The 71,687-nt window shown below is 37.8% G+C and overlaps 5 protein-coding genes and 2 pseudogenes across 7 annotated transcripts; 2 read left to right on the plus strand and 5 right to left on the minus strand.

Annotated features, from left to right (window-relative positions):
- Positions 1–6,614: 6,614 nt before the first annotated feature.
- On the minus strand, positions 6,615–9,182 carry LOC114826124 (uncharacterized; annotated as a pseudogene).
- Positions 9,183–12,850: 3,668 nt separating this feature from the next.
- LOC103409552 (uncharacterized) lies at positions 12,851–17,995 on the plus strand (annotated as a pseudogene).
- A 7,863-nt stretch (positions 17,996–25,858) lies between these two features.
- On the minus strand, positions 25,859–31,357 carry LOC114826563 (ferric reduction oxidase 2-like). 2 transcript variants are annotated; one of them, XM_070823878.1, is made up of 8 exons: positions 31,110–31,357; positions 30,903–31,005; positions 30,271–30,468; positions 29,755–29,989; positions 27,750–28,077; positions 27,259–27,502; positions 26,389–27,095; positions 25,859–26,184 (listed from the first exon to the last, which is right to left on the minus strand). In XM_070823878.1, the coding sequence occupies exons 1-8, from the start codon at positions 31,318–31,320 to the stop codon at positions 26,045–26,047; spliced, it is 2,166 nt and encodes a 721-aa protein (XP_070679979.1). In that variant the 5' UTR covers positions 31,321–31,357; the 3' UTR covers positions 25,859–26,044. The 2 variants fall into 2 exon arrangements, with proteins under 2 accessions (XP_070679979.1, XP_028962917.2); XM_029107084.2 differs by having other exon boundaries at positions 25,861–26,184; positions 30,271–30,471.
- A 13,061-nt stretch (positions 31,358–44,418) lies between these two features.
- LOC139197956 (uncharacterized) lies at positions 44,419–44,835 on the plus strand. The gene has a single exon (XM_070826122.1). It carries the CDS (start codon positions 44,419–44,421, stop codon positions 44,833–44,835), a length of 417 nt encoding a protein of 138 aa, XP_070682223.1.
- Positions 44,836–50,985: 6,150 nt separating this feature from the next.
- On the minus strand, positions 50,986–55,664 carry LOC114822770 (ferric reduction oxidase 2-like). 2 transcript variants are annotated; one of them, XM_070823898.1, is made up of 9 exons: positions 55,331–55,664; positions 55,092–55,194; positions 54,837–54,891; positions 54,694–54,740; positions 54,000–54,234; positions 52,677–53,004; positions 52,249–52,492; positions 51,430–52,142; positions 50,986–51,286 (listed from the first exon to the last, which is right to left on the minus strand). In XM_070823898.1, the coding sequence occupies exons 1-9, from the start codon at positions 55,536–55,538 to the stop codon at positions 51,147–51,149; spliced, it is 2,073 nt and encodes a 690-aa protein (XP_070679999.1). In that variant the 5' UTR covers positions 55,539–55,664; the 3' UTR covers positions 50,986–51,146. The 2 variants fall into 2 exon arrangements, with proteins under 2 accessions (XP_070679999.1, XP_028953747.1); XM_029097914.2 differs by having other exon boundaries at positions 54,694–54,891; positions 55,331–55,663.
- Positions 55,665–64,501: 8,837 nt separating this feature from the next.
- Positions 64,502–66,328, minus strand: LOC139193979 (probable receptor-like protein kinase At5g24010). The gene has a single exon (XM_070817949.1). It carries the CDS (start codon positions 66,119–66,121, stop codon positions 64,709–64,711), a length of 1,413 nt encoding a protein of 470 aa, XP_070674050.1. The 5' UTR covers positions 66,122–66,328; the 3' UTR covers positions 64,502–64,708.
- Positions 66,329–67,493: 1,165 nt separating this feature from the next.
- Positions 67,494–70,454, minus strand: LOC114822790 (uncharacterized). The gene is made up of 3 exons (XM_029097958.2): positions 69,499–70,454; positions 67,938–68,480; positions 67,494–67,780 (listed from the first exon to the last, which is right to left on the minus strand). The coding sequence occupies exons 1-3, from the start codon at positions 70,342–70,344 to the stop codon at positions 67,673–67,675; spliced, it is 1,497 nt and encodes a 498-aa protein (XP_028953791.1). The 5' UTR covers positions 70,345–70,454; the 3' UTR covers positions 67,494–67,672.
- Between the last annotated feature and the right edge of the window lie 1,233 nt (positions 70,455–71,687).

Here is a 71,687-nt window from a genome sequence, read left to right on the forward strand (position 1 = left end):
GCACCAAAAACTGCACCAAAACAGCCCCAAAACTGCACCAAAAAACTACACAAAACAGAACCAAAAATCTGCACCAAAAGTGCAGCTAACTTGTACCAAACTTGTACCAAAACTGCAACAAATGACAACTACTAAAATTGAGACAACATCCAATGCATCAAAGGATTTAAACTTTAAATCCTTATGCATCACATCTATTAAAATTGAACTTGATCACCAATCACAATACTTTACAATCCAATTGAAAGGTTAAGTTTGCCATAATACAAACCTATAAGTTATAACCTAGTTGAAAAGTTTAAAATATAAGTTATATAACATTTATTTATTATATGGTGCGGTTTCGGTTTTGGTGCGGTTTTGAAAACCCAAAACCGAAACCAAACCGTTTTGTGTGCCGCAGTTCAGTTTTGAAACCAAAACCGTTTCAAAACCGCAAAACCAAACCGTTTGGTGCGGTTTGATTCGATTCGTGTTTTGGTTTCGGTTTTCGGTTCCAAGTGCCCACCCCTAATTTGAATCCTCGATACCAATACAGACCCGGTGTTGGAGATGATGGTACCCTTATACGTGCTGTACATAATGTATACTCTAAATTAGACCCTGCATCACCAGCAGTTGGCCAATTTGTAAATGAGGTACACAATTACTTAAATTATAATAATTACATTGTTGGATTAAACTAACACGATTTATTGAATTCAGCTAACATGGTTTAAAGATGCAAGAAGGACTTTTGGAGAACCAACATCAGTTGCTGCTCGAACAAAAATGTCTCCTAGTGAGTATAAACATATTTCACTATCAGTTTATAATAAAATTTGTTGGAGTTATTAGGCTTATCAACATTGTTTTTCATTATAGCTGAATGGTGGATCATGTATGAGACTGATGCACCAACTGTGAGAAAGTTAGCAATCAAAGTATTATCACAAATAGCTTCCTCATCTGCTTGTGAAAGAAATTGGAGTACATTTGCACTCATACACACAAAGCAAAGAAATAGTTTGACTTATAGTAGGTTGGAAAAATTAATTTATTGCTACTACAACATGAAGCTTCAAATTCGAGATAAGGAAGCAGAAATAGATCATGTCGACCGTGGTGACCCACTAGATGTGTTTGATATTGCTGAAGATGATGATACAGAGGGTAACCAACTTTATCAATGGATTAGACCTCTTCATTTAGATGATGATGAAAGCAACCCAGCTCTAAGAGTTACTGAAGAAGCACGTAATGAAGGGATAAATGTAGAAAGAGTATTAGAGGAGGATGTGGGATCTAGCAGGGATGACTCTTTGGAAGAACTTTTGCGCCCAAGACCAAGAAACACTGAAATTCCACATTCTTCCAATCTTACACAACCACAATATCCTACTGATACTGATGATAGCTCTAGTATAAGATCAGGAGACTCACCTACCACCGGAGGTGGGAATGATGAAGGATGTAGTGGAGCTGGAGGTAGTGGTGGATATGGAAACTATGTTGGACCACTTCTCGGATTTATAAGCCCCTTCACTGGTGAGGCAAACTTCACGTATGCAACACAGGATGAGGACCATGGCAGTAGGCGGGCAGGACCAGCAATTGGTGCCATAGGGAAGGACTATACTCGTAGAGAAAGAGGTAAGGGGACTTTGTCAAGTCTAGAAGATGACTCGTTATCTATAACTTCGGACTCTGTTGGAGTGGGAAGTAGTAACTATGGTTGTACTCATAACCAACAATTTCCCTACCCTTCATATCCCATTCTTGTTGGGATGGAATCGAGCAACTCATGGAAAGAATCCAAGACTCAATCTTCAAATGATTTTGCTTATGGACAACGTCATCCAATCTCGGATCCATATGAGTGGCATGTTAACAATTACATGCAAAACTATTTTGGGGATTTATCATTTAATAACTACTCTTCACAATACACTTACTCTACGCATAGAGATGATGAAGATAGTGAAAATTTTGAACCTCATAGAAACTCTATGTGGTACTAAGTCACTCATGTATCTTACCATGCAATGTATAAAATGTAAAATATTGTACTAATTCATTATATATAAATGATTATGGTGTGTTTAAACTTCTTTCATTAATTACTACATATTTTCTACACTCACAATGTTTGCCAGCTCGCTATATAATCAACTTAAATCAGTTAAATCCATCATGCAATGCATTTCCTTCCAATTGTTTATGATAAACTAATAGATAATTGACTAAATAAACATCATGCAAAGTTTCAATAAAAATTTCCAAGTTCTTCTTACAATTTCCGTGGTTTTTATTCAATTTTATCGATATCGATAATATCCCGATATTTCCATCGAAATTTTCATGTTTTTAGACTACCGATATTTCCGATATCATCGATATTTTAGACCTTGCTCACAACCATACTATCAATAATAAACCATGATAGTTGAGGATGTCAAAGTTCTAACGTCAAAGGTCACTAAAGTTAACTTTAACCATGTTTGTCGCCAAGTCAATGAAGTTACCTGCCCCCTAACTCGCTACACTCTTCGTGTTGGCAATTCTTGATATTGAATCGAGGAACTCCATGATTTATGCACAAATATGTTGTTTGAATATTGCAATAGTTACAACCTTTGTGTCTTTGAGTTTGTTTGGTATTTCTGTTGGCTGTTAGCTTGCTACCGATGTACTTTTCTTTAGTTAAGGAAAGGAAAATTTTATTTGAATTCATATAATCTCTTTCTACACTTAACTTAAACTTTAAATGTGAATTGCCTTTTTTACCCTATTGCATAATTACAATTAAATACAAGATGAAATTAACAATAAAAAAAAATATCAATAAACCATGTGGGATTACAAGTTTTATTTTTTCTTTCTACTTTCTGCATTTTCTCAATAGGAGAACATAGTTGTGGTGTATAATGCTGGATTTTTACTTATTTGGTTCTTTAAAGTGTTGTGCTTTGCAATTGTGTTGTTTTATAGGCATAATACATTGACCTTAAAACCCTTTGGGATCAAACTAATGATGCCATTAACACAATAATTCGGCGCAATGAGACTTAAACAACGTCATTCTTGCCCACACTCACCCCAACAAAATGGGCTTGCCGAAAGGAAATAGCGACACATCGCCACTCTTATGCGTTTCCTACTCCACACTACTAGCTTACCTCATCATTTGTGGGTTAAAATGACTCTTATTGCCACTCATACTCATCGTATACAACATAACATATAAAGTTGTCTAACGAGAGAATAGTTTTAGCTCTTAATATGTCTCAAACATCATTTCCATAATGGTGAGAAACATTAATTATACATTTTATTTTTCATACATAAGGCTTTAAAATAAGGATAATCAAATACAAAAACTCAGTGTGGAGCCCCATTAGAGGCAATGAAGCCACTTGACCGTAACAACTTGGTTTTTTGTTTTATTATTAAAAACACTTAGAAGTCAGATTAACAAGTATTGTGGAAGAAGTTGTGAGCTTATAATTTAAAACTATAGTTAAGCATAAGTATTAATATTAATTTTTAATTTTTTTAATAAGAATGACTCTTTAAGACCTACTTTAACTCTTGAAGTAAAACTCAAAATTTAGATTCTAAACACATCTCAATTTGCCCCAACCTTTGGGGCAAATATGAGTTAACCAAAAACTCATTTATGTGGCCAATTTATGCCAGGATTTTCCCTGGGTTAGTGGATTGGCCCACTATATATGTGTATTTTTGTTTAGTTTTATATTTATATATTTATTGAATCAAAAGGCTAAGATCTAATGTGATCAAATCCAACGGTTAAAAAAAGAAGAAGATTTAACGGTCTGAATTTAAATCTAATGGTGAAAATAAATAAATAAAAAAATTCTTTCAAGTGTTTCATAATTTTTTATAGTGTTCTACGAGTTTCATGGTTAACTACACTAAGGGTGTGTTTGTTTGGGTTCATTAACTCTCATTGGAGACTAGTTAGTGGTGTTGTCCCATGTTTGTTGGGTACAAGGATTAAGTTTAGTGGGAGTAAACCCGACTCTCTCAATTGTTAAAAGTTCTTAGCTAGGTCTCTCAAATATCACCAGACTGTTAAGAACCTCGCACTGCTTCATCAGAGTTGTTTGCATTGGCAACCTGCATTGTTTACTTCTTCTGCATTACCATTTGCTAAATTATCATCTTCCTTATTTAATTCTTCTAAACTTGAATCTGGGTTGGTCCAATTATTTATTTAATTTTTTTTAATTTTATACGTAATTGCGATGATTAAGGTACACGAACTCAGCATTGTGGGCAGCTCTCTCTAATGTTATTGATTGATGAATTGATTTGTTCAATTTTGTTGGTTTGTGTTTGTGATTTGGGCGGCTTTTAGAGAAGTCTATAGGAACAAGAAGCTCATTCTCCTTGATTTGCGTCCTAAGAAAACCAGGTCCATCAAGAGGCGTCTCACCAAGCACCAAGTATGGTTAATCTGCATCTCAGTAAAACCTGATTTAGGTTTTTGTTGGTATTTTGTGCATAGTTATTTTCCTGGGTAATTTTCAATTTAGAATTTGATTGTGAGTTAGTTTATGATGTTTGTTGATGCACAAAACCGGGGGTCTTGGAACAACGTAAATCCGACCGTGAATTTGCAAGAAAGTAAATAACACAAGATGTATCGTGGTTCACCCCAATGTTTGGGCTACGTCCACATTGATTATTGTATTTCTGAGAGGATTTTGAGAGAGAGTTTCTGAGGATGAGAGAGCCTAGGAATTGGCATCCCCCAATTGTGAGGGTGACGAGTCATTTTATAGAATAAGGGCTCCTCACTTATTACACATTTGCCCCTTCCTTTATTACATAATTACATTTAAGTCTCCTGAGTATTTGTACGAGATTTAAATATGGAGGCCCTAAGTATGGTATAAACAGTAGTCCCCCAAGTCTTCAATCAAGAGAGTCTTTTGGCTGGAGACTTGAAATTCAGTCCATGTGTGGGCCGAAGTAACTAGATGTTGTCTTGAACTGATGCTCGATATGAGGCAGTGCTCAATCTGAAATGATGCTTAACTAGAAGTAGCACATGCTGTGAAGCTGCTTGGCTTGTGGCTTATGTTGCCTTAGTTGGCTCAGCTTGTGGCATTAAAGGTGAAGGAATCCCTTTTATAAAATAAGGGCTTGCTCCTCAATACATGAATGATGGGCTAAAGTTGATGCTCTCTAATGATGGTGAGGGAGTCATTTTTATAGAATAAGGGCTCGCTCCTTAATACATAAATAATGGGCTAAGTCCCCTAAGTATTTTTCATGAGGCCCAGTTGAGGCCTCATATATGGTACATATTCCCAAGTCTTCGGTCAATAGAGTCTGTTGGCTGGAGACTTCAAATTGAATCCATGTATGGGCCGAAGTGGCGGTTGTTCGGAGGTGGTATTTGTATACCATGCACTGAAGCTTTGTAGGTGAAGTTTTGCAAGTGAAGCTTTGAAGCTGGAGCTCTGTAAATGAAGCTTTTGAAGCTAGAGCTTTTTGTAAATGAAGCTTTTGAAGCTAGAGCTCTGTAAATAAAGCTTTTGAAGCTAGAGCTTTTTCTAGCTTCTTGTAAATGAAGCTTTTGAAGTTAGAGCTCTGTAAATGAAGCTTTTGAAGCTAGAGCTTTTGTAAATGAAGCTTTTGAAGCTGAAGCTCTGTAAATGAAGCTTTTGAAGCTTTGAAGCTAGAGTTCTGTAAATGAAGCTTTTGAAGCTAAAGCTCTGTAAATGAAGCTTTTGAAGCTGATTGACATGAGTAATGCTCATGAATGTTTATGTTGATTGACATGAGTGATGCTCATGGATGTTGACATGAGTGATGCTCATGAATGTTGACATGAGTGATGCTCATGAATGTTTATGTATGATTGATATGAGTAATGCTCATGAATGTTTATGTATGATTGATATGAGTGATGTTCATGTATAATTTTGAAGTACTGGGCGTACTTTTGATCACCTGGTTGGTGATACTAGCGGTAGGGTACCGAATATTTTTTGTGGTACTGGATGCACTTTGGTTCACCTGGTTGGTGTTATTTTGGGCTTATGGGCCTTTGCCCTCCACACAACATTCCAGCCCATTTATTTTGGGCTTTGCCGTATTTTTTTTTATTTTTTATTTTTACCCTCTGATGGGGTTTATACAGATGTCTCCGAAAGATAAGAAAAATAAATTACATCATTCAAAAATAAATCCGAACCCTTTGCTTAATGGGTCATTCCCATAATGCCATCACCACCGCAATTATGTTTTCTACTTTTGTCTTCTTTTGCTTTTGTTTTTTTTGCTTTGCTTTTGCTTTTCCACCGCACTCTCTATGTCTCTTTGTCTTTGCGCTGCTGTCATACATGTGCACCTACTTAATCATTAATACCTTCTTTGTAGTTTACCCACTTGAGGTCCTACCCAATCAAATCCCAATCTCTCAGATTTTATTCTCTTCTCTACTTTAGCTTTCTGCTTTGCAAGTTTACAACATGTTTGAGCAACTGTTTGAGCAACTGTTTGAGCAACTGCGATTTGGAGTGGCCTGTTCTCGATCTGAGTTGGTGGAATCCGTTGATTCGCATTCTATCAGCTTAGCCATTTGAAACAGATGCTTTTTAATGACAAAAATTCCAGGTTTCTTCCAAGAATTTATAGAAGTTAGACAGAGTTGCAGAATCGTTGCTTGTATCTCTGGTAAGCAACCACTATTCTCTAAGCTGAACATCGACATCCCTCATAAGGGAAAGAATCTTGTAGTTCCTCCTTAGGTAATCAACATGTTTTGTTAGAGCATCTTGGGCATACTGTCTGCCCACAGTTCTGACTGCAGCTGTGTTTAGTAGGTTTTCCAATGAACCGTGCTTTTTCAAGAGCTTTAGGGCAGTTTTCTGACCAAATCCAAGAGCTAGATGTTGGATTCCAGGAACACCATCAGCGTGATCACCCACAATGCACCTAAGGCTCAAATCACAGCATGGATCACAGTTATACTGAGCTATGTAGTGCTTAAGAGTGTAAAACGACTAGCGTTCTAACTCATCCAGGGACACAACAAGTTGGACATCTTCCGAAAGCAATTGCTTAAAATCTTTATCAGGTGAGGCAATCACCACCCGATATCTTGTTTGAAGAACTTGCCCACCAAGTGTAGCTATAACATCATCAGCTTTATGACCTTCTACTTTTATGACCTGCACCACTTTATGCTCAAAATAATGAAAAGCAGAAAACCAAAATATTTGAATTTTATCAGCTACAGGCCTTTTCCCAGTCAAGAGAGAGTGCTTGATTAGGACATCATGAGCTGGTGCTGGAGCATCATGACGGCAGCAGCTGCGGCTGATGCGGGGGTGGACTCGTTAGCACCGGAACCAGCGCTGAACTGCTAGCTGCGAAACTTGGCGGCGAGGGTGGCGGAGTTGTCGTAGGAGAAGATGACATTGTCAGGGTTGAAGGAGAGCGGAGGCGGGGCATCGTCGGCGAGGCCCAGGAGAGGCTGAGGGTGGAGAGCTTTCTGTGATCTATGTGAAATGGATATTCCTCTCAACTCTTTCGGGGGGTCGTTAAGGTAGTCGCAACTCGTGTCACTCGTGACTCAGTCGTGACTCATTATTAGGAAGGAAGGTTTCTCGATAGTTGGGCCATCGGCGCTGATATCCAGCTCAACAGCCATAGCCCTTGGGTCTTCTCCAGGCCCATTATCAACAACAGAAGATGGTGAAGAAGGAGCGGTGATGGAGAGCTAGTTGATTTGATGAGCAGAGACTGAGAGAGAGATCTTTAGGACTTTTTTTATATTTTTTTATAAGCAGAGACTGAGAGAGAGAGAGAGAGATGTCTCTATCAGTGTGGATGCCCAAGAATAGGAGAGAGATGAGGGACTGGAGAGAGATCTGAGGAGTGTTTGAGATTTGGATCTTTTTCTGTTTCTAGGTTTTTGTGATTTTGCAGATTCACGGTGGAGGTGAAAAAATGAAAGATAACCGACATAGTTTTTCGTGTCGATTCCCACAGATGGCGCCAAATGTTGATGCACAAAACCAGAGGTCTTGGAACAACATAAATTCGACCGTGAATCTGCAAGAAAGTAAATAACACAAGATGTATCGTGGTTCACCCCAATGTTTGGGCTACGTTCACATTGATTATTGTATTTCTGAGAGGATTGTGAGAGAGAGTTTCTGAGGATGAGAGGGCCTAGGAATTTGCCTCCTCTAATTGTGAGGGTGAGGAGTCCTTTTATAGAATAAGGGCTCGTCACTTATTACACATTTGTCCCTTCCTTTATTACATAATTACATTTAAGTCTCCTGAGTATTTGTACGAGATCTAAATACGGAGGCCCTAAGTATGGTATAAACAATGTTGTATGGAATTACTTTGTTGTGATTGTACAAATACGGTCGATATTTCACTGATTTTCATTATACTCTTTCTTAGTCTGACACTGCATCAAATGTTTCAGTCAGACTAGCTTAGTCTAGTCTAAAGCTAGTCTAGCTTAATCGAAGCAACTTCAGTTCGAGATAATCCGATGCAACAGATGCCCCTAAGGAAAGGGGTGGGCTTTAGCCTCACAATGTACTAGCAACTATTTTTTAGTACATACATATGCGGGTGTCAATAACAAATTTCAACTAAAATATTGATTAATTAGAAAGATAATTCAAATAAGTTGGTCTCTCTAGCATTACTAAAAAATAATTAGTTCTAATTATAATACTTGTGTGACAAAGTTGTCATTGAAAGATAAATGACTTCTTGCATTGACTCTTTTAGCGGTATGTCCATATAATATGGTCTCCCCAATATTATCAATTTATTATTACTATAATTCTATTACCCTAGTGAATACTGATATCTTTATGATGCTATTCACTTTAAATGTAGAAGGCTACTCTAATGACTCACTATTTTATTTACCGCTATACTTAAAATAATAAACTTTGATAATTGCGATCACTCACAACCATGCTATCAATAAGGAACCTTATTAGTTGAGGATGTCAAAATTCTAACGTCGAAGGTCTAAAGTTAACTTTAACCATGTTTGTTGTCAAGCCAATGGTGTTACTTTCCCACAAACTCGCTATGTTTCTTATGTTGGCAATTCTTGATATTGAATTGAGGAACCCTATGATTTCATGCTGGCAATTCTTGATATTGAATCGAGGAACCCCCATGATTTCATGCACAAATATGTTCTTTGAAGATTACAATAGTTACAACCTTTGTGTCTTTGAGTTTGTTTGGTATTTATATCGGCTACTGATGTACTTTGATTTGGTTAGTGAAAAGAAAATTTTATTTGAACCCATATAACATTTTTACACCAAACGTAAACTTTAAATTGTATTGCATAAATACCAACAAATATAAGATGAAATAAACCATAAAAGTAAAATTTAACAATAAACCCATTGGGATTAAAAGTTTTATTTTTTCTTTCCACTTTATGCATTTTCTGAGTAGAAGAATAGAGTTGTGGTGTATAATGCTGGATATTTACTTATTTGGTTCTTTAAAGTGTTGCACGTTGCAATTTATGTTGTTTTATAGGCAGAATACATAGACCTTAAAACCCTTTGGGATCAAACCCATGATGCCATCAACACAATAATTCGACGCGATGAGACTTTTAAAACTGGAGAGTTCCTTCAACCTTGTATTGAAGGTGCTACAACAATTTTTGGACTGCATAATTTCTTGATATTGGTTAGTGTTTGTTTGGGAATATGCATATGTATGTTTCACTTAAAAAAAAATGTTAACTTCAATTGTGTATAAATATTTGCATTTACCTTTTGATTTTTCGTAAAACAACCTAGTTGCTCTCAATTGGGGGTGCATAGTGAGAGAAGCTACAAAGAGTCAACAAAATAATAATCCAAGGTGTTATCTGATGCCCATTATATTCGAAGCCCCTAGCGTTTCTCCTAGTGTAGTATAGGATGCTAATATGGGCCACATTGTTCAAGTTATGTGAACCCCAATAATATGGAAGATCTATAAACAAGTAAAAACTTCACCAAATTATTCAAATGATCCGCATAAGTCGAACTCTAGAAAGCTTCACTCCCATAAACAAGTAGAAACTTCACTAAGTTATTCAATTTTCGATTTATTTTCTAAATGGATGTAAAGATAAATTTACATTTTGAATTAGATTTTTAGGGCAATTTAGATAGTAAATTTGGGTTTGAAGAGATATTAGTTTTTTAATTAAAAATAATACAAGTGTAGAGTGTAAGTTTAGTGTAAAAAAAGATTATATAGGTTAAAATAAATTTCTTTTAATGAAATTCAATCATTCTTTTTTTTTTAAAATAAATAATGACTGATATGATAATTTTTTTTAACAAAAAAAAAATAGATAAATGCTGTTAAATATAACACTAATGAAAGCATTAATTAAATAAAAGTTTAGGAAACAAATCGACTGTAGAAAAAAGTACAACTAGGAGGGAAGCAACCCTCTGGTTTGTTTCTTGCTTCTATATCTATTCTTCTCAGTGAGCAGGTGCCATTTGCAGAAAATGACTTGGTAGTGTAATTATTCTCCTGAATATGTTTAGAAAACTGGAGTTTTAATATGGAAGTGTCGTTGCCTTTGGATAACATATAAAATTTTGAGTCCATATAGTTTATTCACCAAATTTTAAAAGATTTAGGTGTTTGATCAAATGAAATGAGTCGGATATTTCATAGACATTTTAACTAACTGCATGAAAATACCCTCAGGCAGGTTCTATATGCTTGAATACGGTTATAACCTTTCACTCTGTACTCCCCCAAACAAAAGTATGAATAATAAACAAGATTTTGTGCTAATGGGCACATGTTCAAACATGCTGAACTTGTATTGTAAATAAATTTATGGGTTTTTATCACAAATAGTCCCTGACATTGATTAAACACATCATTTTGGTCCCTGACATTGAAAATCAATAGAAATGGTCTCTGACATTGATCAAACACATCACAAATGGTCCTTCCATTAAAAACTTTTTGGGCAATTTTCAAAGCTTCGTAACTCAATCGTTTCTTAACCAAATTCGACCCATGATATATCAAAATGAAGATAGGAAAGTGTAGAACAAGATTATACCTATTTGGAAGCCCAATGGTTGCCGGAGATTGCCGGAAAATAGCCTCAAATGTGACTGGTCCGCGAAAAAACTGGAAAACTCGCCTGAAATGGGGTAAACTTTAAACATTCATAACTTCTTCAATAATCAACGAAATCGAGTGATTCAAAAACGAAAATCATACTTCTCGATGAGAATAAGAGAATGGTAGCTTTATTGATGGCTAAATCGTCATATTTTGGGCGCAAAACGACTCGAAATTGGCTAACTCGAAAATGGTTATCCAAGTTCGAGCCATTTTCCGGTCAAACCACAGTAAATTAGCTGTCAATAAAGATACCATTCTCTTTTTCTCGTTGAGAAATATGATTTTCATTTTTGAATCACTCAATTTCGTTGAGTATTGAAGAAGTTATGAATGTTTAAAGTTTACCCCATTTCAGGCAAGTTTTCCAGTTTTTTCGCGGACCAGTCACATTTGAGGCTATTTTCCGGCAATCTCCGGCAACCATTGGGCTTCCAAATAGGTATAATCTTGTTCTACACTTTCCTATCTTCATTTTGATATATCATGGGTCGAATTTGGTTAAGAAACGATTGAGTTACGAAGCTTTGAAAATTGCCCAAAAAGTTTTTAACGGAAGGACCATTTGTGATGTGTTTGATCAATGTCAGTGACCATTTCTATTGATTTTCAATGTCAGGGACCAAAATGATGTGTTTGATCAATGTCAGGGACTATTTGTGATAAAAACCCTTTATTATTTTCAGTTCATGAGTTTCATATTCGTTCTGACTTTATTTCTCAGAGTTGCATTTAATTTTGCATTTATTTTTGGGTATGTAATGTTCCTAGGACAGCACATGAATCCATTTATTTATTTATTTTTCAAATTAAGCAATCTTGCAAGATATTCTTACTGTTGGAACTATAACTGTTTTTCTTCTAATGTGGCTCTTCTTTTTCAGGAGCAATATTGTAAGCGATAGCAAACATATACTAGTTGGACTTTATAATGGAGGACTATATAGTATCTCCTGGAAAGGAGAGGTAAAAGAAAATATTGATATGCATTAGCTGTTCTTACTGTAGTCCATCTAATGTCTTTCTGTAGGGAGCTGATATATTATCCTCTTTTTGACCAAGGTGTTGAGTGAGATTTTCCTTTCATATACAGTTCTATGGGACTTTCGAACTTGATCCATTTCCACGTAATGGCAGTGAAGTTATCCCGTCACCACATTCTTTAGATAATGGTGTTGCTTCTAAAGGCGTTCTAGGAACAATTTGCATCTCCTGGAAGTCTGCTATTATCCAGCTAGAGCTTTGCTTTCCATTGAGGTTGCTGTTTGTGTTGTATTCTGATGGACAATTAGTGTCATGTTCTATAAGTAAGAAAGGTTTAAAACATGTTGAATCTATTAAAGCTGAGAAAAGGTTGGCGGTTGGTGATGCTGTATGTGCTTCAGTAGCTTCAGAGCACCAAATCCTTGCTGTTGGTACCAAAAGAGGGCTTGTGAAGTTATATGACCTTGCAGAATCTGCATCACTGATTCGATCCGTCTCTCTTTATGACTGGGGTTAAGTGTGGGATCTGAGTAAACTGTATTTTGGTAGATTTGAGTTTCAACTTATCGGGGCCAGATAATTTCAAATTTTCAATTATTCTGGCTGCACCAAACAGTTCAAAACTTGAATTATGTTGTAAATTTCAGATCTAAAAATGTATGATTATGACCCGGCATTCTTATTTTCCGATACTCAATGGAAGACACTGGACCTGTCAGTTGCATTGCATGGACACCTGATAATTCTGCTTTTGTAGTTGGGTGGAAGTTAAGAGGACTTACAGTTTGGTCTGTCTCTGGTTGTCGTTTGATGTCAACAATCCGTCAAATAGGTTTAAGTTCAGTATCTTCTCCAATGGTTAAGCCAATCCACGAATGTAAATATGAACCTTTGATGACTGGCACCTCACTGATGCAGTGGGATGAATATGGATATAGGCTTTATGCTATTGAAGAACGATCTTTGGAGAGGGTTCTTGCATTTTCCTTTGGAAAATGTTGCCTTAACAGAGGAGTCTCAGGAATGACATATGTTCGTCAAGTGATATATGGTGATGATCGATTGCTTGTTGTGCAGTCTGCAGATACTGATGAACTTAAAATGCTACATCTTAACCTTCCAGTTATGTCTTTACATCACATACTTGATATGTTATTCTCATCTGATTTTCTTTTTCTTCTCTTTTAAATTTTGGTTCAGGTTTCTTATATCTCCCAAAATTGGCCAGTTCAACATGTAGCTGCTAGCAAGGATGGAATGTACTTGGCAGTTGCTGGTCTCCATGGGTTAATCATATATGATATACGATGGAAGAAGTGGTGAGTGTTTGGAGACATTACTCGGGAACAAAAGTTTTGGTGCAAAGGTTCGTTATGGATGGGGAAGATTGTTGTTGTCTGCAACTACATTGATTCTTCTAACACGTGAGATTCCTACCCATATTAGTATACCCTCCGATAGTTTTTGTCTTCAGCAATGTCATAGTTTGATTTGGTGGTTAAATGCCTAGGCACCTACATTATTATGCCATTCATACTTTTAGTCCAGTTTATGTCTAGAATTTTAAGTCTGCATTCTATCCTTTCTATTGGTACAGTTGAATTTTTTAGTTGTTTTATTATGTAATGTTGGATATTTATAATGGTCAAACTGATGTAAAATTGCAGGTACGAATTGCTTTTCTATCCAAGATATCATCTTGATCAGAGCTCGCTACTTTGTCGAAAACCATTGCTGGCTAAACCAATGGTGATGGATTTCTATCAAGAGTATATACTTGTCACATATCGCCCATTTGATGTACACATATTCCATGTCAAGTTATTTGGTGAATTGACACCTTTCACTACTCCAAATTTACAGGTAATGGAATGTTTGCTAGCTTTTTTTGTAATGATTCTAATTTTATAGAATATGGTACTTTTTACAGACAGTTGAGCACTTGTGATTTCATTTGCACACTAAATGAGAATAATTCAGTGAAAATTATTCTTCATACGTTTTACATGATAAAATGACAAACAGCTTTCTACAGTACGAGAACTCTCAATTATGACTGCAAAGAGCCATCCTGCAGCAATGAGTTTTGTACCTGATCAGCTTCCAAGAGAGGGTATTTCAAACAATCACATTTCTAATTCAGATCCTTTATCAAAGGAGCCTGCGAGGTATGTGCTCTCCAAAATGTAGTCTGTAGAGATCTATCAGCAGACACATGCCTCTGAATGAATGCAGGTTTTTCTACGTGTTTGATACAGAGAGTTAATGGGGAGCTTTCACTTCTTGATTTGGATGATGGACGTGAGAGGGAGCTTACTGATTCTATTGAATTATTTTGGGTTACATGTGGTCAATCAGAGGAGAAAACAAATCTTATTGAGGAAGTTTCATGGTTAGATTATGGCCACCGAGGAATGCAGGTAATGGACTGTTGAGGTTTAATAGTACGACTTTGATATGATATTGTGTATAGCTTTACCATTTTGTGCTCTAAGCAGTAGTTTGTACTATGATATTTATTCTGGTTGGAAGTGTATTTTTACAGGTTTGGTATCCATCTCTTGGGGTTGACCCTTTTAAGCAGGAGGATTTCTTACAGGTATGTATGCATTCAAGAAACAGTGTGTTTCTCATTGAGCAGATGGTGTAAATTATTATGTTTCATTAAAGTTGTATGCTTATATTCTTTTTCTGGGAGGTTCTGTATATGGTGTCTTTACACGCCGTTTCAAAGTCTGTTTGTTTGGCCTTGCTTTGAAGACTTTTACATTTGTTAACTTGTCTTCCTTTGAAGCTTAGTGGAACTTGATATATTTTGGCCTGTCTTTTTACTCTGATTGGTTAAATGACTCAGCATAGTTTTGTAGTTGGATCCGGAACTTGAATTTGATTGTGAGGTATACCCTCTGGGACTTCTTCCAAATGCTGGTGTTGTTGTTGGCGTTTCCCAGAGAATGTCATTTTCTGCCAGCACAGAATTTCCATGTTTTGAGCCAACTCCTCAAGCTCAAACTATACTGCATTGCCTTCTGAGGCACCTTATTCAGGTACTAATTGTTTTTTATTTCTTTGATTTCAAGTGGAAGGTGCTTTTCATATTGGATCTCATCTTACAGAGGTTACCTTGAGTTCTGGACTCACGGGCTACCAGCCTTTGCCATGATTTTCTTGTGTAGTAAAAGGTGGCTTGAATCTGATTTGTTTGATTGTAATATATGCATCTGCAAATAGGTTGTAAAGGGTGTGCGATCTATGCTTGCTTTGCAGTACTGATCATGTGTTAACAAAGTAGGCAATTGGGTAGACTTTATGAAATCTACATGGTCTTTGCCATGATTTTCTTGTGTAGTAAAAGGTGGCTTGAATCTGATTTGTTTTATTGTGTAATATATGCATCTGCAAATCATAATCTGCAAATAGGTGGTAATGGGTGTGTGATCTATGCTTGCTTTGCAGTACTGATCGTGTGTTAACAAAGTAGGCAATTGGGTAGACTTTATGAAATCTACATGATCCGTACATGGTCAGTGCCTAGAGACTTGTAGTTATATCAAGTTTAAAGGCCATAGGAGAATTGGAGTTGTGTGTTTGTTACATGATCAGTACCAATGAAATATTCTTTTGACAAGCTTCAGTGTGATGCATATAGTCCTGTGCTTGGTTTTGAAATATTCTTCCTGGTTGTTTTGTTTCTGTCTACAAAAGCGAGGAAGGTTTAAGGTTGGCCCAGTTATCAGCAGAAAAGCCTCATTTTTCTCATTGTCTAGAGTGGCTTCTCTTTACTGTGTTTGATGCAGATATATCCGGGTATGTCTAATGAGAGAAATAAATTAGTATCTGTTATGTTTTGGATGCAAAAATATCCAGGAATGCCTAATTAGGGAAAACAAAATCATAGCTGCATTGATCATCAGTTCTGCTTTCAGATTAACTAATTAAGGGGAATCATTATCTATAACTTCTGCTTCAAAGCACTAGAGAGTGAGACAGGGAGCTCTTCAGAAGCTTTCGTCCAACACGATCACACAAATCTCCTTTCTCGATTCAATTCGTTCAGAGGAATTTTTATTGGAATCTGTGTGTCTTAATTCTAGAACTTTGATTAATTTATCTTGTGAGACGCCTGTTGGCATTCCAGCCGTCCTTCTCCTTTCAGGGCCTATCCGAAAGAGAATCCAGTACTTCTTGGTCATCATGAGGTTGGCCCGACCAAGAAGTACTGGATTCTCTTTCGGATAGGCCCTGAAAGGAGAAGGACGGCTGGAATGCCAACATGCGTCTCACAAGATAAATTAATCAAAGTTCTAGAATTAAGAAACACAGATTCCAATAAAAATTCCTCTGAACGAATTGAATCGAGAAAGGAGATTTGTGTGATCGTGTTGGAAGAAAGCTTCTGAAGAGCTCCCTGTCTCACTCTCTAGTGCTTTGATTGTTAAGAAAAGAGCTTGAACTTCAGCTTTAAGGTTGGCCCTGTTATATACTTGTAAGATGTTGAATAGATTATTATTCTGCTTCAGTTTCTTGTCTTTTCCTTTCACTTTTGACATAAAGTTTTTTCCTTAGAAAGATTAGTTAGAACTTTCCTCAGTATAATTACGAGTCTTGCACAGTTTTTGTTGTGAGTGAAAATACGGTTTAAATGAAACAACCAGTGCTTTATCAGTTCTGCATTTGCCTCTCTGTTCCAGAGTAGAAAATCTTGAAACTTACATGTTGCACTGTTATTACATTTGAAGAATAGTTCTTTATGAAGTATACGTCTTGAAATCCTGTCTACTTGTGTTGTGGTTACAAAGGCTGTGCCTACACTTCCTGCAGCACTTTAAATGTGAAAAACCAATCTGTATGGGAGAAAATATAGTAAAAGATGGCTAACCTGTGATGCTTATGTATAATAATCCGATTGTTTGAATTGCCCAGGTCATTGTGAAGCTTGAAGGTCCTGCAGTCAGTCAATATTGTGCTTTGCGTTTACTACAGGTAGATGTCTGGTAGTAGCTTATTGTTTTACAAGGATTTCTCTTGCTATTGAGTGTGTATCTCCATGTGTTTCTTTTTTGTTCTTTTCTTTTCAATGACAGATGTTCCTTACAAGGGTTGTCAAACATATGCAGGCAACACTTGATGAATCGTTATATGAACTCGCTGGGGAGCTGGTATCTGTATGGACAAGTTCCTGTACTTCTTTTAGTTCAGGTGGTGATAGCTGTAAAGGGGATAATACTAACTTTGACTCTTAGGTGAGGTTCTTGCTGAGATCGGGAAGGGAATATGAACAGCCATCAACAGATTCAGATGGACTATCTCCCAAAATTTTGGGCTATTTCGGTTTCCGTACTAATTTCAGAAAGCAGTCCTTGGATAAGAGGTTGGTGCACACTTATGTACTGTTTTGCATCTCTCAGACCTAGCTTTTAATGGAGACTAACCAGGCATTCCTTTCGAGCAGCACCTCATTTAAGGAGCAGAACGCACATGTTGCTTCCGTGAAGAGTATCTTAGAAAGCCATGCTAACTTCTCAAAGCTAGTTGCATTTGTGGAAGGCACTCAGTTTGATTTAGTGGTAAGATAAGCTTGCAGTTATCATTACTTATTAGGATAAATAATATGCTTGGGTGGGTTGTAATGTACCAAAACCTCTTGCTTTTACAATCAAGTGATTCTAAGTTGTTCTATCAATTTATGCCAGGAATATCTTCAAAGAGAGAAAAATGGAAGTGCTCGGCTGGAGAATTTTGCTTCAGGGCTGGAATTAATAGACAAAAGGCATCAGCATCTGAAAATCCTTTTAGTCTAGTGTTCATTTTTTTCTTTTTTTTTTTTTTGTTAAGAATTTAAGCCACATTGTCACATATTACAGACAAGGGCGGAGCCAAGTACAAGGCTCCCCTAGGCTATAGCATAGGGAGAGTTTGGTCCTTCAAGCTTAAAAAAAATTAGTTTTTTGGTTAGTTTATGATTTTTAATTGTCATATTTCACTTCATAAATGAAATTTTTTTATTAGTAAGGCTGGTTTTAAGAATAATAAGAGCTAATAGATGTTAAATAAACTCATCACTTTAACCAATATTATATTTAATAGTAATAAATTAAAACTTCCATACCACAAATGGTTACTTATTGTATTCACTTGAAAGCTTTGAAGGCAAAAAACCGAGAAAACATAGCATAAAATTCTTGCTTCAAATTACTACATTCAAGTTTTTACTATTATATAACTTTATGTAGGCAAAATAGGATTAAAAATTTGATTTCGTACGAATAATATTAGCTTAGCCCACCCACTAAATAATTTCTGGCTACGCCATTGATTACAAAAGTTGTGTTTTGTCTCACTGACTGTACACGGTTATCTTTTTCCAGCTCCAAATGGGAACACTACAGAGCCGGTTTGATGCAGAATTCCTTATGGCATATATGTGCTCTGTCAAGTTCAAAGAGTGGATTGTTGTCCTGGCCACCCTTTTAAGGCGATCTGAGGTATAATTCGTTTCATTTCTCACAAGTCTATACCATATGATGAGCATGCCAGCATCATTGTAATTTGTTTTGCTCATTTTATTCACTCTGATTTCTGAATGATAGGAAGGAATCAAAATAGCTAGTTCTAAACTGGTTAGGTTCAACTTGGCCAAGGAAGAGCTTAGCTTGCGTAAATCTGGGAAAGTTTGACATCATACTTTTGTCCCTATGCTTGAGTTCCTTTAGTACCAATCATGAACAAAATTCATCATAATAGCTTCTCGTAGCATTTATATGCTTGTGAAATGTTAAAGCGTTTAAAGTCGTTGCCCACTCGATAGGCGCCGAGAGCCCAAGTTGACGTTGTCCTTTCTCCAGAAGTGTATGATTTAAAGGGTGTAATCCTTGTGTTAGAGTTTGAAGTCTATAATTCCATTGGCATTTAGGAAACACTTTTATGGACAAGATGGAGTATAGCCTTTAGCTCATGGCCAATGATAACTGGTGCTTAGGTCAGGATCATCTTTTATTTAGGTCATGTTTTCACTGAACTTTAAGCTAACAGAAATATATTCTGGATTGTTCCGGTGAGAAGAGCTGCATAATCTTACAATTAACTGCTATGGTGCCCGTATACGGCTATGTGTGGGGGTATCCGGTAGATACTTATGCCGATACTGCGAATTTCTAAAAACCAAGGATACGACAATTGAATAATATATTTTCTAAAATATATTTCATTATATACGTTAAATAAAAAAAGAGTGAAACATTCATGTTTATCTTTTAACATTAACAAAATAGAACACTGCTGAGTCTTTTTGATTCTTGAGATTGGTCCTCGCCTCTTGGATTGATTATCCTTGCCCTATGGGCCTACATCCATCTGTAAATGTCCTGGTGAGTCTACCAAACCAACAAGAATGGAATTTAGAAACTACAAGCCCCCAAATTCGTAGATCAATATCTTAGCAGTATCTTGACGGTATCCTAGGAGTATCTTGCTCATATCCTTGGAGTATCCAAGAAGCATCAGATAGTCAACAACACAAACAAGTCAACGATACTCCATTTACGTTCGGAAGTTATCATGGGGGTGTAAGTATCCGATACTCACCCTTGTCCAAATTTGAAGCATCGGTGCAACATAGGTTAACTGTTGGAAGCTAACCAGCTCCTGGAGTCGGGGAGTCGAAGGCAGCAGGATACTCCTGAGCAAAAGGATGTCATCTGCATCGAAGAAGAAGAAAGAAAATAAAGGGTTCTAGTCTCCAACGGCTAGTTTTGTTTTTAAATGTTTGTGTAAGTGTGTGAGTGACAAGTGTACACTCCAGATTAAATCATTTAACCCCAAAATGAAGGGTTAGGATGTAATCTGGAGTAGTAAGGCTTAATGGTTGTTAAAGCCTCTTGTCAATCACCTTTTGTAGAAAGTATGGGTGATGGAAATGCACCATACTCTTGTGTAAAAATCACTCTACTTATTCAATTAAGTCTGCTGCATTATTTGCATAGCAGAAACCAATCTCCAAGTTACTTCTTTTTCAATTTCTCTACTATCCTACCCAAGAAACCGATTCAAACACTCAATCAAAACACAAAATAAACAAACTTTATCATGGCCTCAGAGCTTTGTTATTGATCTTACAACTTTCGGGGCGTAATCTGTGCAAGATAAGATCTTTGGGAGCACCAACGTAGTGTCTTCTATAACAATAATCAACAAACAATTCTGGAAATGAAAGGATCCAGCAGTAGCAGTGAGCTAAAAGCTCCAGTCTTTGATGGGGAGAATTATGATTTTTGGAGAATAAGAATGACAACCATTTTCAAATCCTATGATCTATGGGATATGGTTCAACATGGGTATGAACTACCTGAGATGGATATCGATGCTCTAGAGGAGGATCTCACAGAAACACAACTCAAAACACTGAAGCAGAATCGGATGGAGGATGCTAGAGCACTTGGAATCATTCAAGGTGCTGTCTCAGACACCATTTTTCCGAGGATAGCAAATGAAGAGACTGCAAAGGGAGCTTGGGAAGTTTTACAGCAAGAATACAGAGGAGACACCAAAGTTAGAAAGGTAAAACTTCAGTCCCTTAGAAGAGATTTTGAGTATACAAGAATGAGGGAAAATGAGCTGTTAAAAGACTACTTCACTAGGCTGTTTGATGTTGTAAACAAGATGAAAACATATGGTGAGGAACTGCCTAATGAAAGAATTGTCCAAAAACTGTTGATTAGTTTGACTAAACCCTATGATTCAATAGTGAGTGTCATAGAAGAAACCAAAGACACTGAAACTCTCAGTGTACAAGAGGTGATGGCATCCTTAAGAGCTTTTGATCAAAGGCTCGAGAGGCATGCTGACTCTGCACCTGAGAAAGCCTTTCAAACACTCAATGTTGGATCTAGTAGTCAAGCCAGTGCAAGCAATCAGAAACCACAGTGGAAGGGCAAAAGCAAGAAATGGGAAGGAAAAGGGTATCACAACTCAAGACCTAACCAAGGCAGCAACACCAATGTAGGTCCAAGAACCAAGCAACAATGTAAGCACTGTGATAAATTCCACCTTGGAGAGTGTTGGTTCAAGGACAAGCCTAGATGCCACAAATGCAACAGGTTTGGGCACATTATGAAGGACTGCAGATCAAAGAATGTGCAACAAGTAAACTGTGCAAATCAAGTGGAAGAAGAAGCAAATGTGTTCTGTGCTTTCAATGCAAAAATGGAGAGAAACAATGAAGTGTGGTACATTGACAGTGGCTGCAGCAACCACATGACTGCACATGAGTCTTTACTTATTGACATCGACACAAACTTCACTGGAAAAGTGAAAATGGGTGATGGAAACATTGTCAAAGCCACTGGAAGAGGAACTCTGGTTATCAACACCAAGAAAGGAAGAAGATGTATAAGGGAGGTGATGCTAGTGCCTGGATTGGATGAGAATCTACTTAGTGTGGGTCAAATGATGGAGCATGGCTATTTCCTACTCTTTGGGGGAACTGTGGTTGAGATCTATGATGACAGATCCCTATCAAACTTGGTGACCAAAGTGGAAGTGAAAAACAGAAGCTTTCCACTTGTACTGAAGTACTTAGAAGAAGTGGCAAAGAAAGCAAGTGTGACAAGTTCTATGAAACTATGGCACAAGAGACTTGATCATTTAAACATGACAAGCTTACAAAATCTGCAAAAGGATGAAATGGTGCAAGGTATACCAAAAATGGATCAATGCAATGAAATCTGTGAAGGGTGTGTGTTTGGCAAGCATCACAGAGATTCATTTGAAGCTGGAAAGGCTTGGAGGGCAACAAAGCCACTCGAATTGATTCACTCAGATGTGTGTGGACCAATGAGAACAACAACAATCAGTGGAAACAGGTATTTCCTAACCTTCATTGATGATTATTCACGGATGTGTTGGGTGTATTTCATGAGGTTCAAGTCTGAGGTATTCACAATATTCAAGAAGTTTAAGGCAATGGTGGAATTGCAAAGTGGATACCAAATCAAAAGACTAAGAAGTGATAGGGGTGGTGAGTACACCTCACATGAGTTCAATGTATTCTGTGAAGATGTGGGGTTGGAGAAGCAACTCACTGTGGCATATTCACCACAACAGAATGGGATTGCAGAAAGGAAGAATAGGACTATAGTCGAAATGGCTAAGTCTATGATGCATGAGAAGAACATGCCTTATAAATTTTGGGGTGAAGCTGTGAACACCTCAGTGTATCTATTGAATAGGTGTCCTACTAAGGCATTGGAGAAGAAGACTCCATTTGAAGTGTTCAGTGGAAGGAAGCCTTCTGTGAAGCATCTGAGAGTGTTTGGCTCAGTATGCTACAATCTCATCCCTCATCAACTAAGGCACAAGTTGGAGAAATCAAGTAACAAGGGTGTTTTTGTAGGCTATGGTACCAGTGAGAAAGGATACAGAGTTTATAATGTATTGACTCAAAAGATAATCCTATCAAGGGATGTTATCTTTGACGAAGACTCAATGTGGAACTGGGATACAATGGTAGAGGAAAAGGACAGTGTCTCTCTACAAATTGACCTAAACAAAAGGCAAACAAGGGAGCCTATAGAGACCTCAGTTCAAGAAGAAGTCACAGATAATGGTGACATACAAGGGACCCCACAACAAGCTACTATGAGTCCACAATCAAGTCAATCACAGACAACAACTCCTAGTTCAACTCCAGTAAGATTGAGAAATCTGGATAAGATTTATGCTACATGTAATTACTGTGTAGTAGAACCAGAAACGTATGAAGAAGCTGAGAAAGACAAAGCTTGGAAGAAAGCAATGAAGGAAGAGCTTGAAATGATAGAAAAGAATGACACTTGGGAACTTGTAAATCGACCAAGTGAGAAGCCTGTGATTGGTGTAAAATGGGTGTACAAAGTGAAGCTAAATCTAGATGGTTCTGTGCAAAAGAACAAGGCCAGGTTAGTGGCCAAAGGTTACTCACAGAAACCTGGTGTAGACTTCAATGAAACCTTTGCTCCAGTAGCAAGGTTAGACACCATAAGGACCTTGATAGCACTAGCAGCCAAGAAGGGTTGGAAGCTGCATCAATTGGATGTTAAATCTGCATTTCTAAATGGAGTGCTAGAGGAGGAAGTGTTTGTGGAACAACCTCAAGGGTTCACAAATCAAGAGTTTCCAGAAAAAGTGTACAAGTTAAGGAAGGCTCTTTATGGCCTAAAACAAGCTCCAAGAGCTTGGTACAGTGAGATTGATTCATATTTCATTGAGAAAGGATTTCAGAAAAGTCCTAGTGAAGCTACACTCTACACCAAGACAGAAAGCAACAACAAGACACTCATTGTCTCAATCTATGTGGATGATGTTGTCTACACTGGAAATGATGCTGCAATGATGGAAGAGTTCAAGGAAGAAATGATGAAGAGGTACGAGATGACTGACCTAGGCCTCTTGCATCATTTTCTTGGCATTGGGGTAATTCAAAAAGCAAGTAGCATCTTTATTCATCAAAAGAAGTATGCTGAAACTTTGCTTGAAAAGTTTGGTTTGAAGGGTTGCAAACCAGTTTCTACACCCTTAATTGCAAATGAGAAGCTCAAGAAGGAGGATGGAAGTGAACCTGCAGATGCTAGTCTCTATAAAAGCATTGTTGGCAGTCTATTGTATCTAACTGCAACAAGGCCGGATCTAATGTTCTCAGCAAGCCTACTTTCTAGGTTTATGCAGAATCCTAGCAAGATACATATGGGCACAGCTAAGAGAGTGCTAAGATATGTACAAGGAACTCTTGATTATGGGATCAAATATGAGATGGGAAAGTCATCTATTCTAATTGGATTCTGTGACAGTGACTGGGGTGGCAGTGAGGATGATAGTAGAAGCACATCGGGCTATGCTTTCACTTTCGGATCAGGGGTATTCTCATGGGCCTCTGTGAAGCAACAAAGTGTTGCACTGTCCACAGCCGAGGCAGAGTATGTGAGTGCATCAGAAGCTACATCTCAAGCTATTTGGCTAAGGTTCATACTTAAAGATTTTGGCGAATTGCAAGTTGAAGCCACACCACTTCTGTGTGACAACACCTCTGCAATTGCCATGACTAAAAACCCAGTGTTTCATCAGAGAACAAAACACATCAAGAGAAGATATCATTTCATCAGAGAAGCATTGCAGGACAACACAATCAAGCTAATCTATTGCAGCACAGAAGATCAGATCGCAGACATATTCACAAAAGCACTACCGAAGGAGAGATTCAATTACCTGAGGGGTTTGCTCGGATTGACTCCCAGAAGCAGTTTAGAAGGGAGTGTTGGAAGCTAACCAGCTCCTGGAGTCGGGGAGTCGAAGGCAGCAGGATACTCCCGAGCAAAAGGATGTCATCTGCATCGAAGAAGAAGAAAGAAAATGAAGGGTTCTAGTCTCCAACGGCTAGTTTTGTTTTTAAATTTTTGTGTAAGTGTGTGAGTGACAAGTGTACACTCCAGATTAAATCATTTAACCCCAAAATGAAGGGTTAGGATGTAATCTGGAGTAGTAAGGCTTAATGGTTGTTAAAGCCTCTTGTCAATCACCTTTTGTAGAAAGTATGGGTGATGGAAATGCACCATACTCTTGTGTAAAAATCACTCTACTTATTCAATTAAGTCTGCTGCATTATTTGCATAGCAGAAACCAATCTCCAAGTTACTTCTTTTTCAATTTCTCTACTATCCTACCCAAGAAACCGATTCAAACACTCAATCAAAACACAAAATAAACAAACTTTATCATTAACTGCCAAATTTACACATTTCCACATTTGAGGAGGCATATTTTTGTTGAAATTTCTGTAGAAGAGGCTAGATGCATTCAAGATGACCATTTGACCGCGAGTAATGCCAACTTTTGTAAGATGGAACTGTCTGACCAGGCATTTATTTTGTGAAATTTGCACAGGTTCTATTCGATCTCTTCCAGCACGACATGCGGTTGTGGAAAGCATATAGCATCACCCTGCAGGTATTTATTGCTTTAAGCAGTGTCCACATTCGACCAAAAAACCAGCGTCCACATTCCTTGCCTTTGTGTGTCTCTAGATTAATGTTGTCCTCTATTGATATATGCTTTTCAGTCACATCCTGCATTTACTAAATACCATGATCTGCTGGGAGATTTGGACGAGAGACTTTCATCCACTGAAACTTTTGAAGAGAAATGAGGTTATAGTTGGACCTGTAAATCCTGTATCCTGCTTGGCAACAAATTGGTGCTCGTTCAGTCGTTTTTCCATGAACATTTCTGTTTGCGAAGTAATGAATGTCTGTCGGATCATGTAAAGATCAACAAGCATCTGACTCACACTACTGAAAAGGGAACCGAGGCAACATCGAAGGTCTACTCAGATACAATTTTTTATTTATTACAATAAACAAATTACTGGGAATTTGATATTCTTGTAGAGAGCTGGGAACTTATTCACAGCCTTTTGTTGTCTATTTGTTTTCTTCACTTGTCACATTTGTTGGCTCTTGATTCTTGAAAAGTTTCGCCGATTTAAGCTATATTCTGGGGAATTATTTGTGAAACTAGATGTCTCACAGGTATTGTAAACAAGTATAAGATTTTGTTGTTTGATACAAGCGATAGTGGGGGAGAAGAAATAAAACATAAAATCTCAAGTCGAAGGATAGATTCTCTTAACCACTTGCGCTATAAAGCCCTTGCAGATTTAAGATATCCTCAATTTGCAGTTAATTTAATCAAGGTTGAGTTTTATGGGTCAAATGCTGTCCATGTTGTGTTTTGACTTTCTATTCTTTAACATTCAAAATATATACTTCACGCAAGGAAGAAAGAGACCAATTACAAAACCAGAGCATTTTTTTTATTGCTATTCTATACTTTTATTGTATGCATAGATGATATGAGTCGATCACCAGCTAAAACTAATGGACTCAAAATGCAGATTTTCTGCCAAACCCGACGAACAAATGGTTGCAACTTCATGCCTCATTTTCTTCGGACCACTCGCAAGAACTCCAATACTTGATTCTTTGCACTCAAATATCACCTCTGCAAAACCAACACTTAAAATAGTTAAACTAAAGCCGATGTGACTTAGGCCAATTGGTCAGGTAGTGTTCTCGTTCTTTGTGCACCAAAGTTCGAGTCCCCTTCTACGTAAATTAAAGTAGGTCATAATATCGTTTTGTAAAAAAAAAAAAAACAAGGTTAATTTGTTTTTTAGTATGCAAGTGTGACAATCTGATGACTTACTCTTGAGGTCTGGTCTTTCACCATAGTGCACATTTGTTGCTTGTGTAAGAGACTGTTGAGGAAGGCTTTCCAACTCTCTGTCGGCATTGTAATACAGTGACTGTGGTGTCCCCATTGGAGATGGCCCTTCCATGTTCTGAATCTGCTTATTTTCCATAGCGTTCTTTTTCTTGTTCCATAAAACTGCTCCACTAGCTGTTGAGGCTATGGAAACACATATCACCAATATGTTAAGCACAGCTCTTAGAGAATACGAAAATATCGTGTTCGAATTGTGATCAATAGGGTAAATGTAGTAGCGCGTAATGGTCCCGATCAAGATAAGGAACACGACGAAGGAAGATGAAATTATGAGGGCAAGCCAGAGCCAGTGGTTTGTGCCCAAAATTGGTGATACAGGTGCATCAGTTGCATTTGGTTTGAACCATATGGATCTAACAGGCTTCGAGCCATCTGTTTTTGGTTCTGTCTCTCTTGTCACGTAAGCCTCGATTTGGAGATTCAGGTTGGACATGTCGATTGAGGTGCTGGACATTGGAAGAATTAGGTCTAGCATGGTGAGGTCCAATGAATTTTTAAATGCACAGATTAAGACCACTTTCGGAACCTTGTAGGTGAATGATGTACTCAGCAGGAGGAGCTCTCGGATTATGGAGATGAATGGGGTAATTCCGCTGCCTCCACTCACCATTACAAGGGTGTCATGCCTACAAAAAGATATCATCCATTAATGTTTGTCACATTAAGGTACTAAGGTTAGATTAATTTATTAAATACTAATTCTGGTACTTTAAAAGGTGATTAAGTTGAGAATAGTATTCATTGGATTAACACTAATGAGGGAACTATTTTTTTCGTTATGGTGCAAACCTTAGAAAATGAGTTGAAGCAGGTCCATAAGGCCCTTCAACTGCGACCTCAATCCGATCGGTTGGAGAAGGGGATGAAAGCATTTGGTATAGCTTCTTGCTCCAACTTCCTTCACCTTTGACAACGATGCTAATCTTTTCTGGTTCCAAGCTACTGTTGGAAGTAACAGTAAAAGGATGCCACTGCATCTTAGAAATACTAGGAACGTTTATGAACATGACGCTTGTTGGATTATATTTCAGCCCTGCCAATATAAAAAACACAAAAACAAAAATCATTAGTTTCTTGTAATAAGTCATAATTAATCATTTTAGGCATAAACTGATCATTTTCTCATATTGTCAGTAATTATATATTAAGTAATTTTCTTTTAGAGGAATAGTCTAATATGTTATACCATAAGACTGTTGATCTGAATCTTACTTTCAAATGAAAGTTTTCATTGTTATATCAGTCTAGAAAGTAATCTATAAGTACTTCCAAAGTGTTACCTGGGGTCTTGGCCAAGTTGAGCTCTAGGGTTTCGCTTGGCAAAACACGTGCAAAGATTAATCGTGTGCTGGTTCGGGATTGTAAGAATCTCAGGTAACGATCAACCAAGAAGAGGTAGAAACTGGGGAGCGCAATGCAAGCATAGGCGATGCCAACGTGAAGGATAAAGAAGAACATGAAGAGGATGTAAAGGTAATGAGTGTAGAAGAAGAGCTCAAACATTTTACGTCTAATGCGAGGGATGGCAGTCGCCCACATGAACAGTCCAGAGAGCAAAGCCAGCTCTCCAGCTACATTTGAAACGCCAACCTTATCCCATATTACCATCTGCATTAAAAAAAAACATAACACATCAGTCACAGTCAAGAAGGGAGCATGTATGTAGTGTAACAAAACAGCATTATAAAAAAAGAAAACGAGAGTGCGAAAATCATTTTCATTTCTCATAAACTTTATGTACTTTCTATTTTTTACTTTTTAAACAAAATATAGCTTTAAAGAAAAAGAACATATTTTAGCCTTTTACAATGGGGCGAATTTTTGTTTATTATGTTTCTAATTTAGTCGGAAAGCATAGGAGTGATTTTAATTAAGGAAAACTAATGAAAATGACTTGAAAATTTTGAGTTTTAACCAAAAACCATGTAATAACTTTATTTAATTGTTAGGACAAAGCCCAAAACTAAATTAGTCTAATTAAAATGGCCCAAATATTAAGTTTATGATTTTATCCCTAACAACAAGCTTTTGTCCGTTAATCTCTCTTCATTATGGATCTCTCTCATATTATCTCCCCCATTTTTTCCTGACATTCAAAACCTTCCATTTTTCTTTCTAATCTCGCATAGCAACTCCATTTCTATCACTATGTAAAAACCATAGCTTCGACCCCAAACCTAATTTTGAGCCGTCTCCATCTCTATGAAAATTGGAAACGATCTCTTACAAGAAAAACGGTATGATTTTGTCACTCTCTCTCTCTCTCCCTCCCTCCCAAAATTTCTCTCTCTCTCTCTCTGTAAAGATGAGCAAGGGATATGCACTTTCACCGACATCGGCAAAAAAGCCAAAGGTGAATTTCTGCCCTTCCCTCCTCATTCATCTGATTATTAACCTTTCAATTTGATGAAGAAGAAAAGAAGAATTTGAGGTACTGTTTTTCAATTTTTCTTCTTCAGTGGAGTTCATTGTTTGTTTCTCCAGAAAATAAATTTGAGATTTGTGAGCTTTTTGTTCAGTTTTTTTTTCAGATACAATGTATTTTTTTTTTTCAAATATAGTTTTGCCAACATTTTTTTTTCCAGAAACAATGTTATTTTTTTGTTTTCCATAAATAGTGTTATATTTTGGTTTTTTTTTTCCTTCAGATACAGTGTTTGTTTGTACACAAACAAAACAAACACTGTATCATATTATTTTTCCTGAAATAGTGTTATGTTTTGGTTCTTTTTTTCAGAGATAGTGTTTTTTTTTTCCAAAAACAATTTTATATTTTGGTTTTTTTTTTTCCAGAGATAGTGTTAGTTTTTTTTTTTCCCAAAAATAGTGTTAGTTTTTCGCCGGTTTGTTCCGACGGTGGTTCTGATTTTTTTTCCATAAACAATTTTAGTTTTCCAGAAACAGTGTTAGTTTTTACACATTGTATTTGATTTTTTTTCTAGAAACTGTGTTATTTTTTTTGTTTCCAGAAACAGTGTTATGTTTTGAGTTTTTTTTTTTTTCAGAGACAGTGTTAGTTTTTTTTTTTTTCAACTGTCCCACTTTGTGACAAATACAATACTCCAATTTAAGATCTCTTTCTGTTGTTTAGTTGTTTGTTTTCTTGTTTTCTGAAATCTTTTTCCAGAATAATATATGTTTTTATATGCATGAAAAACAAACCTGCATGGCTATATATCTAGTTCCCAATCAATCAACTCAAAAGTTTTCATTTGAAATTTCTCTTAGATTTCCACACAACATTAAATATTCAAATCAACTGAATAAAAATAGTTGACTAATTACCTGGGAAATTTGTTCAGTAGCAGCCCAGTAAATGATGTAACAAAGGCCATGAGCAGTGAAGAATGCCAGGACTATGTGTCCAAGCCAGATATGGTACTTGATGCTACCTTCAGAGGTGAGACCAAAAAGTGCCAGAACCGAAGAGCCACGTGCCAGAGGAAAGAAAAGAAATGCAAGGCATACGTTCCCCGCAAGCCCCAGAACCAATGCTGCACTATCCAATTTAGATTCCCATCTGCCATCATTATCAGACACAAAATTGATTAATTCTAATTACTTGTGCTATTTTATTTAGTCAATGTCAAATTTTATCACAATCCAGTTTGAAAAATGGTTTTCGCACATTTTTTTTCTTCTGTATTTTGTTTATTTTTTGTCTTTAAATTGAAAAAAAAAAACTAAAAACTAAATCAATAGACTAAGGTGTGCAGATCGAGGAGAAAGATATGTGAAATTCGTTTTCCAAATCACAGCATGCCCTTCATTTTTAGGGTATTATTAGGAGAATGATCTTACACTTGTTCGTGGTGTTTTGCTGCTGATTGTGTGGTGATGTTCTTAAACTTGTTGTGCAAATATGTTGACAAAGACCACACCAGGAGTGTAATGAACATCACGAAAAAGGCCAGCTCTATCCCAGAAACAATTCCTAAGGGGCCTTTCACCAGCATAGGTTGTTTCCATACAGCAAACCGATTCTTCTTTGTTCCACTGCTGCTGATAATCGAAATCCAACTAGAAAAATGTTAATATTATTGCTACGTACACTAATATTCTTTTGTCAAATAAATACTTATGTCACACCATATGAATCTGAATCTACACTTGAGCAAAAATCAATCTACTATATCAATATAAACATCATATGCTATACCAGATAGTGGCAAAATCCAACAAGAAAGAGACAATACATTATGCCAAGGACATATGTCGAGATGTGGGTTGAGAGTATATATAAGATCCCAGCTCATTTTTGGAGTTGTGTTCTATTGTCAAATAAGTACTTACGTTGTTAGACTTAAATATGAATCCCACTTAAACAAAAATCAACGTATTCTCACTTCACAGTCCAACGACATAAACATCTCATGTTACAAGAGTATATGGTAAAAGAAAAACATTATCCCTAATTCACATATGCCACGCACCTTTTCAGTTCATGGTTATTCAACTTCTTTCCCAGATGAAGATACACACAACCCAACACCGCAATGAACAAAATGGGAAATGTGTACACCAGAATTGTTCCACCTGCATAGCAACATTATATCCAAAAAATAATTAGAAAACCTTCTTATTACAAATTTAACTAAAAGCATTCAAAAAGTTAATCAAGATTAATCGATTAATAGAACCTTCTGCTCCCAAATAGGTACTTGAGCTAGCCTTTAGTCTGATTTGAGGCAGCCAAATTTGCCTATATGTGTTGGTAGGCATCATGAGCCAAATTAAAAGAGTCCCCGGAAACACTACAAATATTGCTAGAAGCCTTATTGCTGCCCTCACAATATGAATTCCTTCATGGGAAGGTGGTGATGAACTTTTCACAACCTGCACTGCATCCATCTCTGCAAATTTTGTTAGTGGCTTAATTACACTTCTGTGTTGTAATTAAGAATGTTAATAGAATTTGATGTATTTATAGGAGGGAACGAATTATATTGTATAGTAATGGCTATAGAATGTCAGGCTTTGGACTTTATGGAAAACGGCATGGTTCATGCCCCTGCAGCTTCCTCCAATGTTAGATTTCTTTACACGAGGCACTTGCATACCAAGTTGGAGGATCATGAAAATAACTGTTTATTTTGTTTTCTGTTTTTTATTTTTATTTTGTTTTTTGTTTTAATGAAGTCAACCACACATGCAAGGATCATGCAACATTCCTTGATGATTGATGATAACCATTTATAACTAACAAACAAAGAAAAATATCCTGGAAAAGTTGTAAAGTGTGACGAAATTATTAGTATTGTTCAATATTAATTAAGGTACTATACTATGAGTGAATTATAGGTTTTACTACACTTATTTATATGTTATATTATAATTGAATTCATAAGATAACATGATGATATTGTTATACTCCGTCTCCTTAATATAGATTATAATTGAAATATCGCTTATAATAAAAAAGAAAAGGATAATACTAGAGAGATTAAAATTTTAAGAAAAATTACAATTAAAGTATACTTTTAATACTTAATTTTCTATTAAAACAAGACTTTTTAAACATTTAAAAAAGAAACAAATTATTTCACCTATGAAGTGATGTGATAACTTTTTTAAGTTGCTTTTTACATTTACGATGTTACCCCTTGTGTTTAAACCATCTCTTTATTTTTTGTTAGCTGTCGTGCTTCTCTCCCTTTCTATTTCATCTTCTTGGTACAGTTGTGCTTCTCTCTCTCATGCCCATTACCCAGAATTCAAATAGAGAGGTGTTCATGATTTTCTTCATCAAAACGAGGTATTCATGATCTTCTTCATCAAAGCTGCTTCTCAACTCAGGCTTCACTGCAACTGTTGTGAAAGGTCATCCTCTGGTGTTTTTTAGGTGCATGTATACACCAACTTCCCAGTATGCATGTCTGTCTCCTTCATCAAAATAGACCGTTAAGGCTAGACTGACATCTCTCTCTCTCTCTCTCTCTCAATTTGTACTAACATCTGTAAGAAGAGCTTTCAAACGGTAAATGCAAAACTTTTCAGTTACTTGCACAGCTAAATATCTATTTTCTTCACATGCCTTTATATGAAAACCATTATTTACCTTTTTCTCTCACCTTCCCAATAGAAACCCATACAAGCAACCAAACCTTATAATTTCTCCAACCACACACACACACACACACACCCCCTATCTAATTTCTAACCGTCAACAACCCTTTAAAAAATAGAATTCAACTAACCACTGAGACTACGACAATCAAACATTTTTACACATGCATGCATGCATCGATGCACCCACTGTTCCATATCATACAAAACCTACATACTGATTATACTAATTTATACAAACTAATTCCACTAAAATGTATACAAAATTGATTCTACATGTATTTGAAATTGATTTTGCAGAAATGGTCGATGACAGGATGAACTAATTCTGCAAAAATGGTCGAGGACGAGTTGAATTGATTCTGCAAAAAATGATAGAGGACTAATTGAACTGATTCTGCAAAAATGATCGAGAACTGATTAAACTGATTCTGCAAAAATGGTTGAAGACGAGTTGAACTAATTCTACAAAAATGGTCGAGGACTAATTGAACTGATTTTGCAAAAATGGTTGAGGATGGGTTGAACTAATTCTACAAATATGATCACTAGTTCTACAAAAATAGTCGAGGACGAGTTGAACTAATTTTGCAAAAATGGTCGAGGACGGTTGAACTGATTCAGCAAAAATGGTAAATGACGGGTTGAATTGATTCTCCAAAAATGGTCGATGACGGGTTGAACTGATTCTGCAAAAATGATCAAGGACGGGTTGAACTGATTCTGCAAAAATGGTCGATGACGAGTTGAACTAATTCTTCAAAAATCATCGAGGACGGGTTGAACTGATTCTAGTAATAAAGTATACAAACTGATTATACATATAATTTCAAAATCGATTCTGCAAAAATAGTTGATAACAGGTTGAGCTTATGACACATATTAATTTTGTTGGAGGTGTGAAGGTTGAGTTTTATTAACAACCCTAAAGCCTTAGGGGTATAGCTAGTATTTTAAATATTGTTTCTATATTTTTGGGCTGGGTTTTAATTGTTTTTATGTTATTGTCTCTCATTGACATGTTTAATGTGACAGCCCGTCCCTGATTTTAAGAGTTTTTAAAGTTTTAATAAAGGATTTTACAAAAATGCCCTTTGAGGCACGCGTAGTATTCGAGGTTAATCATTGTGTCGTGCCATCTAAGATTTGTTTTCTTGACATATCCTCGTAGTACACGTCGCTACGGAAGCGTGGGCGTAGACGGTTCGTGATTTGGAGTTATAACGAAAAAGATTTTAAAGTTTAAAGTTTGGGCAATTTATGAATTTTATTATAAAAATTTTGGTGTGCCATTTGGATGGCCCAAATTAAAGGAAATCTAGAATGGATGGCTTGGATGTAAGGGAAAGAAAATAAAAATAAAAAGATGAAGGAAGGCTTTGTGTGTGTGTGTGCGCGCGTGACTGGTGAAGAAAAATAAGAAGAAGAGATTGGGCACAGCTGCCCAACTAGAGGAAGAGAGCAGGAGCTCTGGGAGAGAAAGGAGAGAGAGCTGGGCGAATGGAGAGAAGAGAGAGATAAGCCCGGCCAATCGGAACGGAGGAAAGGAGGAAATGAGGGAGATAGTGGCACGGGGAATTGGCCGGATCCCCTTCGCCCGTTCTTGACCCGGTCGGCACCCATGCCTATTTTCGATGATTTTCACCCGTTTTTCCTGCGAATTGCTTCAAGAAACCTCATGGGACCACTCTAGGAGCCTTCCTCTATCCATTCCATCTCAAAATTGGAGAGATTTGGCTTTGAAAATGGAGAAAATCGCAAGAAAGGGGTGCGGCGGCGTTGGCTTCGAATCACCCAATCCCGAAGCAATTCCTTCCAAGTTTTACCACCCATAGCATCCTCTTGAGGCCTAGAACAAAACCCAAGCATTGGTTGGGACGGCGGAGTTGATTTGAGGACAAATTGGAACTCACCAATTTCTAGGGTTCTTCACAAGTTTGATGGAATTAGAGCCTTTCCAAGCCAAATTGGCCTTGGCCACAGGTATAAAGTTTACTCTAATCATTGAGATATTCATTTTTGTAAATTTTGGTAATTTTTGGAAATAGTTGGATTTTCCGGGGAGCCGGGGCAGCCGACCGCCACCTGCGGCGGCCCGTGCGGCGGCGCGTGGCCAGTGGCCCGCCAATGTCATTCTTAGAATGTGTTTAATGTTCTAGGTTCAGTTTTGATAATTGATTGACGTAAATTGAGTAATTGAACCTAAGTTTGTTACAATTCGTGGTTAGGTGAAAATGTGAATTGACGATCTGACCGTTGGATCATCACCAAACTTTGATATGTTGTAACACGTAATATTTTAGGATTATAGGAACTTACGGATTGGGAATCCGATATACGGATCTTCCGGAATTGGAGTTGCAAGTTCATAAAATAGAATGTAAACCGTCACTTGGTTTTGACAATTGACAGAGATCCGACCGTTGGATGGTAAGGAAATTTTAGGATGTTGTTCTAGAGATATATTGTGGACCTCTGGAAGTTATGGATTGGAAATCTGAGTTGCAGATCTTCCAGATCGAACTACGTAGTGACGTGTTTTATATAAGTTATATATTCTATCGATATGATTTCTGAGGTTTGATTTGATGATTGTTCTAGGCGCCGATCGTCATGACGTCTTGATGTGTTATGCTAGGGAGTTTTAGGGTGAACTCCAGGTGAGTGGGCAATTATTTTCGGTTTATACCTATATACTACTGATTTTTCCCAGAAATTGAATTTAAATGAAAGTATGTTTTAAAATGCCATGCATACATAATATATGAATTATATGAATTAGTATTTGATGCATATATATGAAATGGTGTTGTGGACACACAGGTGAGTATCAGGTGAGTTTTATGTGTTCATGTGAATTATTAATGATATGAATTGTGTTGAGAGCTTATAACCTGCACCACTGGTGTTAGTGCTTATATTATTCACCCCGCACCATACGCTCACCTTGGATCCAAGGAGGTGCATGTCGTACAGACCACGAGAGGTGGTTCCGACATGTCGTACAGACCACGAGAGGTGGTTCCAACTTGTAGGTGACTTTAGATTATTATATAGTTGTTGATAAGAAAAGCACTATAGCGTATTCTTACACCATTCTTGTCGTATAGACTACTTCAGGTAGTTCCGATTTATGTGCAGAGTAGTGCCGTACAGGTCACAGTGGTGACTCTGGTTGGATTGGATATTGAGCTATAAAATTAACCGTACAGGACAGCTGCAGGGTCTCCGATTGATTCCTTATTTCACCTGTTATATTGATGCATCCTTATCATGTTTTGAAGTATAGCATGGCATATTTCTTGAAAAGTGTTAAAGACTTGTGATTTGGGTTATTTACTGTTATATATGGTTATATATATACTATTTTTCTGGGAAAGTATACGGGTTTTACAGCAAGGGGTTAGCGTTTTGATAATGAGATGATTTTTGAAAAACCTTGTTTTACTGACCCACGCAACTTTGTTTTGCGCCCCTCCAGGTTCAAGATAGCAGAGCTTTGGTGGCGACGAGGAATCCAACGGTGTTCTAACAGAATTCACAAAAGTAGGATTCACCCTCAGGTGTTACCTCTTAGTAATTGTATCTTTAAAGCTTTTGAACTGTGCAAATGGTTACGTCACTCTCACGTGATGGCCAGCATGCCCTCATGCGGGACGGGGTGTGTCAGTTGGTATCAGAGCCTAGGTTATAGTCCTGGACATCTTAAGAATTCCCTAGTGTCTTCTATCAAAACTTTACCGCCTCGTAGATAGCCACTTTGTTCAGATAAGCTTAGTTTCCCCAATTTAACTTAGTTATGGGAAACTACTAATGTGATTCAGTCTGTTATCCGTCCTTCCCAAATGACTCCTTTTGTGAATGGTTATAAGTTGAATCTAAATCACTTTATGGAAATGAAAGACCGGAGGGAGCAGATCGATGGCTTAATCATTTGGAAAAGGCGTTTCAGATTCTGCAAGTTAGGGGAATCTTTCTTTTTAAAGGTAGGTCGAGATGATTACCTGGTTTATGAGTATTGAATTTGCATCTTGGTGTAGACAGGAGTCTTATTCGATGTTATCGGAGGACATAACTGTATGAGAGTTGTTTAAAGAATTGTTTAAGAAAAGATTTATTCCTCCGGCATATATTGATGATAAGAAGCAGAAGTTCACAAATTTGAGACAAGGAAAGATGACGGCGAATGAGTATTATAGAAAGTCTACAGACTTGCCTCGTTTCCATTCGGAAGTTGTTGCTAATCCGGTCGAGGTGTTATGTCGTTTTAGGCTGGATAATAAGAAGAAATGGTGTTCTTCGGTGACCACTATTCATTGTACTTCTTACCAGGAGTTTACGAGATGTTGAGAATTGAGGACTCTGAGAACATGATCAGTAAGAGTAAAGAAGAATAAGAAAAGAATGGGAATCAAAGGAAAGACGATAAAGTTAAAGATCCGTCATATCAAGGACCTTGAAAGACTCAGAGCTTCAAAATAAGTGAAGCTATAGCTAATTCTTCCAGCTGAGGTTTTAGTGCCACTGGTCAGAGGCGAAGTGATAGATTTACTGGTGACCCCAGATCTCAGAGACAAGGTGACTCTGGTAGAGGAAATGTACCTTTGTGTCATAGGTACAATAATAGACACTTTGGAGAGTGTGGGAAGCAGTGAATGTGTTCATGTGTGTTGACCTATATTGACTTAGAAATGCCACATAATTTGCCATGTAATTTGCCATGTCATCAATAATGCAATTGGTAGTTAGTTAGGATGGTTATATGTGGCTTACAAGAGAAGAAAGTTAGTTAGGTTATAAGATGTATAAAAGGTTGTTTTCGGTCTATCTTGGGTACTGAGAATTCTTTCAATCAATACAATTCCTCTATCATCTTTCTACTTCTTATCTTGAGTTCTTCTTACTGAGTTCTTCCTCTTTATTTTTCTGCAATTCTAATGCTTCTGTTAAGATGGTATCAAGAGCCATGACGGTCTTTGGTGCTACATTTTCCGCTGACGAGTTCGTTGAAGTTTTTGGTGGGTTGTTGCTGTTCGTATAGACTTGCTGATTGGATTTTTCTTCGAGTCTTGGGTTGCTACGCAAAGTATCAGGTTGACTACTTTTCTCTCTTATCTTCTGCACACCAAGTGTTTGTGTTTTTGCATCAGTGAAGAATTATGGTGATTTTGGGTGTTTGCTTGGTTATTTGTATCTGGGTTCTTTTCGTACATGATTAAGGTCGATGCCAAGTGTGTTTGATAATATTGAAGTTTGAGAATTGTATGTTGAGAAAAAGATTAATGTCAAGACTGTTTAGGTATAGAGTTTTCATTAAAGTTGAAATTTGTAGAAGATTGAAACCAGAAGGTTGGTAAATTTGTCAAGCATATTGAGTTGAAGTTGTTGCTTTATTGAGGTTTGTGAAGTATAGTGTGTTGTAGACTCTCCGAATTTGTGCAAGTTGGGAATATATTGTTCTTTCTTGAAACTGTTCAGCCATCAACATGTCTGATAAGTCCGTAAGAATTGAGAATTTACTGGGAATGTTAACCGTTAAGTTGCAAGATAATAACTTTGTGAAGTGGGATTATCAGTTTCGGTCAGTATTAAGAGGGTATGATTTCTTGGATTTCTTTACTGGTGAGTCACCTTGTCCACCAAAATTTGTGATTGATACTAAAGCTGGAGTAACTAAAGAAATTACTGAGGCGTATAAATCTTGGGTTCAAAAAGATATGGCGATGTTGAGTTTGCTAATTGCCACTCTTTCTGATGATGCAATGGAATATGTGATTGGGTGTAAAACTTCTCATGAAGCCTGGACAAACTTACAAGACAGATATGCTTTAGTGTCTCGGGCTAGGATAAATCAACTGAAGACTGAATTTCATACGATTCAAAAGGGTGGTGATTCTATAGACAAATATCTGCTCAAATTGAAGGCAATTCGAGATCAGCTTATTGCTGCAGGAGAGAGAGTGACAGATAATGATTTGGTGATTGCTGCATTGTCTAGTTTGCCATCTGAGTTTGATGTAATTAAGACAGTGATTCTAGCAAAGGAAACTTCAATTCCTTTGAAAGATTTCAGGGCACAATTGATTGGTGCTGAGTTGACTATAGAAGCAAGAATCAACACATTGACAAGTGGCATGGCTGAGATGTATGTTCAAGGGAGTCACTCTAAGAATGGGAGTCAAACTAGTGGTTATTCACAAGGAGAGAGTTTAAGTACTGGTTCAAGGGTTGTTGATGGTCAAGCGTATCAAGGAAATAACAGGTTTTACAATAACAGAAATGGTTATAGTTCTTCACATAATTATAACAGGAATAGTTATGGGGGATATGGTTCATTCAATAACTCAAGGTCTTATCAGGGTTATCGACAGAGAGGGGGAAACAATTATAATGATTCACGGAACTCTTGGAATGGAAATTCTTGGAATGGTAATACTAATTTCAGATCTGGTGCTGTGGTTGAATGTCAAATCTGCTCTCGAATGGGGCATACTGCTCCAAATTGTCTGAATAGAAGTGATACAGGTTCTTATTCAAATGGATTTCAGATTACTACATGTCAAATTTGTGGGAAGAAAGGGCATAATGCTCTTAAGTGTAGGCACATAAACAATTATGCATATCAAGGTGCACCTCCACCTCCTTCTCTCACTACATTTTCTGCTCAAGCTAGCAGAATTTAGTCAGAATGCTCAAGGATTTAATGTTGCTGATACGTGGGTGTTGGATACAGGGGCATCACACCATATGACACCTAATCTTGGAAATTTAAATCAACCGATTCAAAACAATGGTGATGAGAAAATCACCATTGGTAATGGGGAAGGTTTGATTATTAAACAAATTGGTTCTACAATACTTACAACTCCATACCATTCATTGTCTCTCAAAAATATATTACATGTTCCGACAATTACTGTTAATCTTTTGTCTGTCAAGAAACTTAGCAAAGATAATAGTTGTTGGTTCACATGCGATGAGAATGTGTTTGTTACAGGACAAGGCAACATGACGGATATTGTACCAAGGCAAGAGTAGATGAGAGCTATATGAGATTCCTGTGAGTGTATTTTCAAGAAGAATTGGTGTTGTTTTCAATAAAGTTGTGGCGTTGCTTGGGAAGGCTGTGAAGAGTTCAACTTGGCATAAGAGACTTGGACACCCATCTGAAGAAGTTCTTGCTATTATGCTTCGAAATGCAGGACAGTCAGCTTGTGAGGATTCATCACCTTCAATTTGTTCTTCCTGCTTTTCTGGAAAAATGTGTAAGCAACCTTTCTCTGTAAAAGACACTATGGTTAGTTCTATTTTTGAAAAGATACATTCAGATATATGGGGCCCTGCTCCAACTAAGTCTTTAGAAGGCTTTAGGTACTATGTGAGTTTTATTGATGAGTTTAGTAGATTTGTATAGATCTTCCCACTTATCAATAAATAAGATATTTTCCAAATCTTCATCAATTTCTCTACATTTGTTACAAATCAGTTTAATACTACAATCAAGTGTCTACAAACAGACGGTGGTTCTGAATGTAAGAGTCATAAGTTTCAGTCCTTTTTGGCAGCTAAAGGGATTGTACATTCTATTTCATGTCCATATACCCCTCAGCAAAATGGTTTTGCTGAGAGGAAACATAGACACCTAGTAGAGACTGCAATTACACTTCTCAGTGAAGTTGGGATCCCATTACAGTTTTGGAATTATGCTTGCAATCATGCTACATTTCTTATAAACAGAATGCCATGTAAGATTTTGGGAATGAAGTCTCCATATCAGTTATTGTTTCATCAAAAACCAATGCTGCATACTTTGAAAATATTTAGTTCTGCTGTTTCTCCATTTCTAAGGCCATACAATCAGAACAAATGTAACCTAGATCTAAACAGTGTGTTTTTCTCGATTTTACTACTGGATACAAGGGAGTGGTGTGTTATGATCTATCTAGTAATAAGCTAGTGTTGTCCAGACATGTCATTCATGATGAGAATACATTCCTATTCAAGAGTCCAAAGCAGTTGTCTTCGGTTAAGTCAAACAATTCACAAGGTGCATAAATGCCTCCAATCATTGTTCAATTGTCCTCTTTTGGTACAAGGGCAGATCATATAGCTTCTCCGATTCATGAAGATTCATATGCACATCCTATAATTGTTGAAGACAGATCTAGGGACAGTTTGCAGGAACTAAGTTCATCTACTCAAGACTCACAGGTTCTCGGTCATCATAATCACAGCTCTTCTCCCTCTACTCTATCACCTTCAAATCAAAGTACAATGTCACTGTTGCCTGTCCATAGTCTGTCATAATTAGAAGTAATACTGCCAATCTCTTCTCCTTCGGTTCATTCTACTGACCAAGCGGCTCATTCTATGGTCATTAGATTGAAGTCAGGTAAAATCCCACGGAGATCATACACAGGATTCATTGCTTCATCTCCAGAGTTACAAACATTACAAATCGTTGATGAAAGTGACTTTAATGGTGGTTTCTCCTTTGTTGCTGCAATTAAGGATATGGATGAGCCCTCTACATTCCGAAAAGCTTATACAATTCCTCAATGGCAAAATGCCATGCAAGAAGAGTTCGACGCACTAAAAGCTCAAGGTACATGGGAATTGGTTTCCCCTCCACAAAACAGAATGGTTATTAGAAGCAAGTGGGTTTACAAGATTAAGAAAAACTCTGATGGGAGTGTAGCTAGATATAAAGCACGACTTGTGGCTCAGGGATTCTCACAAGAACAAGGTCTGGACTATTCAGAAACTTTTAGTCCAATAGTAAGACATACTACTGTGTGGATGATTTTGTCCTTAGCAGCAATACGCAAATGGGAATTGAGACAGTTAGACATCAAAAATGCATTTTTGCATGGTGAGTTACAAGAAGAGGTGTACATGAAACAGCCTCAAGGGTTTGTTGATCAAACCAACCCCAATTATGTTTTTAAATTGGTCAAATCATTGTATGGGTTGAAACAAGCTCCTTGAGCTTGGAATTCAAAGTTCACAAGTTATTTACCAACCTTGGGGTTTGTTGCTTCTACATCTGACACTAGTCTTTTTGTGAAACATGATGATCGGGATGTGGTAGTTTTATTACTATATGTGGATGACATTATTCTCACAGGATCAAATGTTACTAAAGTCCAACAAGTTATTGCAGATTTGGTCGGTGTGTTTGACTTGAATGATATGGGCAGACTTACATATTTCTTAGGTCTCCAAATTCAGTACAAAGAGAATGGGGATATCTTTGTGAATCAATCGAAGTATGTTAAAGATTTGATTCACAAAGCTGGAATAGAGTCGTGCAAACCTACCAATACTCCATGCAAACCACATAGTCAGATGCTACTAAATGCAGGCACACCATTACCGGACTCTACATTATATCGAAGCTTGGTTGGCTCACTGCAGTATCTGACCTTCACACGTCCAAACATAGCTTATGCTGTGAATTCAGTTTGTCAATTCATGACTGCTCCAACAGATGTCCATCTAATATCTGTCAAACGGATCATTAGGTACCTTCAAGGTACTATAGATTGTGGAATTACATATTCAGCTGATTTTGTCATGCATTTAACAGCATTTTCAGATGCTGATTGGGCTACTGATTTAAATACGAGAAGGTCCGTGACAGGATATGTTGTTTATCTTGGAGGCAATCCGATCTCTTGGCAATCAAAGAAGTAACCATCAATTTCTCGAAGCTTTACAGAAGCAGAATACAAGGCCCTGGCTCATACTGCAGTTAACGTCGCATGGATTCGGCTCATTTTAAAAGATTTGGGAATTGTTCTACCTGTTCAACCTACAATCTATTGTGATAATATGTCAGCAATTGCACTTAGTGCAAATCATGTCTATCATTCCCGGATAAAACATCTTGATACAGATTACCATTTTGTCCGAGAGAGGGTTCATCAAGGAGATCTGAAAGTTGAATATCTCCCTACTGCTTACCAGACAGCTGATATTCTGACAAAGGGCCTCCAGAGTCCAATTTTCACTCAACATTGTTTCAATCTCAAACTTGGTTACCCTAGTTGAGATTGCGGGGGGATGTTGACCTATATTGACTTAGAAATGCCACATAATCTGCCATGTAATTTGCCATGTCATCAATAATGCAGTTGGGAGTTAGTTAGGATGGTTATATGTGGCTTACAAGAGAAGAAAGTTAGTTAGGTTATAAGATGTATAAAAAGGTTGTTTTCGGTCTATCTTGGGTACTGAGAATTCTTTCAATCAATACAATTCCTCTATCTTCTTTCTACTTCTTATCTTGAGTTCTTCTTACTGAGTTCTTCCTCTTTATTTTTCTGCAATTCTAATGCTTCTGTTAAGAATGTGGACATATGGGACATAGAGTTATGAATTGTCCCTAGAATCAGTTGATACCCAGCAGTCTTCATTGACCACCAATATCGATCCAACAAGTTTCTGGATCTAGTAGTTATGGTCAGTTGGACCGTGAGTACAGGGATATTTGATGAGTTATAAGTCCAGTCGTACATGTCATACTAGCTGACTCCGGCTGATATATTTCTTATTATTGACGATGTTGCCAAAGAGAGTAATGTTGGAGCACGATCGAGGCATATATATGTATTTCTAATGAAGAGCAAGATGATAATATTGCACCCTTGAGAATTGTTGCTTACTTATCGAGACAACAGTGAGTTATCGTTATTACGGGCTGCAGATCGTAATATCCATAACTTATTTGTTAGATTCGTTAAGCAAGTAAACAGGTAGGTCATTCTATGTCAGTTATGATTATTCAGGGTGTTCAGTGATGGTGGAAGAAGTAGTTATGCCAGCGAATCTTATCCCGTTAGACATTGTGGATTTTGATGTGATTTTAGGCACATATTGGTTGCATTATAATCGTGCCAATATGGATTACTACGGGAAATCAGTTACTTTCCATTGTCTTAGATTATCAGAGGTTACTTTTGTGAGTGAGCAAAGTGGAGTGAGGCATGCCGTTATTTCTGTTGTTAGAGCAAAGAGATTGTTATCAAAAGGTTGCCAAGGATACCTAGCTCATGTGGTGTTGCAGGATCGTACTCCTAGTATTGTGGATGACGTACAAGTGGTAGACATTTTCCTAATGTGTTTCCGGAATGATTTACATGGATTGCAACCAGACAGAGATGTGGTGTTCACTATTGAATTGTCTCCAAGTACAGGTTTTATGTTATAGATTGGTTCCTACAGAGTTAAAGGAATTGAAAATTCAGTCATAGGAATTGGTTGATAAAGGTTTCAGTCAACCTAGTACGTTACCTTGGAAAACCCCAGCTTTGTTTATAAGGAAGAAAGATGGGACCTTAAGAATATGTATGGATATTAGGTAATTGAATCGGGTAACGAGTAAGAACTGTTATCCATTGCCGCGCATTGATGATTGTTTGATCAGCTTAGAGGTGCTTATGTGTTTTCAAGGAAAGAGTTGAGGCCTGGTATACTCTTAAGTTGAAAGTAAAGCATGCTAGTCATTTTGAGTTGGTGTTGCAATGTTTGAGGGAACATTGGCAGTATGCAAAGTTTGACAAATGTCAATTTTGGACGAATCAAGTGACATTTTTTGGACATGTTCTATCCGCTTAAGGTATTCAAGTGGATCCTTAAAAGGTAGCAGTGGTTGAGAATCGAGAACAACCTTAAACCGTCACTGGGGTACGGAGTTTTCTTGAACTAGTAGGGTATTATAGACGGTTTGTGAAAGATTTTTCAGTTGTTGCTTTGCCATTGACGATATTGACTAGAAAAGAGGATAAGTTTGAATGGATTGAGAATAGAAAAACGAGAAGTAGCCTTACTTGCTAGTTCCAAGTTAGGCCTATTTTGGTTGATCGTATACTCGATGCCCAGATGAATGAGGAAGAAATTCAAGAATTAATTGAGGCAAGGAATAAAGGGAAAAAGAAAGACCTTATTGTTAGAGAATCAGATGGCATACTTATGCAAGAGAACAGGATGTATGTGCCTAATGATGTGGAATTAAAGAAGGCAATTTTGACGATGCACACTGTTCAGCTCATGCGATTCATCCAGGAGGTACTAAGATGTATCATACCCTTCAACCGTTTTATTATTGAACGGGTATGGAAAAAGGAAATTGCTGAGTATGTAAGTAGGCGGATCATTTGTCAGCAGGTTAAAGTGGAAAGAAAGAAGCCTTTTGGATTGATGCGGTCACTTCCCGTTCCACAGTGGAAATGGGAAAATATTGCTATGGATTTTGTGTACAAGTTTCCTCGTATACAAAATGGTTATGATGGCATTTGAGTGTTAGTTGATTGGCTTACTAAGTCAGCTCACTTTATTCCAATGAGGGAAAGGTATTCCTTAAACTGATTAACTGTAATTGTTTATATCGAAGGTTGTAAAGTACTATAGAGTGCCAATGAGTATTATTTCGGATCGTGACCCAGGGTTACTTCTAAGTTTTGGTTGGCGTTTCAGGAGGCTTTGGATACAAGGCTACTTTATAGTACGGTTTATCATCCTTAAACATATAGGCAATCTGAGATGACGATTCGGATGTTGGAGGATATGTTAAGATCTTCAATATTGCAGTTTGGTGACGCTTGGCATAAGCGGTTGGATTTGATGGAATGTGCCTACAACAGCAGCTTTCATTCGAGTATGGGTATGATACCATTTGAGGCATTATATGGGAAAACTTGTAGTACACCTTTGTGTTGGTCAAAAGTTGACGAAAGAGTTTTGGTGGGCCCTAAGATTGTGGATGAGACTACTCAGAATGTTCAAATGATTATGTCTGACTTGAAAGCGGCCCAAGATCGACAAAAGAGCTTAGTAGACAGACATGCCACTGATCGGGTGTATAATATAGGTGATTGGATGTTTTTAAAATTATCACCTTGGAAAGTATGGTTCAGTTTGGAAAGAAAAACAAGTAAGTCCTAGATACATCAGACCATATGTGATCACCGAAAGAGTCGGTGAAGTTACTTACAGGCTTGAGTTGCCTCCAGAGTTGTCGAAAGGGCACGATGTGTTTCATGTTTCGATACTTCGACATTACATCTTAGATCCTTCACATGTGATACCTTCTCAACCTTTGGAAGCAAATCTGGATTTGACGTATGATGAGGAGCCAGTGATTATCTTGTATTGGAAAGACATTGTGCTAAGGAATAAGACAATGAGTTTGGTGAAAGTTTATAGAGGAATCTTTCAACGGAAGAAGCTACTTGGAAGTCAGAGAATCGGCTGAGAGAGATCTATCCCAGATTATTTTATGGTTTTTGATGAATTGTAATTATTGTGTGAATTTCGAGGACGAAATTCTATAAGGTGGGTAGATTGTGATAGCTCGTCCCTGATTTTAAGAGTTTTTAAAGTTTTAATAAAGGATTTTACAAAAATGCCCTTTGAGGCACGCGCATTATTCGAGGTTAATCATTGTGTCGTGCCATCTAGGATTTGTTTTCTTGACATATCCTCGTAGTACTCGTCACTACGGAAGCGTGGGCGTAGACGGTTCGTGATTTGGAGTTATAACGAAAAAGATTTTAAAGTTTAAAGTTTGGGCAATTTATGAATTTTATTATAAAAATTTTGGTGTGCCATTTGGATGGCCCAGATTAAAGAAAATCTAAAATGGATGGCTTGGATGTAAGGGAAAGAAAATAAAAATAAAAAGATGAAGGAAGGCTTTGTGTGTGTGTGTGTGCGCGCGCGCGTGACTGGTGAAGAAAAAGAAGAAGAAGAGATTGGGCACAGCTGCCCAACCAGAGGAAGAGAGCAGGAGCTTCGGGAAAGAAATGAGAGAGAGCTAGGCAAATGGAGAGAAGAGAGAGAGAAGCCCGGCCAATCGGAATGGAGGAAAGGAGGAAAGGAGAGAGAGAGTGGCGCGGGGGATCGACTGGATCCCCTTGGCCCGTTCTTGACCCGGTCGGCACCCATGCCAATTTTCAATGATTTTCACCCATTTTTCCGGCGAATTGCTTCAAGAAACCTCATGGGAAACACTCTATCCATTCCATCTCAAAATTGGAGAGATTTGGCTTTGAAAATGGAGAAAATCGCAAGAAGGGGGTGCGGCGGCTTTGGCTTCGAATCACCCAATCTCGAAGCAATTACTTCCAATTGTTACCACCCATAGCATCCTATTGAGGCCTTGAACAAAGCCCAAGCATTGGTTGGGACGGCGGAGTTGATTTGAGGACGAATTGGAACTCACCCATTTCTAGGGTTCTTCACGGGTTTGATGGAATTGGAGCCTTTCCAGGCCAAATTGGCCTTGGCCACAAGTATAAAGTTTATTCTACTCATTGAGATCTTCATTTCTGTAAATTTTGGTAATTTTTGGAAATAGTTGGATTTTCCTGCGAGCCAAGGCGCCCGACCACCACCTGCAGCAGCCCGTGCGGCGGTGCGTGGCCAATGGCCCACCAATGTCATTCTTAGCATGTGTTTAATGTTCTAGGTTCAGTTTTGATAATTGATTGACGTAAATTGAGTAATTGAACCTAAGTTCGTTACAATTCGTGGTTAGGTGAAAATGTGAATTGACGATCCGACCGTTGGATCGTCACCAAACATTGATATGTTGTAATACGTAATATTTGAGGATTATAGGAACTTACGGATTGGGAATCCGATTTACGGATCTTCCAGAATTGGAGTTGTAAGTTCATAAAATAGAATGTTAACCGTCACTTGGTTTTGACAATTGACGGAGATCCGATCGTTGGATGGTAAGGAAATTTTAAGATGTTGTTCTAGAGATATATTGTGGACCTCTGGAAGTTATGGATTGGAAATCTGAGTTGCAGATCTTCCAGATCGAACTACGTAGTGACGTGTTTTATATAAGTTATATATTCCATCGATATGATTTCTGAGGTTTGATTTGATGATTGTTCTAGGCGCCGATCGTCATGACGTCTTGATGTGTTGTGCTAGGTAGTTGTAGGGCGAACTCCAGGTGAGTGGGCAGTTATTTTCGGTTTATACCTATATACTACTGATATTTCCCAGAAATTGAATTTAAACGAAGGTATGTTTGCCATGCATACATAATATATGAATTATATGAATTAGTATTTGATGCATATATATGAAATGGTGCTGTGGACGCACATGTGAGTATCAGGTGAGTTTTATGTGTTCATGTGAATTATTAATGATATGAATTGTGTTGAGAGCTCATAACCTACACCCCTGGTGTTAGTGCTTATATTATTCACCCCGCACCATACACTCACCTTGGATCCAAGTAGGTGCATGTCGTACAGACCACGAGAGGTGGTTCCGACTTGTAGGTGACTTTAGATTATTATACAGATGTTGATGAGAGAAGCACTAGAGCATATTCTTACACCGTTCTTGTCGTACAAACTACTTCAGGTAGTTCCAATTTATGTGTAGAGTAGTGTCGTACAGGTCACAGTGGTGACTCCGATTGGATTGGATATTGAGCTATAGAATTAACCGTACAAGACAGCTGCATGGTCTCTAGTTAATTCCTTATTTCACCTGTTATATTGATGCATCTTTATCATGTTTTGAAGCATAGCATGGCATATTTCTTGAAAAGTGTTAAAGACTTGTGATTTGGGTTATTTACTGTTATATATGGTTATATATATACTATTTTTCTTGGAAAATATACGGGTATTACAGCGAGGGGTTATCGTTTTGATAATGAGATGATTTTTGAAAAACCTTGTTTTACTGACCCACTCAACTCTGTTTTGCGCCCCTCCAGGTTCAAGATAGCAGAGCTTTGGTGGCCACGAGGAATTCAACGGTGTTCTGATAGAATTCACAAAAGTAGTATTCACCCTCGGGTGTTACCTCTTAGTAATTGTATCTTTAAAGCTTCCGAACTGTGCAAATGGTTATGTCACTGTCACGTGACGGCCAGCATGCCCTCCTGCGGGACGGGGTGTGTCATTTAAAAACTAGTGGAGTTCTTTGAAATACAGTGAAATTTTTTGTCTCTATATATAAAGCTCCAAAAAAATTAAATCAAACCAAATGATGTGATTATTTATGATTGAATTATTACATAAGTGCTATTAATATGCTTATTTTCTATTAGCAATACATAATTTAATCTAAAATTTTGATCTATTTAGCATTACCCAAAAGAAAAATTGGAGACTCTTATTTAAAAGTTCAATTATTAGGGACTCTTATTTTGGCCCTACTTAAATAAACCATTGTTTTTTTTCTTAGGATGGAAAATTAAAAGGGCAGTTATAAAAACAAATTTGAAAAGATTATTATTATTTTTTAGTAAGGGAATTGTTATTGGCACTTCAAAAATTTCATTTTGCACTCCAAATTTTCTACAATTAGAAAAAAAAAATACAATTGTAAGGAATATAAAATAAAATTTTTGAAGTGCTAATAATAATTTTCTTTAATAAAACAATATTATTTAATGCGTGGTTGGCAAGGAAAGAGACTTGAGCAAGGAAATTCACTTCCTTTCCCATATTTGATAAGTCTGTTCTTCGGAAGAGGTAAAACCAAACCCTCCACGCTATGAGTTCTTTTCCCCTTCTTTTCCCAAAGCAGGTTTCGTCGATTGTTACAAGAGTTGTTTTTTTTTTAATGGATTTGGATGCCATCTAGATCCAAATTGTGAGGATCCTAGAGATCTTCACATCTTAATAATTCATCGTGTATCGTACGGTCAGAAATTATTTAATTTTTTTATTTAAAATTAAACACAAATAGTACCTAAAGAAAACTGTTTGCATGATGTATGATGAACAACTATGATGTAGGGATTTTTAAGATCCTCACAAAATGGATCCAGAGAAAATTCTCTTCCATTTTTTATATCATATCTCGTCAACAAACACCATCCAATTGGAATTGGACCCTCTCCGAGGCAAAGCCTCGGGATCCTCCTGACCCATTAAATTGGATTTTGATCCAACAACTATAATTATTATAACTTTTAGAGATGCCCCCTGTTTATAGTCGTTGGATCAAAATTCAACGGTTCATGTTATTGGGTCAGGAGAATCCCGAGGATTTGCCTCGGAGAGGATCCAATTCCCATCCAATTGACTGCGCGAATGATTGAATTTTTTTCTTCTTTTCTCCATTTCTATTTTTGTTTTAAATTAAAAAAATTGGGGATAGTTTAGGAATTACAGTTGGTTTTTTGCATTTTTTTATGGTGGGCCGCAATATAGGGTGAGAGAAAAAACATAGGGAGTTTTAATGAAATACTCACGGTACTGTTCACTTTTAACAAAAAATCACATTTTTATTTTTTCCTGGTAATATTCACTACACATTTATTTGTCATTTTTCATTAAAACAAAAGTTTTTTTTTGAACTTTTCGTTAGTTTTCCTAAAAACATAAGACAAATGAGTGGTTTAACCCTCTTAATTAATTATTCAAAATAGTTTTTATTGAGGTAAATTATTCAAAATGTTTGAATGACTATTTTAACCTTAACTAATAAATTTTAACATTTTGAAATTCTAATTAAGGTCGTACCCAGTGCACAAGGCTCCCGCTTTACGCAGGGTCTGGAAGAGGTGAATGTCGGTTAGCCTTACCCCCATTTATGAAGAGGCTGCTCCCAAGAAATTCTAATTAAGGGAAGGGAAAAATTTGATATTTCATTATTTGGTATGTTTTGCCAATTTTTCCTTTCCCCTTCAACATTGTTACATTTGACGTTGAGCAATTTTGGTTGGAGCAGGATTCTCTCAATTCTTCTCATACTTTGTTTTTTGTCTTATTGTCTTTATATAAATAAAAAATCAATATAAGATGTTGATGTGATTTAATTGTAGCCGTTCAAGTAGGAGGAGAGAAAATTGGAGATAGATTAAGAGAGGAGAGAATCCTCCTCCATTTTGATTGTTTAGTTTGCGGATCCATTGCGTTTTTGTAAGATCTATGTGGGTAGTTACTATGGAACCTCCCACTAAACTCAGAACATGTGATAAAATGAATTGCGTTTAGTCTACTCCACATCAATTCTGCATCAGCCAAGCTAATGATTTTCGTGACCAATTTGGCAAAATAACACAACATGAGACACAAATAAATGTATAGGGGCAAAGTCACACAACAGCAAGTTTAAGGGGCAAAATGAAATTTTAATCAAAAGCACAAAAGGGAATACGAACAAATAAGCTTTTTACTTTTATACAAAACAACATTTGGGATTTTTTTGGGGGTGGGGGTCTTCGGCTAGATCTGATCCAGAAACAACGTATGCTTATAAATAACTTTTAATGTAGATGTAAAAGTGTAGAACTATTTGAGTTAAAAGTATCTTGCGTCAACTCAACTGAAGTAATTCAGTTCATGTTCAAAATATCCTCAGTTTACTGTTAATTTATTCAATGCAGAGTTTACGCTGTCCATTTTTGTTAAAATTGTAATTTTCACTCGTTCAACATTAATAAGGAAGAAAGATCAATAAACAACACCAGAACATTTTTTTTCATTGCTATACTGCTACTTTGTACATTTACCATGACAGTTTTGAAATCCCAAAAAAAATTAGGACATATGCATAAAACAAATACACAAAAGGTTCAACTATACTTTTATTTTATGTGTAGAAATGCATTTAGTCGATCACCAGCTAAAGCTGATTGACTCGAAATGCAGATTTTCTGCCAAACCTGATGAACAAATAGTTGCAACTTCATGCCTCAATGTCTTTGGACCACTCGCAAGAACTCCAATACTTGATCCGTTGCACTCAAATATCAACTCTGCAAAACCAAAATTAAAATAAAGCAAATGTGGGTTAGGCTAATTGGCCTGGACAGTGTGCCACTTCCTACATCCAAATTCGAGCCCCCTTGAGGTCTGGTTTTCTTTTTGAGTATGTAAGTGTGACAGTAAAATGACTTACTCTTCAGGTCTGGTCTTCCACCATAGTGCACACTTGTTGCTTGTGCAAGAGACTGTTGGGGAAGGCTTTCCAACTCCCTACCAGCATTGTAAAACAGTGACTGTGGTGTCCCCATTGGTGATGGCCCTTCCATGCTCTGAATCTGCTTATTTTCCATAGCATTCTTTTTCTTTTTCTTGTTCCATAAAACTGCTCCACTAGCTGTTGAGGCTATAGCAACACATGTAACCAACATGTTAAGCACAGCTCTTATAGAATACGAAAATATCTTGTTCGAATTGTGATCAATGGGGTAAATGTAGTATCGTGTAATAATCCCAATCAAGATGAGGAACATGATGAAGGAAGATGTGATGATTAAGGCTAGCCAGAGCCAGTTATTTGTTCCCAAAATTGGTGATACAGGTGCATCTGTTGCATTTGGTTTGAACCATATGGATCGAACGGGCTTCAAGCCATCTGTTTTTGGTTCTGTCTCTCTTGTCACATAGGCCTGGATTTGGAGGTTCAGGTTGGACATGTCGATTGAGGTGCTGAACATTGGAAGAATGAGGTCTAGCATGGTGAGGTCCAATGAGTTTTTGAATGCACAAATTAGGATCACGTTCGGAACTTTGCATTTGAATGATGTGCTCAGCAGGAGGAGCTCCCGGATTATGGATATGAATGGGGTAATGCCGCTGCCTCCACTCACCATCACAAGGGTGTCATGCCTACAGAAAAGATCTCATTCAATAACTTTGTACTCGTTAATATTTGTAAAAGACCGAAATTTAGAAAGTAGAATTAGGGAATTATTTGTTTCGTTGTGTTACAAACCTTAAAAACTGGGTTGAAGCAGGTCCATAAGGCCCTTCTACGGCGACCTCAATCTGATCGGTTGGAAAAGGGGATGAAACCATTTGACAAAGCTTCTTTGTCCAACTTCCTTCACTTTTGACAACGGTGCTGATCATTTCTGGTTCCAAACTACTGTTGGAAGTAATAGTGAAAGGATGCCACTGCATCTTGGAAATACTAGGTACATTTATGAACATGACGCTTGTTGGATTATATTTCAGGCCTAACCATATAAAAGAACATGGGGAAAACGTGACTAAGTAGACATAAGAAATCATATTATTCATTGTAAGCATATCTGTGTGTTATTCTGGACTACAAAGTCAAATAAAAATCTTCGTTCTCTGGCAATATAACATGTTAGACTTTTTGTTTACATTTTTGCATAAGTACTTCAAAAGTGTTACCTGGGGTCTTGGCCAAGTTGAGCTCTATGGTTTCGCCTGGTAAAACACGCGCGGAGACTAATCGCACTCTTGTTTGGGATTGTAAGAATCTCAAGAAACGATCGACCAGGAAGAGGTAGAAACCAGGGAGCATAATGCAAGTATAGGTAATGCCAACGTGAAGGATAAAGAAGATCACGAAGAGGATGTAAAGATAATGAGTGTAGAAGAAGAGCTCAAACATTTGACGCCTGATGCGAGGGATGGTAGTTGCCCACATGATCAGTCCAGGGAGCAAAGACAGCTCCCCAGCTAGGTTTGATACGCCAATTTTATCCCATCTTATCATCTGCATTAAAACAAAACAGATCACAACACCTTAGTGATGGTCAAGAACATGTATGTAATGTAGAAAAGAGAAGTACTGCAAAAGGAGAAAAACATAGGTCCATAGTACATTAATCATTTCTCTTTCTCTTTCTCTTTTACTTTATTTTATTTACAACTTTTTATGAGCAAAACCATTTACCACAGCTCTTGGGCGCATGGACAAAGTCATACCACCATTCTTTAACGGTTGTGATATTCACACATTCCTTTTTATTTTTCACACATTTTTTTAATTTTCGGTCGTTAAATCGGATAAATTGAAGAAAATCAAGGGACATAAATTAACAAGAGGTATGTGAGAAGTAAAAAAATAGTGTGTGGATAGCACACCCCTTCTTTAATCTTATAAACCAGTTTGGTATCACTTTCGCGTCCAAGCATTTTGGTCAACCTTCATTCTCATTTGAATACTAGGACAATATATTTGTAGTGAGTTTGATACTTAGTTGAAGGTTTTATTTTTTATTTTTTTATTTTTTTTGTGATAGGACAATTTTGTTGTTGATAAATTAACTCGTCATAAAAATACGTTTGTAAAGATCCGTCCAAGAAAAAAGGAATTGGCTACAGTATTTATAAAAACTATTGGGTACTAAGTGAAAGTCAATCTTATAAAAATGCATCGAAATTATTTACATGAGACAATTTAAAGGGCTTAATCACATTAATATCTTAAACGAGTCTCACTTGACTACTTCAAACTCAATTATGTTTCATTTTGCCATTTACCATCAAAATCCATTAATAAATCAGTCTGTTTACTTGGTATAGATTAATACTATCCTGACCATTTCAAATCAAAATTAATATTCCAAATAAGAAACAAATAAACTCTAGCAAAAAAGGTTACTTGGCACAAATCTCACTTAGAATCAAAATTTTCAATTTCAATTTTCTCAAAAAGAAAAAGAAAACAACTAAGTGAATATAGACTATATAGTGTGAACAAATTACCTGGGAAATTTGATTAGTAGCAGCCCAGTAGATGATGTAACAAAGGCCATGAGCCGTGAAGAGTGTCATGCCTAAGTGTCCAAGCCATATATGGTACTTGATGCTACCTTCAGAAGTGAGACCAAACAGTGCCAGAACCGAAGAGCCACGTGCCACAGGAAAGAAGAGAACGGCGAGGCATATGTTCCCCACGAGCCCTAGCATCAATGCTGCACTCTCCAATTTAGGTTTCCATCTGGCAACATTATCACAAAAAAAAAAAAAAAGTTAATCCTAATTAAATGTACTATTTTATTTAATTAATGTCAAGTTTTACCACGATTCCGGATTAAAAAAGGCACCTGCACATTTTTTTTTTCTCTCTCTCGGTATGTTTGTATTTGTTTTTAGTCTTTGACTAGAAAAAATAAATATTAAAAGCGCACCAATGAATAAAATAAACATAAGTACGTAAAAAGAGAATAATTTGTGCTTTAATCCGTTCCTTCTAGTTTAGATCTTGGCACTCCATTTTTTTTTTTTTGAACAATCGTTATTATTTACATTAAGGGAAGGATGTGAGCTTAGCCTTAGTGTAGATTGGGGCTCCAAATTGTTCTTTATAATTTTCAAGGGCTTTAGATGGGGGGAGGGGTGCATAGTTCATAGCTGTAGGAGTGCGACAGAAGCTAGGGTATTAGTACATTGATCTTACATATGTTCATCGGGGTGCTTTGCTGCTGAGATTTTAGCAAAACTGCTCTGCAAATACATTGAAAATGACCAAATCAGGAGTGCAACGAACATGGCGAACAAGGCCAGCTCTATCCCAGAAACAATTCCTAAGGGGCCTTTTACCAAAATAGGCTGTTTCCATACTGCAAACCGCTTTTTCTTTCTGTCATTGCTTCCGCTAATAATCGAAATCCAACAACAAAAAAAACATTATGCCGATTTTCTTTCGTCAATAAATCATTGTTTATGTTGTGAGACTGTGAATATGAATTACACATTTTGACAAAAGTCAATAATCTAATCTCCAATTCACAGTCTAACAATATAAACATCTTCTGATAAAAAATAATTTCCTACTAATTCACTTATGTCACGCACCTTTCCATTTTACGATCATTCAACTGGTTTCCCAGGTGAAGATAGATACAACCCAACACCGCAATGAACAAAATGGGAAATGTGTACACCAGAAGATTTGCACCTGCTTATATAAATACAAAACAAATAATTAGTGTATAATATCGCTTGTAATAAAAAAAAATATACATAAAATAATCAGAAAACCTTTAACTAAGTCCTTCAAAAAAAATTTAATCAAGTTAATCAATTATTTGAACCTGCTGATCCCAAAAAGGTACTTGAGTTAGCCTTTCGTCTGATTTGAGGTCGCCAAATCTGCTTATAAGTGTTGGTAGGCATCATGAACCAAATAAAAAGAGTGCCCAAAAACACAACAAATACTGCAAAAAGCCTTATTGCTCCCCTCACAATACGAATTCCTTCATGGGAAGGAGATGAACTTTTCACAATCTGCACTGCATCCATCTCTCTGCAATTCTCTCACTAATTTTTTTTTATTTTTATGGGGTATATTCTTTCAGTGACTTTAATTGAGAATATTGTTTACGGAATGTAATTGTAGGAGGGAATAAATTATTTTTATATAGTAAATAATAAAGGAGTAGTTTTCCCAAAAAAATAATAATAATAAAGGAGTATAGAATCTATGCTTTGGATTTGTTGGCACTATGGCACTTGTCAATTTGGAGTGGCTGATGACAAAAGCTGATTTTCAAGTCAACCACACACATGCAAAGATGAAGCAACATTTTTATGATGATTCATTGCATGATAAAGATTATTATCCGAAAAAGTTTTTGGGACGGGATATTAGTATTATTAATTTATATGCTATATATAATATAAATAGACGTTAATTTACATTTTTTAAGATAAGATTAATAAGTAAAACATAAAACGCTACGTGATAATATTATGCTTGAAAGCTTGTTTATTTTTGAGGTTAGAATAAGATAAGATGTGGTAGAAAGTTTGTGGCCACGTGACTTGTTGCAATATTCGTAGGCAAGCTTGTGGCTTATGTGTGTGCGGCTTGCATGCTAAATAAATGGCAACTATATTTACCTCGTGGATTAAACATCCCTAAACTGTTGACTCTGTCTTGTTACACACAAAATCTGGGCGGATCAATGCGGTTATGAAGTTTCTTCTTTATACACTTTAATTTTCCATGTTAATAGAAATTTTACTTTTTACCTTTTCTATGTCAAGAAAATCAGATCATGAATAGTAACAAAAGTTATACAAATCTTCTATTTTAAGGAGCTTTATTAAAAAAAGATCAAGGACCGAACTCTTACCGTAAATGTAGGAAGTACCATAATATTGAAGCTATAAACTCAAGAGTGGTGATATATTTATCATCTATTTGTATATTCCCTCTAATAAAGATAGGGTCCACATATACATATAAATAGATGGAAAGAATATACAACAACAACAACAACAAAGCATTTTTCCACTAAATGGGGTTGGCTAAAATAGATGGTAAGAATATCATTTTTGTAAACCCAATCGACCTAGTGCTTATTTGGCAAGTGCTTTTAAATGACTGAAAATATTTTTAGAGAAAATGTTTTTGTGTTTCAAAAGCAGGAAGTACATAAAGTGCTTTTCTAAAATTAACTTGTATTTTTATTGAGGTTTGATTCCAAATTTTTTTTTTATATATCTAAAAACACTTTTAGTCATTTAAAAACACTTGTCAAACGAGCCCCTGTATGTATTTACACCCAAACTCATACCGTAAACGCGAAAGCATGTACCTTACCACTAAAGCTATAAACCCATCGACCTACATATGTTTAGTCCTCTAAACCCTACGTAGAAGAGTTTCATTTTTCTCATATTTATTAAGGGCCAAATCTTAACTCCGCCGTGTAAGTTTATCTTACATTGCCGGTCCCAAGCCCGGATAAAGGAGGAGGGGGAGGGCGTCAGGTAGTCGACAGCCGGCACTCCATGATTACGACGAATCCTTATGAAAATGAATCAAGAACGAAATCGCGCTAAAGCTAGGGCGTCACCCGTAAGTGGCGCGCTGTGTGGCCCGAGCACAGTGATAAGTGAGCAAGGGTCGTTGTATCTCCATCGGCACCCGGATGCAGTGTTAAATGAGCAAGGGGGCTATAGAAACTTCTTTTCGAACGACTCCACTCAAAGTTGTTTGGGAGATTGTAATAGGACAAGAACTTATCAATGTGATTAGTGCGTACGCACCTCAAGTAGGGTTGGATACGAGTTCGAAGGAGAAATTTCGGGAAGACCTTGGAGACTTGGTGCAAGGAATTGCTCAGATGGAGAAGTTATTTATAGGATGAGATTTAAATGGACACGTGGGCAGGGAGACAAGCAACTATGGAGGTTTTCATGGTGGCCATGGTTTTGGGGAGAGAAACGAGGATGGGGAAGCTATCTTGGATTTTGCAATGGCATATGATCTCTTCTTAGCCAACACCTTCTTTAAGAAGAGAGAAGAACATGGGATCACCTACAAGAGTGGGTCGTCAAAAACACAAATAGATTTTCTTCTAATGAGGAAAGGGGATCGTATAACTTGTAAGGATTGCAAAGTTATACCAGGAGAGAGCGTGGCTAATCAACATCGCTTGTTGGTGATGGATGTACATATCAAAAGAGTGAGAAAAAAGAACAAGACTTGGAAGTGCCCAAGGACTAGATGGTGGAATCTAAAAGAAGAAAAACAAGCCATTTTCAAAGAGAAAGTAATCACCTAGTGTGTGTGGGATAGAGAGGGGGAAGCTAACCAAATGTAGGATTCCATGGCTAGTTGTATCCGAAAAGTAGCAAAAGAGGTATTAGGAGAGTCCAAGGGCTTTGCCCCACACCAAAAGGAATCTTGGTGGTGGAATGAGGAGATACAAATAAAGGTGAAGGCTAAGAAGGAATGTTGTAAAGCCTTATACAAGGATAGGACCGATGAAAATGGTGAAAGGTATAGAAAAGCGAAGCAAGAGGCGAAGAAAGCTGTGAGAGAAGCTAAGTTAGCGGCTTATGACGATATGTATAAGCGACTAGATACCAAAGAAGGAGAGTTGGATATCTATAAACTAGCTAGAGCAAGGGAAAAGAAGACAAGGGACCTAAACCAAGTGAGGTGCATCAAGGATGAGGATGGAAAGGTTCTTGCTACAGAGAACGCGGTTAAAGACAGATGGAAAGGTTATTTTCATAATCTTTTCAATGAAGGACATGAAAGGAGTGCTTCTTTAGGGGAGTTGAGTAACTCAGAAGAGTGTAGAAACTACTCTTTTTATCGTAGAATCCGGAAGGAAGAAGTGGTTGTAGCTTTGAAGAAGATGAAGCATAGAAAAGCAGTAGGCCAAGACGATATACCAATCGAAGTGTGGAAAGTTTTGGGAGAGACAGGTATAACATGGCTCACTGACCTTTTCAATAGGATTTTGAAAATGAAGAAGATGCCAAATGAGTGGCGAACGAGCACTTTGGTGCCTATCTACAAGAATAAGAGCGATGTACAAAATTGCATGAACTATAGGGGTATTAAGCTAATGAGTCATACAATGAAGCTCTGGGAGAGAGTCATTGAGCATAGATTGAGGCAATAGACACGGGTTTCGGACAACCAATTCGGGTTCATGCCAGGGCGCTCAACCATGGAGGCAATCTATCTCTTACGAAGATTGATGGAAAGATATAGAGATGGGAAAAAAGATTTACACATGGTCTTTATAGATTTGGAAAAAGCGTATGATAGGGTCCCAAGAGACATTCTTTGGAGGATTTTAGAGAAGAAAGGAGTACGAATAGCATATATCCAAGCTATACAGGATATGTATGAAGGAGCAAAGACTGCCGTAAGAACTCATGAAGGACAAACCGAAAGCTTTCCCATAACTGTAGGATTACATCAAGGCTCATCCTTAAGTCCTTACCTTTTTGCGTTGGTAATGGATGTGTTAACAGGACATATTCAAGATGATATTCCTTGGTGTATGCTTTTCGCAGACGATATAGTGTTGATAGATGAAACTCAGGAAGGGGTAAATGCAAAACTTAACCTTTGGAGAGAAGTGTTGAAATCTAAAGGTCTTCGCCTAAGCCGATTAAAGACAGAATATATGGAGTGCAAGTTCAGTGCAAATGGAGGCCAAAACGAGTTAGGGGTGAGGATCGGAGATCAAGAAATACCAAAGAACGACCGTTTTCGTTACCTAGGATCTATCTTGCAAAAGAACGGAGAATTAGATGGAGATCTCAACCATAGAATACAAGCTGGATGGATGAAGTGGAAGAGCGAATCCGGCGTGTTGTGTGACCGCCGTATGCCACTGAAGCTCAAGGGAAAATTTTATAGGACGGCAATAAGGCCGGCGATGCTGTATGGCACAAAATGTTGGGCGGTGAAGCATCAACACGTACACAAAATGGGTGTAGCGGAGATGAGGATGCTTCGTTGGATGTGGGGGCACACGAGAAAGGATAAGATTAGGAATGAGAATATCCGGGGTAAAGTAGGAGTAGCCGAAATTGAAGGAAAGATGAGAGAAAATCGGTTACGGTGGTTTGGACATGTGCAAAGAAGGCCTACTGACGCTCCAATTAGAAGATGCGACTATGGGACAGAGGTTCAGGGCCGAAGGGGTAGAGGAAGACCTAGGAAAACTTTGGAAGAGACCCTAAGAAAAGACTTAGAGTACTTGGATCTAACGGAGGACATGACACATGACAGAACACAATGGTGTTCTAAGATTCATATAGCCGATCCCACTCAGTGACTTGGATTTTCCAAGTCTCCAACCGAGAAGTTTTCCTTACTCGGGAAATTAAGGGAACACTACCTCAACCTACATGCTCCACTCACAAAGCTTCAACAAAAGAAAATTCAAAGAACTTAGCGAAGAAGGCTTTGGTGTATTTAACACAATACGTTGAAATGAAGGAAAGCTTATTTATTGATATCCCCGATAAGTTACAAATATGTATATATACTTGAGTCAAAATAAACAAACAAGAGGGAGCCTTCACAAAGGTTGCTTAGGAGAAGTCTCAGCAGTCGGTAGAGCCCCAGAAAGAGAAGGCACCGGAGGGGGATCATTCGGAGCCTCAGTACTAGACAGAACCCTAGAAGGAGGAGGCATCAGAGGTTGATCATTTGGAGCTTCATTACGCGGTACAACCCCAGAAGACGAAGGCAATAAATGCCTTTGGAACAAACCTACAAATCTCTGATGATCAAGTAAAACCTGACTATTAGATTCCTTCATCTGGTCAAGCTTCCTCTTCATGTTTGTAGCATAGTCATGTGCGAGCCGGTGCAACTGTTTATTCTCATGCTTGAGCCCTCTAATCTCCTGTTTGAGACTCATCACTTCAGCCGCCAATGATTCAACTTGGCGGGTTGGAGCAAATAGGCGTTGGGCCATATTAGACACAGAACTTGCACACTGAACACTGAGAGCCAGAGAATCCTTAACAGCCAACTCATCAGACCGTTTGGAAAGTAGTCTGTTATCTTTGGGAGTGAGAAGGTTCCTGGCCACTACTGGAGCAGTCATATCATTCTTCATCACGGAATCCCCAACGGTAAGAGGACCAGTAGGGGAGACGAAGGATGGGCGCCATATGTTGTCTGGAGAAGGCGGGGCTGCCTCTTCAACAAGGGTCAAGTCAAAACGACGGTCGGAGGGGCCAGACATTTTCAAAGGTGTTGAAGAGAGAAGAGGTCGGATAAATCAAGATCTTAGAAGTGCAAGAATGGAGCTTCTACTGGTGGATATTCAAGTGTGCTTTGGAACTTAATGTCAGCCCCTATAAAAAATCTGCACTCGACGAAGCTTCAGAAATCGAAGAGACACCTGCTCAGAAATCGAAGAGGCGTTTGCTTTCTCAAAAGCTGGGCTGCTCAAATACCACGAAGGCCGATCTCAGAAATCGAAGAGGCGTTTGCTTTTTCAAAAGCTGGGCTGCTCAAAGACCACGAAGGCCGATCTCAGAAATCGAAGAGGCTTGCTTTCTCAAAAGCTGGGCTGCTCAGAGACCACGAGGGCCGATCTCAGAAATCGAAGAGGCACCTACTCTTCCAGCCTTGTCAGCACTTGTCACACGCACACTCAGCTTTGCGGAAATTATGAGCATTCTGTCGAACATTTCTGGCGAAGTAGAAAGCACATGAATCGTACTGTTCAATCACCCACTTCCCACACGCAACAGTAGCTCATGGGTACCACAGATAACTTTTCCAAAGTTCTCTGACAAAGTTGAGACACGTGAAGCTTGCAGCTCCCACTACATCGCTCTGACCAAGAAGGGTAAAAGAATAGCAAAGAAACAACACTAACAAAGTTTAGACACATAAATTTTGAAGGTCTAGCTACCATATTATTACCCACAAGGGTAAAGGAACAGTACCACTGCTGGATAATTGGAAAGCCCCGGTGTGTCAACCTCTGTGCTTCGTGGCAAGGTAGACTAGCAAACATGCCCAACCTTTACTCACATTCAAGAAAACACTCCCAACAAGATTGCTTGCTCCAAAATCGAAGAGGCACCGCCCTCCGAATCTCGAGAGCCAAACTCCCAACATGATTACTTTCTCAAAAATCGAAGAGAGGGTAAAGGAACAGTACCACTGCTGGATAATTGGAAAGTCCCTGTGTGTCAACCTCTGTGCTTCGTGGCAAGGTAGACTAGCAAACATGCCCAACCTTTACTCACATTCGAGAAAACACTCCCAACAAGATTGCTTGCTCCAAAATCGAAGAGGCACCACCCTCCGAATCTCGAGAGCCAGACTCCCAACATGATTACTTTCTCAAAAATCGAAGAGACACCGCTCTCCGAATCTCGAGAGCCAGACCCCCAGCAGGATTGCTTTCTCAAAAATCGAAGAGGCATCGTTCTCCGAATCTCGAGAGCCATATCCCCGACAGGATTGCTTGTTCGAAAACCGAAGAGGCACCACTTTCCAGACTTCAAGAGCTGGATCTCCTTGGATAAAGTTTGTCTGTAATCTTCACACGCAACATCAGCTTTCCAAATACCACTGACCACTTTTTCAAAGTGCTCTAACAGAGTTAAAACCTGTGAAGCTGACAGCTCCCACTACCATGCTATGACCAAGCAGGGTAAAGGAATAGCATTATTACTTGATGTTAGGGAGACTTCTATATATGTCGACCTCCATCCCCAACGGACAGGCAGACCTGCAAAAATGCTCAACCCTTCCTCTTATCTGAGAGGGCACTCCCAACGAAGCCTTTCGAAATATTCAGCTTTCTTTCCCCCCGATAATACCTCTGTAAACAAGCTATACTAGAGCAAGAATATCTCATATCATCATGGTTAAAAGCAAGAGTATCCCATATCATGCTTTTTCCCTGTCTTTTCCTTTGGCCTTGTTCTTACCTGTAAGACAAGGAGAAAGAGAGCAATCAGTCAGCACTTGGAATCAAGCTTCCAGCCAGGAACTGATTGCCTGGAACCCCTTACCTGATTACTTACCTGGTATTGCTCTCGAGTACTCATCTTCAACATCTTATGCTTCCAGGGAAGATACCGCATCTGCCTGAGGAATAGATAGGGCAAGTGAGAATGATACAAGGAAGCATGTGGAAACAAGCGTAACAACACACGTGCCGATACATGCACTACTCTGTCAAAAGCAAAAGTATCCCATATCAGCAGGGTCGAACGTACTCTAGATTTTATGGACTTGTTTTGACCCTCAAATTTTTCAGTCGGCCTTATACTCTGGAGGAAACCAGAAAACCCTCCAGCCCAGTTCAAGAATAAGCCTGTGGAAAGTTACTTCTTCAAAAGCAAAAGTATCCCATATCATCTCTTCTCATTTTTCTTCTCTTTATCCTTCATGCTGCCTGCAAGATAGGGAGAATGTGAACAATCAGCCGGAGCTCTGATTGCTTACCTTGTATGTCACCTCTTTCAGCAGATCCCCTAGCTCGGCGACTTGGGGGACTCCTACTACATGGTTTGTATCGCGCTTGACCAAGCCTGAAACTACAAGTAAGCTTCAAGTGAAATTGATACATTACCTTGTGCATCTCCACCAGTTACAGATACCACCCCTGGATGGAGGAATAGTACTTCCAGAAAAGATGCCACACCTACCTATGAGACAGATAAGGCAAGTCAAGACGATACCACACTCCGGTACTTAGAAGTTTCGTGGTTACGAGATCATTCTCCCACAATATTTCCTAATGTCATTTGTACTAAATCATTCACTTGTACTCACTAAAGGAGAGCTTGAACCTATGTACTTGTGTAAACCCTTCACAATTAATGAGAACTCTTCTATTCCGTGGACGTAGCCAATATGGGTGAACCACGTACATCTTGTATTTGCTTTCCTATCTCTATCCATTTATATACTTATCCACACTAATGACCAGAGCAATCTAGCGAAGATCACAAAAAGTGACCGGTTTCGCTACCTAGGATCTATCTTGCAAGAGAACGGAGAATTAGATGGAGATCTCAACCATAGAATACAAGCTGGATGGATGAAGTGTAAGAGTGCATCCGGGGTGTTGTGTGACCGTCGTAGACCACTGAAGCTCAAGGGAAAATTTTATAGGACAGCAATAAGGCCAGCGATGTTGTATGGCATAGAATGTTGGGCGGTGAAGCATCAACACGTACACAAAATGGGTGTAGCGGAGATGAGGATGCTTCGTGGGATGTATGGGCACACGAGAAAGGATAAGATTGGGAATGAGGATATCCGAGGTAAAGTAGGAGTAGCCAAAATTGAAGGAAATATGAGAGAAAATCGGTTCCGGTGGTTTGGACATGTGCAAAGAAGGCCTACTGACGCTCCGGTTCGAAAATGTGACTACGGGACAGAGGTTCAGGGCCGAAGGGGTAGAGGAAGACCTAGGAAAACTTTGGAAGAGACCCTAAGAAAAGACTTGAGTACTTAGATCTAACGGAGGACATGACACAAAACCGAGCGCAATGGCGTTCTAGGATTCATATAGCCGACCCCACTTAGTGGGAAAAGGCTTTGTTGTTGTTGTTGTTGTTGTTGTTGTTGTTAAAGGCCAAATCTTGTACTCTAAACACTAATTTGTCGTAATTTTTTTCTTCAATTTTTGCCTTGAAAATTATTAGTAGGATTATCAGTTCTAACAAAATTATCCAGTACACACAAAACTGAGACATGCATATTAACATGCTAAAGTAATTGGAAATACCTTATCAACAACTATAACAAAATTATCCAGTGCATAGTATACAAACCTAAATAAGAGCAGAAAAAACTGCAAAAAGCTGTTGCAGTGAGAACTGAAAGTATGGCAAGCCACCCAACTGAGCAATCGCTGGGCGTCCACCGTGAAACGACGGGAAATGTAGCAAGAAATTCATACAACTTAGACTGCGGCATTATCCGGAAATATTCTCTGGCCAAACCGCATAACATATTTTGCTGCTAGACCGTGAACTAGAACCATTGATTTGATAGAATCGTGTTACAATATCTGACACGAGATCATTACTCGTTACATACGCAAACGTAACGTGAATTGTTTACATTATCATACAACCTATTACCTATAGAATACACAATACAACATTCATATTCAGACTCAAACTTATCAGCTGGTGTTTATTGATCCTATACTGCTGTTCTATTTAACCGAAAGCTGTGTGTTTCCATGCTTGAGATTAACTTCTGAAACACTTGTGGGCAGTTTCGACCATCCCACGAATTCCTTCCCGCTCATCCTCCTACGCATGACCAATGAAATACTCAGCAGCAAACAGGCGGCAGCAACCAAAGGAACCGCCGCACCAACATTTCCTTTCGGCCAGTTCCTCAGAACCCACCCGGCACAGTGCTTGCCGTCAAGACTCCCCACGGAGTTATTCAACCTCATGATCTCAATCCCATTCAAAATCCCATCAATTGCATAAGGCATACTCATATTCGAAGGTCCTGCACTTACGGACAATACACCCGATTCCTCTCCATCAACCACGAAATCCGCATAGAACGGAGAAGCCAGCATATAATTCGTTGCCATAGACAAATCCAAATTCTCATATGCCAATTTCCCATTCACATAAACATTGAAATACAGCAATCCGATCGAAATGCTAGCAATGTCACAAAAATGCAACCGAACAAGATATTTATATCCTCCAACAGCAGGAAAAACCCATGTCATATTGACATTCGGAATCGAAGCATTCGAACTATGAATCAGCCGGGCAGTATTATACACATTATCAGGACCAACTTCCCTGCTAGCCCCTCCATCCTGATAATTAATCCGACCACCAAAATACACCCTTTCCGACCCGGAATCCGATTCCAAATACTCATCATCAGTAACCCAAGTCCTCCACAGAGAATCATTAAACGGCGTCACTTTCGAACCTCCCACATTAACCCTATACACAACCTGAAGCGCTTGCTTAATTAACCCGTTAAAATTCTCAGCTTTCTCATCACTCACAAACTTTGCTGTATCAGCAACAAGATCCTTAGGCGCAGAAATCACCTCAATCGCATTCACAAACGCAAAGTTCGATTTTTTTGCAGGAACAAATTCAATTACAAGCTTTTTGGTATCGACCCAGATCAAAAACTCCATAACCATGGGGATTTTTGCAGCTCTAAAGTCGGTCAAAGCCACAAACCCATTGACCAAAACATGAAATTGAGCATCATTCCAATCCAATTTCAAAGAATTAATGGTCTGGAAATGGAGGCGTACCATGTGGGTCCCCGCGTCGCGGATCTGGAACTCGTACTTGGACGGCCGCCTGAAAGCCCTGGCGGTGCTGTAGATTTGGGGCGAATTGGGAACTGGGTTTTCATTTCTGAGAGAGATGGAGCGAGTTGAGGAGGACAGGGAGGAGTCGGGCTTGGACGAGTCGGGAACGAAGCGGCGGTTGTCGACGGTGGATTCCGCGGTGGAGCCGCAGTCGACGAGGTAGTTGTCTATTGGGGAGAAGGAGGAGCGAGAGAGGGCGGAAATGGTAGAGAGAGAAAGTAGGGAGAGAGAGAAGAGGAGCTTTCTGTACGGAAACTCCATGAGAGGGGAAGTCTGCAGAATTCAGGAATGGTGGAAGAGGAAGAACGAGACCTTAGTTTCGGGTGTGTGTGTTTTGAGGGGTGGGAAAGTCCGAGTCGTCGGCGGGACCCACGCGCTCGGGGCTGATTAGCTGGACGTTTTGGGTGGACTTGTCCACGTCGGATTAATAAGTGGTGCGGCACAACTGTGTTCTGCGTGTATGTGACCACTTTTGTCGACATCATTGATCAAACCTTCCTGGAATTTACAGGTTGTAAATTTAGATGGTCGACTAACCTTGTTTCTAATAGCCAAATTATACGTGCAACTTTCTCAAACAATAGAGAGAAAATATTTTAGTTTTAAAATTGAATTCTACTATACAACGATGTAGTCGTCAAAATAATCAAAGTCTTGTGGACCACGCATATAACCAAAACAAAGATTTGGCTCATGTTGTCACTTTAGATATCGATTTGGAGTTGTAAGGCATGGAAGAAAGTTGAATTAATTGCGTCGAGTATGGGTTTGGACAGTATGAAACCATGGGTTAACACACACAACTAAAACAAAGAATTGGCTCATGTTGTCGCTTTTGATATTGATTTGGAGTTGCAAGGTGTGAAAAAAAGTTGAATTAATTACGTCAAATTTGGATTTAGACAGTACGAAAATATAGATAGCCGGTATGGTGCTATGACTCTCTTCAGGAATCGGGAGAATGTGACGGGGTCACTGTTTTGTACATTTAGGTTGGTTAATTACTACAAACTGATTAGAAGTTTGCTAATTTTGGATTTTACTTCTTTAGATAATGCTGTTAAACTCCATGAGCATCATACTCCATGGAATTATAATTTGAGTGTTTTTGTGGAAACGAATTTGATTGTGGCAATGAATCTAAAATGTGGAAATGATTCTTTTGATCGTGAAGTAATCGCTCACTTTGCCATACTTGTTTAGACTACAGCACAAACTTAGGTCAGCACCTTCTTTGTCTTTGAGTATGTAAGGGTTTTAGATAACTAAATGGTTTTCCTCCTAGAACAAGAAAAATTATTTATCCGAAATGAACACAATTATAATTTCCACCCCCATACATAACCACAACTTACAAATTTATAATTTACAACAACAAAAAAACCCAAAATTTACATTTTATATCCATCTTGACAACTTACCTGCAACCCTCTTAAGGTCCTCATTTTGAGAACCTGTTAGGACCAAATGCATATTAGCCATAAGATTATATTGTCAAATAATTAAGTCTTTAAATCCAAACTAATATAATCTTATAACTAATGGGCATCACATGTCCTCAAAATAAAGGCCTTAAGACACCAGGTCTGTAGTTGCAACATGCATGAATGATAATTTAATATGAAGGTATAATTGAATGTAAATTCCACCTTTATTTTTTTATTTATAATAAACTACATTTTCTAATCAGCATAAATATTCGAATACAAGGGCATGTATGGTAACTAAATTTTCTCTCTCTTTTTTTTTTTTTTGTATAGTAAAATTGAACAAAATTGTGACTCGGGAAGGCTCTTAAAAATCATATAAACTTTACCTCAGTTCAACCGCTTCATCTTCATTGCATGCTCCTACCTCAATGGCCATGGTACCTTGCTTCTTTTTACTTGGCAAGATTCTGCAACAGTTTCTCCTTGGAGACTGTTCAAATTACAAGAACATACATTCTTTAGTAATGGGTGCCAACTAACTGAATGAAATAAATTAGATGTGAAGAAAAACTTAACCGCACATCAATCAACGCCTCGCGCGTTTTGTGCTGAAACACTAACATTAATATTTTCTTTAGATTGATTACCTTGTCCCATATATGCGGATCATATGCTTTGTAGACTTGTACTCTGTCAATGCGAGAGGGATTTGCCATCTTCCAGTTGCATTGAGGATTTGGCGCTTGATCACGAACATATTCAGTTGCTGTATGATTTGTATTTTTGTTGTACACAGCATTCGTCAAGTAATACACAAATGGTTTTTGACAAGGGTGTCTACTGACGGGACGAGTGTTGAATTCGTAGCCAATGAAGTCAGCTTTCTTGTACCAATTGATGAACGTTCTGGCAGGCTGTTCTATTTCTCGGGGAGAGAAAATGCCCCGGAATATTTGAACCGCATAGCCCCATGAAACAGATACAGTCCAGGATCGGGTCTTGTCGTAGCAAATGGATTGTTGAACGAGTCCGGCCGGGTCGATCTTCATGGGAACGTTAAGCCTTTGTAGGGCTTGGACTCGGTCCATGTTGGGGAATATAGGATCAACGACATCTAGGTGGTGAAGTGACACAAGGGGCGCGACCGGATGAGCTGCTAGGAGTCCGAACACGCTCCCATATACATCAAACTAACACAATTCCACAAATGAAAACAGAAGTATGAATGATCAAATAAAAGACTGGTCTAAAATTGTTCAAATGTACACACATTATTTGAAACTTGAAATGATCAATAATTCACTATTTTATTAGGAATATCGAGTGTCACCCACCACGATGACTTTGCACTATGGTCATGTGCTCATGATAAATTTTATAGGCCCATGTAGGTTCATCATCAATTTCACCGATATTGTTCTAACTTAATCACTTATTACTAGGTGTTGTGTTTTATTACCAAAGACCTCGGTGCTATTAGAGGTAGAAACTCTCACATATTAACTATATATTATTTTGTCATATAACCGATGTGAGATTCTATTTTTCACGGGTCATGCAACTCACGTTGGAAATTTGTGTACAATCAATTGAAATAAGATTATGGTTCAAAAGGAATTCCAAAGGATTAGGTAACAGGAGTCCATGTGTTTAGTGAATCATATAAAGACACCACAAAAGGCATATGCAACATAAGTCAACAGTCAATTATATATATTATTGGACGGTGGTAGACGAAGTACTAGGTCACCCAACGCCACCAACAAATTCCAATCATAGTTTATTCCGTTCCGTTGGAAAGGAAAAATAAACAATACGTAGTAAATTAATTAAAGTGAATGTCGAACTCTTGATCTAATCTAATCCGACACTTCACATACTTCTTAGTTTTTTGATATAAATAAGTTGAAACAAACTCTTGGAGGAGTGGAAGTAACGTTAAGAATGTGTAATCCGAAAAGAAACTAACCATTAATTGATGATTAAGCCTTATGAACTAACAAAAGGGTTTAAAACAGAAACGTTTTGATTCAACCATAAATTTGTATTTTTTCACAAACAAAAAAGATTAGCAATTTCGACATTTGTAATTATTACACCAGTCCAAATCATCAAGAAAACATGCCATAGATTTTTCTTCACCTTTCTCTATTTTCTCAGTAACCAAACAAAAAAAAAGAAAAGAAAAGACAGTGACATTAGACTAACCTGGTGAAACCCTTGTTCTTTGGTTAGAGGAACACCAAGCTCAGCCATACAAGCCTGAAGCCTATCATCCGAGCCGTACAATCCAGTATACCGAGCAATGCACTTGTCTTGCATTTTCTCTAGGGCTCTGGCTAGAGGGTAACTTATAGCAATCCCACCTCCTCCATAAGCCATATTATGTGAAAAATAAATGTTCTGCAAGTGACTCTCCGACGAGCTTCCGATGTAATAAAATTGGTTATGGTCATATTTCTGCAAAACCTTAACCAGATTTTCAGGAACAAAAACTGTGTCATCATCCCCCATCACAAACCACCTAACATTCTCCATGCCTTGCCTGAAATTCTCCGTAACAATACGTGACAAGCGTATGGCTGACTTGTGGCCTTTACGGTGAGTGTATGCAAACTTGGAAGTGTCACTAGATATCTTTATTGGCGGCAAAAGGTGTTCATCCTCCGGTTCAACTTTTACTGGCTGATCCATCCAAACATTGCCTCTCATTTGGTCCGGCCTCCACCATAGCTTCACGTATTTTTTTCTACTTCCCCACAGATTGGCCGAGGCTGCAATGCCAAACACTATGTGGGATAAGTTAGTTTTGGGCTCTTGGGGTTCCAGGGTTGCCTGTGCCCGTGGGGATATCGGCTGAGATGGGGTGGCGGGAGCCTCGGATTGGAGATGGGAGGTGACAGAATATTGTTCCCTACAAAGATTGGAAGGTAAGACAGATTTTAGAGAGTAAGAGATATAGGTGAAGGAGATCACAAGCAAGAAACATATTGTGATCTTGGTGGAGGTCCATGGGTAGAGGCTTTCAGCTGGATCTTTCAGATTGATTTTCATGACGGAGAGAGGCTCAAACGTTTGGGTTTTGGTTCACAATTTCTAAGAGAGTAAAGAAGAAACGAGAAGAGGAAGTCACATATTTTGATCGATTTTTCTAACTTGGTAGAATTTTAAAGAGCAACAAAAAGCAAGAGTTGGACGGTCACAGTCAACTAGCTAGTAGATAATTGAGGCCATGTGGTTGGTCTATCTGGAAAAGAAATCTAAGGACTGCTAAAACACGAGAGCGTAACCTATATACAGAATGATATATCATGTGTCATTATACAAATAGTTAGATATGTGTGCTAAAAAATTAATAACTTAAAAAATAAAATTTCCTACCACTTCTATTAAAACATGTGATGTACAACTTATATTCCCGTCACAATGAAAAATTTCTCATAAAACACGACTTTTGTTCATAATCTCCGGCGGATTTCAATATACTTTTGGTTCACTTGAAAAAGGTTTTTGACTTTATTATGCCATGGATTTTATTGGTCAAATAGACATCTCACTTTCACACTTTATGTCTTTTTTTGGTCTAAATATTTATTTATTTTATAGGATATTTCAAATAAATGCTCTTAGTATTTGAGCTATAAGTTTTTTTTTACAGAGTTAGTAAAAGTTTTCAGAATTCATATATATTTTATCTTTTTTTTGTTACTCATAGATTTTATCCTGATAGTAAGTTAATATTTCGGTTGATAAGTTGAAGTGATAACTTTGAAGTTATATTAACAAGGGATTTGTGCAAATGTTGGATTCCTCTACAGGTTAGGAACTTAGGAATTAGGACCTTTCTTTTCAATCCACTTCTTTTCGGTTTCAAACTTTTTCATTCTCTTCGTATAGATTAGCTATAGAAAAAGGTCTTTTATATTTCATTCATTCACAAATATACAATTTATAAAAATACAAATACTCAATGAACCTTATAGAAGATTCAATACAATGAATCTTTGATTGGACACCAATAAATCTTCCCTACAATGAATCTAATGTAGAAGATCCAATAAACCTAATATAGAAGATTACTGCAACTCATACTAAGATCTGGTGGTATTCTTCTTTACTTAGAAGTGAGAGGGCTGGTTTGGTATTGCTGTGCTTTGAAAAAAAACTGCTGTGAGAATAAGCGGCTGTGCTGTGAGAATAAGTGGCTGTGAAATAAAGCCAGTAGAGTGTTTGGTAAACTTTTTTGTGAAAGTGCTTTTGGAAAAAAAATCAGGATGATAGTGTGTCTTTTCATTAAAGGAGCACTGTAGCTCCGTGTGCTTTGAAAAAACTGGCTTTTTTTCAAAGCAGCAAATAGAAGCTTCAGCTTTTCCTTTGATTTTCAACTTATTCTCACA

The sequence above is a fragment of the Malus domestica genome, chromosome 01 (genome assembly GCF_042453785.1).
Source record: "Malus domestica chromosome 01, GDT2T_hap1".
Classification (NCBI taxonomy): domain Eukaryota; kingdom Viridiplantae; phylum Streptophyta; class Magnoliopsida; order Rosales; family Rosaceae; genus Malus; species Malus domestica.

Excerpts from the sequence above, each read along its gene's own strand:
- LOC139197956 (XM_070826122.1), top strand. The coding sequence starts at position 44,419 with ATGAATGAGGAAGAAATTCAAGAATTAATTGAGGCAAGGAATAAAGGG.
- LOC114826563 (XM_029107084.2), bottom strand. The coding sequence starts at position 31,320 with ATGGATGCAGTGCAGGTTGTGAAAAGTTCATCACCACCTTCCCATGAA. Across the intron at positions 31,006-31,109 it reads TACCTATTTGGGAGCAGAAG|GTGGAACAATTCTGGTGTAC; the intron begins GTTCTATTAATC and ends GTTGCTATGCAG. Across the intron at positions 27,096-27,258 it reads GCTTCAACTCATTTTCTAAG|GCATGACACCCTTGTAATGG; the intron begins GTTTGCACCATA and ends ATCTTTTTGTAG.
- LOC139193979 (XM_070817949.1), bottom strand. The coding sequence starts at position 66,121 with ATGGAGTTTCCGTACAGAAAGCTCCTCTTCTCTCTCTCCCTACTTTCT.
- LOC114822770 (XM_029097914.2), bottom strand. The coding sequence starts at position 55,538 with ATGGATGCAGTGCAGATTGTGAAAAGTTCATCTCCTTCCCATGAAGGA. Across the intron at positions 54,892-55,091 it reads AATGATCGTAAAATGGAAAG|CGGAAGCAATGACAGAAAGA; the intron begins GTGCGTGACATA and ends TTCGATTATTAG. Across the intron at positions 52,143-52,248 it reads GCTTCAACCCAGTTTTTAAG|GCATGACACCCTTGTGATGG; the intron begins GTTTGTAACACA and ends TCTTTTCTGTAG.
- LOC114822790 (XM_029097958.2), bottom strand. The coding sequence starts at position 70,344 with ATGAAAATCAATCTGAAAGATCCAGCTGAAAGCCTCTACCCATGGACC. Across the intron at positions 68,481-69,498 it reads AAGAACAAGGGTTTCACCAG|TTTGATGTATATGGGAGCGT; the intron begins GTTAGTCTAATG and ends GAATTGTGTTAG. Across the intron at positions 67,781-67,937 it reads ATCCGCATATATGGGACAAG|TCTCCAAGGAGAAACTGTTG; the intron begins GTAATCAATCTA and ends TAATTTGAACAG.